Below are 71,052 nucleotides of genomic sequence, written 5' to 3' on the forward strand. Positions count from 1 at the left end.
GATTTTGCAGTATCCTTCCTCTGTCACGGCCACCAAGCCACACCCACAGAACCGGTAGTAAAAAAAAATTTTTGAATCCCACCACTACTTCCAGGGGCAACAGCTGAGGGATGAGACCGGGCAACGATTGCACATCCATGTCATCAACACCCAAAGGCTGTGAGTTACATACATGGACACAAGGATGTCATCACAGCGCTTATTATTGGATGGCGTCATTTCACTACATCGTTTAGACACTCCTGCAGCTTGTTCCCAACTTGGATGCAGCGGAGCTCACTCTTCGGACCAGCAGCCTCATCTGAAGTAGCCTTTTCTATTTAAAGGATAAGAACAGGAGAACTATTCTGTGGTCTCATGTGATGGCTACCTTTCCTCCCATGGCACAAAGAGCTCCCCAAAAGTGAGCCGGGCCTTTTATCCATCTTATATAGTTGTATCGTGTCAGTAACCATGCCTGATTAAGGATTCCTTCCTTCCTTCCTTCTCTCCTCTCTCCTACACTCCCCTGCGCTTTCCCCTACCCAACTCTTTTCTCCTATCGCTTCCTTCCTGTCTCCTCTCCCCTCCCCTCCCCTCCTCTCCTTTTTCCTTCCTCTCCTCTCCATTCTTTTCACCTTCCTTCCTTCTCTCCTCTCTCCTCTCCTCCCTTCCCCTCTCCCCTACCCAACTTTCTTCTCCTATCACTTCCTTTCTTCTCCATTCTTTTCACCTTCCTTCCTTCCTTCCTTCCTTCCTTCCTTTCTCCCCTCCCCTGCCCTCCCTTCTTTTTTCTTCCTCTCCTCTCCGTTCTTTTCTCCCTCCCTCCCTCCTTTCTTTTCATGCCTCTGTTAGAATCTGACTCTGAGGGAGAGGAGGAACAGCTGACAGGGAAGCGGGAATGTGGCTCCAGAGGTTGTGGAGGAAACTGGGGAAGGGCACAGGCTGGGCATTCAGAGGAAGACCCAGGCCCATCCCTTCTTCATCCTAGGGCACGCAGAGAGGAGTGGATAAAGGAGAAACATGAATGGTGTGGTCTACGGGGGAAGAAAGGGCCTTGATTCCCTTCATGGGCTGCAGCTGTGAGGACTGTTTAAAAGGACAAACTGCACATGGGCCAGTGCTGGAAGCAAAGCATGAAAATATTTCTAGTTTGTCCTTACCTGAGTTCTGGTGTCCTTCCCAGTGTCCGTAGTTCGATATCTGTGGACGTCTTCAAGCCCTTATCCTGCCTTGTTTCATTAATTGCGTCAGTGTGGTTTGTGTTGTTTTTTTCTATTTATAATTTATATGTATTTTGAGTTTGAACGGAAGTTCTTCCTTTTCGCAACTGTTTGTAGGGGAGTTTTTTCTCCAGTCAATGATAATTGGACCTTTAAAGCCAAGTTAAAGGAATTAAAGGGACTTCACCTGTTTTTGTGACTTTGTTGCTTTTGTATCCCACCCTGGCTCATCACATTTCTTTTCTTTTCTCCTCACAAGACCAGTGGTGGGGTTCAATTTTTTTTTACTACCGGTTCTGTGGGCGTGGCTTGGTGGGCATGGCAGGGGAAGGATACTGTAAAATCTCCAGTCAGAGGTGGGATTTGTTGGTTCTCCAAACTACTTGAAATTTCCACTACCAGTTCTCCAGAACTGGTCATTACCTGCTGAATACCTGCTCTGCACAAGACTGCTGGGCTAATCGCTTGCACTCTTAAATAGCATCTGGTCCCAGAACACCCAACCAGCTCCAAAGTTCAGTAACAATTTACACCCGAACCTCTGGCATCTAAACCACCGCAGCATCGGCTCCTATTGCTTTCCCCACAAACGCAGCCAACCACCAAGTTGCTCCTATTTCAACAGGCTCCTCTTCCAATCTCTGAAAGTCCCCGAGAAAAGCCTTTCCTTGGATCTTTGCAAGGGTTTTCTTGCAAAATGAGCACTCCCTTGGTTGCAGCCTGTGATTTTGCAAAGGAAAAGGCCGGTCTAAAGCCTCTTGCAATCAGGTTCTTCGGTGACTTCCTGCCCTTCCGTTTAAGAATGCATCGGAGAAGCAGAACCTCAAGACCTTCTTAGGTGAAACCACCTTACGAGCTCCCCGTGGAAGGCACGGTGAATCTTCAAATGGTGAGCAAGGCGGGGGCTGAGAGGCGGCCACAGAATCTCAAGCAGGAGCCCTTGGGAACCGCTGTATGCTCGCTGCATGCTCACTGAGCTTAGACTAAACAGTAAGACGCGTTCCTCCCAGAGTTTTCCTTTTTAAATAACTTGAGGGTCACCTAAAACGCATATTGTTGCTAATGTTGTGGATAGATTACTGTTTGTGACTGTCCTCTCTGATCAGGCAGATTTTGCAAGGGTGTGATATCCATTCGCATCTCACTTGAATGTCATTCTCCTTTTCTTTCCCTGATGATTATTCCCCCGAAAATCCGCTTTCTTCATAGACTCTCGTTTCTTCTCTCCCTAAAGCTAAATAATTCCATTTCGGAGCATTCAAGAATGGAGCTTCTAGTGGTTACCATTTCCTCTTTGCCTGAAAGAAGGATCTGAAAAAGTTAAAAGTAAACGGGCATGCCCCGATTCATTGTTTGGAAACAGGGCTGGATTGAGGGGAGGGGAGGGGAAGTGTTGCCGTGAAGTGACATATAGAAGGTCTTAGGTTTTCCCATAAGTTAGTGAAGGAAACAGATTTGATTCTGTTGGTTCCAAATGGGGCCAAATGGGGCCAACAAGATTCCTTGGAGGGGGGAGATTTGAGGTTTTTAAGGATCGGGTGGATGCTTTAAATATTCTCAAGGCTTAAACTACCCCCTTTTGCCCCTTAAAATGTCTCTCCAACCCCAGAGAAGGCAAAGCAATCTTAAAATGTTTTTTTCAAACAGCTCCTCTGAGGCAATCTTGAGTGTTGAAACTTTGCAGCTCTTAAGTTACATCTTGAGGCATCCCTACTCTCAGAAAAAGGGTAAGCTGTTTTTCTAGTAAGTGAGTGCCTTCAACCAGGGGTGGGATTCTGCCAGTTTGGACCGGTTCGGGGCGAACCCCTAGCTCCAATGATGAGCTGGCTTCGAACCAGCTCGCTCCAACAATCCAGATTGCCATGCCTCAGCTGTGTTACTTCCCCAAAGTAACATTGAAGGTAAGTAATTTTGAAAGCTGTGCACGTGTGTGCAGCGCACTCAAAGTTATTATACTGGCAGCATCCCACCACTGGCTTCAACTCTTTCATCAACTTCAACTCCTTAATCAACTTTCATCCCCAAAATGAAGAGATTTAAAAAAAGGGAGGAGGAGGAGAATGGCTGATATTTTAGACCACTTTGCAGGATTAGAGAAATGCTGCCAATAAGAAATAGTCTGCTTTTAATTATGTGAAAAGCAGAGCCTGAATTTAGTTAGATCTGGTATCTTGCACTGAGGATTTCAAACCTGGAAGATTTCCCCTCATAGCTGTGTGGTGAAATCCTAAGGCCTTCTGGGTTCTACATGTCAAGCGACTGCATTGCTTCATTCCTGAGGCCTCTTTGGTGTTCTAGAAGAGCCGGGAAGAAGTTTTGATCCACACACCATATGCATGCACCAGAAGCCCCTTCCGACTGCTGAACGTTTTGTGACTGGGCCGAGCGCCAGGCCTCCACGGAGTGAGGTTTTGAAAGCTTGGATCTGCCTTTGCAACCAGTTTGTTGACTGGGGCGGCCCAGCAAAAAAAGAGGACACCTTTCATCCCTACCAGTGTTTCTCAACTTCAAGCTTCAAAAGTGTGGATGTCTTTAACATCCAGAAGTCTAAGAAACACTGCCCCACTTGTAGTGGTATGCAGGAAGAACCATGGGAGATGGACAAAGAGTTGCAGATTAGAAAATGGTGGGATAAATGCCAGCTGAGCCTGCAGAAGGAAGAGGGGCATAGTAAACGTCTCGGAAGAGATCTTTCCTGGTTTCTTGGATTGTAAAAGTAAGGGGAGAGAGAGACTTGCACAATTCTGTTAATGTAATTTTACTATGAAGTTACAACTAGTACGGTACCTCTGGATGTGCTTGTCTGGACAAATCACACAAATCTACCATGTCCATAAATATCAGACCACTACAGTTCTACTTACTCTCCTTAAGGGATGTGATGGCTCAGGGGTTAAGACGCTGAGCTTGTCGATTAGAAAGGTCAGCAGTTCGGCGATTCGAATCCCTAGCGCCACGTAACGGAGTGAGCTCCCATTCCTTGTCCTAACTTCTGCCAACCTAGCAGTTCAAAAGCATGTAATAAGGCAAGTAGAAAAACAGGGACCCCTTTGGTGGGAAGGGAACAGCGTTCCAGGTGCCTTCGAAGGCGTTTAGTCCTGCCGGCCACATGACTACGGAGACGTCTTCGAACAGCGCTGGCTCTTTGGCTTTGTAACGGAGATGAGCACCGCCCCCTAGAGCCGGAAACGACTGGCACGTATGTGCGAGGGGAACCTTTAACTTTACCTTACAGTTCTCCCAGAACACTTGCATTAGAAAGAACTATTTGATACATCCTGTTTTATTCCCTAGAGAAGAGATTAGCGAGAACTTAATCATATATTTGTCTCTTAACCCAGGCATGACACCCCAAGAATTTCAGCTGGTCTTTTCTCCCAACTCTTACTGAGATTCCTCTTCAGGTTAGATTCCCATTTGCTCTTTCATACTTCTCTGTGAATCCACATCCTGTCTACATGCTTGAAGACTGGTGGCTAAACCACAATAATTGTGACACAGCGGGGAAAAAAACCCACAGCTTCTGTCCTATTTCTCTATTTTCTGCAAATATATGATCTCATCTGAACTGAGTCCATGAAAAGTCTAGTTTTATAGGTAATCCTCAACTTACCATCACAGTTGGAACCAGAATTTTCACTATTAAGCACAGCAGTTGTTAAATGAGTTGCAGATGATTTTATGACTTTTTAAAAATCACAGTTATTAAGTGAATCACTGCAGGTTGTTAAGTGAATCACATGGTGACGTGAATCTGGCTTCCCCCAATTGACTTTGCTTGTTGGACGCTGTCCAGGAAAGTCATAAATGGCAATGACATGACCCCCTGGGATGCTGCACTATCGTAAACTCATGCTGGGCTGCCGAGCGTCCAAATTTTGATCATGCAACCGTGGAGATGTTGCAATAGCGAGGACCAATTTTTTTCCCCCGTGCCACTGTAACTTCACTTGCTTAAACCGATGGTTATACGTTGAGGACGTATAGGGCCAAGATATAAGTAGCAGAGTTGGAAATTGGCTGCAGGAAAAACTTTGAGGGTTCTTTGTGACTACAGGGCTATACATTGTCTTCGCCCTCCCCCCTGTCAGCCTTAGAAGCCATATTTTATTTAGGAGCTTCGAGGCTTCCACATTTAGTGCCTGGGAATTTGGGAGGGGGGATTTCATAGAGAGGTGGAAGAATAGAATAGAATAGAATAACAGAGTTGGAAGGGACCTCTGAGGTCTTCTAGTCCAACCCCCTGCCTAGGCAGGAAGCCCTACACCACTTCAGACAAATGGTTATCCAACATATTTTTAAAAACTTCCAGTATTGGAGCATTTGCAACTTCTGGAGGCAAGTTGTTCCAATGATTAATTGTTCTGACTGTCAGGAAATTTCTCCCTAGTTCTAGGTTGCTTCTCTCCTTGATAAGTTTCCACCCGTTGCTTCTTGTCCTGCCTTCAGGTGGTTTGGAGAATAAGTTGACTCCCTCTTATTTGTGGCAAGATATATTGAAACCCTGCTATCATGTCTCCCCTAGTCCTTCTTTTCATTAGACTAGACATACCCAGTTCCTGCAACCTTCATATGTCTTAGACTCCAGTCCCCTAATCCTCTTTGTTGCTCTTCTCTGCACTCTTAGATTAGACTCAACAACATTCTTTTTATAAGTCAAGTTACCCTGCAGCTGCAGAGGAGGGTCTGGAGGAACAACGGGTGATTGGACCATGTGATGGAGTGGTGGGTGGAGGGGATGGAATTTTGATTTTCAATTATGAAGGGAAAACCCAGAACTCTCCGATTCAGGTTTTCCCAGAGGATTTCTTCAATAAATTCTTACTTGGATGAACTTTGTTTCTGAGTGCTGAATAAAATGGGGAGTTTCATTGGAACGCTGACACCCCCATCAAGAAGAATGAGACTTAGAAAAATATGAACCAACATTGAATCTTACTGTCTTATTCTTTCTAGGCAGCCATGAACGTCTCTTATTGCCTCAGCAATGTAACCGCGGTGGAAGAAGTCATGCGCCATATCGCGATCGTCACCAATGTGATCATCTTGGTTTTGGGCATTTCAGGCAACGGGCTGGTCATGTGGATCATAGTTACACGAAAGAAACACAAAACATTCACCTCCATCTGCTATTTCAACCTGGCTGTGGCCGACTTCCTATTCTCCATGGGCCGCATCCCTGCCCTTGTGCAAGAGATCATGTACCAGCAATGGCCCTTCGGCCTCGCGCTTTGCAAGGTCCACAGCTTTGTCCGCTATCTCACCACCTTCACTAGCGTCTTTGTCCTCACTGTTATCAGCCTTTATCGATGTCTGATGGTAGTAAAGCCTGTGTGGGCCCGAAACCACCAAAGTCCTCGTTTTCAAACCCTGATGTGCATTGGAGCATGGACCCTTGCTCTGTTCTTCAGCCTCCCTTACCTGGTAGTCCGCACGATCGAAGTCAGAAACGGTGCCTCCTGTTGCATCTATCACAAGTCTCTCAAAACCTCGACCGAACTGCCCCTGAGAATGAGCAGGTTCTTCGGCGGGTTCCTCCTGCCCTTCACCATCATCTCTATAGCTTACTCCATTCTGCTTTGCAAGCTTCGTGAACGGCGCTGGAAGGGTTGCCACCGCACCATCAGCCTGGTGGCTGCCATTGTCGCCCTTTTCTTCATCTGCTGGCTGCCCCACCACGTCTTCGTGCTGCTGAACACCGTTTGGACCAAAAATGCCCTTTGGGGAATTGCGCTCAAGGTTTCCAATGCGTTGGCATACTTGCACAGCTGCATCAACCCAGTGCTCTATGGCTTTGTGGGCTACGTCCGGAGCAGGGGCCTTCGCCGCCGAGCTTCCTTCTTGGGACTTTTCCGCAAGGCCCTCATTGAAGAGGACACGTCGTTTGCGACAGAAGCATCAGAGAATCTTAATCAGACGACTTAAGGACGCAAGGAAGGTTGGGTGTTTTCTGTTGCATCCTCCAAGAATATGATGATGATGGTGTTGCTACATTCAGTGTTTGGGAAATTGGGAGGGGGGATTTCATAGAGAGGTAAAAGATTAGACACAACAACATTATTTTCTCAGAGAGTCAAGGACATGTTGCCCTGCACCTGGAGAGGAGTGACTGGAGGGATGTCTCCAAGAGGGACAAAGATTTGATTGGGCCATGTGATGGACTGGTGGGTGCAGGGGGTGGATCTTTGATTTCTCTTTTGGGAAGGGAAAACCCGGAACTCTCAGATTTGGATTTTTCCAGATGTGCCAATATGACAACTGTAATAAAATGGAACTTTGAGGGAATGTGTGTCTCAGAGTTTATTTGTTTAGAGTTGGTTCCTTGAAATGCTGACAATGTGATTTTTGGCCTTGTGCTTTTTCTTAGCTTTCGGGGGGGGGGGCGGTTTCCCCTCCTTTCACTTCCCACCTGTTTTTGTTAGATGCTTTTAAAAGACAAGTGTTGTTGCAACAAGATGACCGAATGGTTTCTGGCATTGAAAATATTTCTCAACCTCCCTCCTGTTCATCTCTTTCCTGTACTAAGGGAAATGGAGAATATAGCAAACAATTATTTTCTGTCGTGTAGCAAACAATTATTTCCACCCATGTATCCTGCCTTGACTTCATCCTGCATCATTTCATTCTATGACCTGCCTTACCTTGGCAAGGTTGCCCTGGTTGACTTTGGATGTGAAGAAACAGACTAAAGAAAGAATGTCTTGATGTTGAGAAAGAGTATGAAGAAATCTTTTTGACTAAAGGCTGTCACCTTTCCATAAGCAAGAAACAAGAAGGAAAAAGAAAAAACAAGGGCGTGGCAGGGGAAGGATACTGTAAAATCCCCATTCCCTCCCCACCCCACTAACCTGCTTTCCAGCTCCATTTTCCTGTGCAGGGCAACCAAAGAAGACCCAGCCAATCAAATGGGACTTGAGAGGTAGAGAATAGATGGGGACAGGGCCAGTCAGAGGTGGGATTTGCTAGTTCTCCGAACTACTCAAAATTTCCGCTACTGGTTCTCCAGAACTGGTCAGAACCTGCTGAATACCACCTCTGTTTCGCACCCTCTGAAATATAATAAATGAACATAAGTTTCCACTCTCACATTTAAGAGGTCTTCTCGACACTCAATGCAGCCCAGCAATCACACACTGTGATTACACAATGCAGCCCAGCAAAAAGGATTCATGCTGAGTCCCATAGTTAGGTTTATTTTCAAGAAGGTAAGGAGTTACTATATCAAACCTTTGAAAATGAACACACCAAAATGCTAGCTGTTTGTTTTTTTTTTTGTCAGTCCACTAAAATAAAGTCTCCAAGAACTTTATTTGAAGCTCTCCTCTCCAGGAAGCTAACAATCCTTTCCCCAAATAAGATGTCCCAAAGGCGCTTTTTTCAAGAGGCAAGTGGATTTTCCCAGTTTTTCTTTGAAGATGTTTCGCTCCTCATCCAAGAAGCTTTTTCAGCTCTATTTCAAAATAAAAGCGATTCTGGAGTATCCATTGTCTTGTCCACCGTGTCCTGACAAACTCCTGTTTCTTTTCCAGGCCCAGCGATGAGATCGATGCTACAACCAGTTCTGTTCCGCAATCATCCTGTCTTATCATCTGGGGTCTAGGAGAGTTGGAGTTACGGAAGACAGCTGTGTGATTCCATCATCAACTGAAATGCTACACTAGGTTTTCCCTAAGATGTCCACGTAAGAGCCCCCACTGTTCAAAGTACATTTATTTAGGGGGTTTAAGGAAGAAAAATGACTTTATTTTTTTCCCCTTAACTCATTATGTCCCTTTTCCAGCCTTCCCAACTGCAAAAGGTGAGATGACGACTACTACTACTACTACTACTACTATTCATCATTGCACAGTCAGCAAGATGTTCAGACTGGGTTTGACACTTTTGTCTACCTATCGAGTCCTTACCAAGGACCTGGGATAGGCAAATCTGGATGTTTGATGGTGTTAACGGATATTGTCGCAGGATGGAAGCTGTTCCAAGCAAAGCTGCCTTCTGCAATTGACCGATGGCAAATTTGTCAACGCCGACGGTGTTCAAGTGGTGCTCCAGTTGTTTTGGGACTACACCCAAGCCGCCTATTACTAGTGGTCCTACTCTTGCTTGCCTTTGCCATCGTCATTCTATTATTATTATTACTATTACTATTATTACTAGTATTAGTATTAGTATTAGTATTAGTATTATTATCTCTTTTATTCATTAAACGTGAAACTCAGTCAACTGAAGATTTAAAATTGTATCACAAATATCATTGACTAGCGCTGATGGTTGATACCGGTTATTGTCGTTGTTGTTGTGAACTGTGGTGGCACAGTGGTTAGAGTGCAGTACTGCAGGCTACTTCTACTGACTGCCGGCTGCCTGCAATTTGGCAGTTCGAATCTCATCAGGCTCAAGGTTGGCTCAGCCTCCCATCCCATCTGGGATACAAAAGTTTAAAGCCGCACTTGACAAGTTGCTTAAGTTGCTGGACATTTTCCCTGCAGGGGACACATGTGCAAAAAACAGACGATCTGTTTTTTGTGGTGAAGCACAACACCTCTCAGGCTCCAGGGAGTCTCTGCAAGAACCACTTCCTGCCACGAGGAGATGCAGGTCTGAATTTCAGATGGCCAAGACAGCAGATGATCGGCACATGTTTGGGCGGCCTGAAGATAACGGTAAGGTTTGGTGTTCTAAACCAGGGTCTCCAACCTTGGCAACTTTAAGGCTTGTAGACTTCAACTCCCAGAGTTCCTCAGCTAGCTTTGCTGGCTGAGGAATTCTGGGGGTAGGTTGGAGACCCCTGCCCTAGACCATTAATGATAAAACATTTACAGGAGGTCCTCAGTTTATGACAACTGCTGGGACAAACACTGAACATTTCTAGATAGAACAGAACAGAACAGAATAGAATAGAATAGAATAGAATAGAATAGAATAGAATAGAATAGAATAGAATAGAACAGAACAGAACAGAACAGAATAGAATAGAATAGAACAGAACAGAACAGAACAGAACAGAATAGAATAGAATAGAATAGAACAGAACAGAACAGAACAGAACAGAACAGAACAGAACAGAACAGAATAGAATAGAATAGAATAGAATAGAATAGAACAGAACAGAACAGAACAGAACAGAATAGAATAGAATAGAATAGAATAGAATAGAATAGAATAGAAAACAGTGTTGGAAGGGATCTTGGAGGTCTTCTAATCCAACCCCCTGCCTAGGCAGGAAACCCTACAACACTTCAGACAGCTTATCCAATCTCTTCTTAAAAACTTCCAGTGTTGAAGCATTCACAATTTCTGGAGGCAAGTTGTTCCACTGATTAATTGTTCTGTCAGGAAAAGTATTAGTTCTAGGTTGCTTCTCTCCTTAAAAGTTGGAGTTTGTTTTTCTGTGTCATTTGCTATTCAGTCCTGGAACCTCGTTCTAGCATTCATAAAGACAGTCCACCATATCAAAAATTGCTTTTGGATTGGTCGTGGTACTGGAAGCATCTAAGAAGGGCACAACGAAGTCAAAATGGTGGCTGCAATTCCATTATATCGCATGTTTTGATCGACAGTTAAACGTGGAAGCCACGAAATGAATACCTTAAAAGAATGGAAACCAATAAAAAATAGTGATTATCACAACTGAAAAACTGTGTTTCCAAAATATGACTAGCCAGCCAATGCCCCTAGAACTCCAGTTTTAGGGATAACTTTGAAGAAGTTTCTTCAGTACAAATGTTCTTGTGTAAAGACGACGTGGGAGAAATGTTCTTGTACAAGACATATGCACACTCCAAGACTACATGCCCCAACCCATCTCCAAAGACTAAACAAAGGGGAAGAGGGAGAGGAATACACTAAGCAACCCCCAAAGGGCCACTTGCACAGATGACACTTAAATCAGCACTTGTATTAGCTGTGTCTGTAATTCAAATGAAAACGTTAACCTACCAGGGGGACGGTTCTGCTGGTTCAGGTTTCAAACTGGGCCTCAGCATTTGTTCACACTCTGCTCTTGCACCAGCCCCTTTCCCCAAGTGAGCTAGGAGGAATGTTCCTTCTTGCTGGCAATTGCATGTAGCCCAGAGGGGGTATTCAACCGGTGCTGACCAGTTCTGGAGAACCGGTAGCGGAAATTTTGAGTAGTTCAGAGAACCAGCAAATGCCACTTCTGACTGGCTCCACCAACCCCATCTATTCTCTGCCTCCCGAGTCCCAGCTGATCGGCTGGGTTTTCTTTTGTTGCCCTGCACAGGAGAACGGAGCTGGAAAGCAGGTTAGTGGGGTGGGGAGAGAATGGGGATTTTACAGTATCCTTCCCCTGTCACACCCACCAAGCCATGCCCACCAAGCCACACCACGCCCACCACACCACACCATGCCCACCAAGCCACACCACGCCCACCACACCACAACATGCCCACCAAATCATGCCCACAGAACCAGTGGTAAAATAATTTGAATACCCCCACTGACGTAGCCCTCTTGCAAATAGCATCTCTGGGCCACCTGTAGTCACTGAGAGGACAGGTAGCTTTTTTAACAGTCCCCTTAGGATGAGGTGGGCTCTCCCATCCTCTCTTGAATTGCCAGAATAGCCTCTAAGACTGAAGCGTTGATAATGAGGCAGCATGGCATTGACTAGAGATGAGATGGAAATGTTGGACTTACTTTGGCAAAGGAAAAGGGGTGACATATGGCTCAGGGAGTCGAGAGAAAAATAAAAGCGAGGAAGTTCTGCATTATAGATTGCTAATTTGCCAACTTGGAATAGACTGTCACCATTCTAATGGTCCCAAAGGAGAAGACAAGTTATCAATCATGATGATGCTTCGCAGCTTACTCTCTATCCAAGTCGGTCTATTTAGGAGAGTTTGTGAATTACCCAGAATTCTTCATCACTGATGGCATGAAGATAGGGGCAGGATAACCAAACTGAGAAGCTTGACATTGGGGTTCTGCATTTCTATTAGATTTGGCGACAGTCTAAATGACCTTTGGGGAACTATGTCCATTGTTGTTCTGGTCTTCTGGATCCTGTCCATTGGGTCGAGTGAGAGGACCTTTTGAGGGCTGCTTTAGTTCATGTCCAAGCAATTCTACAAAATTATGGGAGCACAGTTTATGAAATTATAGGAGCACAGTTCTCATCAGCTGTGGTTTTCTTACTGGTCCCTATGCTTCTTGGTTTGATCAGTGGTGGTATTCAGCAGGTTCTGACCAGTTCTGGAGAAAAGGGAGCGAAAATTTTGAATAGTTCAGAGAACCGGCAAATCCCACCTCTGACTGGCCCCGCCCCCATCTATTCTCTGCCTCCTGAGTCCCAGCTGATTGGCTGGCTCTCCTTTGGTTGCCGTGCACAGGAGAACGGAGCTGGAAAGCAGGTTAGTGGGGTGGGGAGGGAATGGAGATTTTACAGTATCTTCCCCTGCCATGCCTACCAAGCCACACCACCACATCTACCAAGCCATGCCCACAGAACTGGTAGGAAAAAGTTTTGAATCTCACCAATGGGTTTGATCCTCACTTACATGGTTTACACTTGTGCTCCACATTATTCTTCATGGTCCCTTTGTTTTGCTTCTAACATTGTTCCTTTGTTCCCTTTTGGTTCCTTATCATCCTTGTATTCTCAGGGTAGAGGTCATCAACTCCCAAAACTCTGTTTTGAAGTGGAACTATTTCACAACCCCCGAAAAATGGGATGTAAGCACCTGAAATCCAGGGGACTCTATCATGAGATCTCCATGTGCAATTGCACAAGTCTTCAGTTGAAGGATTAACCTCATTTCTGTTGATTTCCATGGGTCTAATTTTGAGAGCAAGCCACTGAGTTTTTAATTCTTTTTTTTTCCAGTCAGTGGCCAATACAAAGCAGATAACGATTTAATGATAATGTTTTGCTTTCAGAAAAAGAAAACACAAGCTGATAGATTTCTAGACAAAGCCCCATTTCCGTTTCTTCTCCTTATCTCATGCTTGTAATTTGTTCAGCTGACAGTCTCCATTCTGCCTTTTGCATTATGCTGCTTATCCCTGAAGTGTAAAATGTTGCATGTATGTAATGCAAAAATGTACGCTTCCCCATGCTGATGGAATCGGAGCATAAAAATATACATTTACCCACCGATGATGGGAGTTGGGAACTTTTGAGAGATAGGATTTTTTCTTCCCTTACTTCAGATGATTTTAAGAGAATGCATTCATTTCAGATCACAGTGCAAAAAAAAAAAAAGGAGACAAAGAGAGTGATGTCTGAGTTGTGCAAGACACAAATAAAAATTAGTTTAGGGTAGGAAGAAAATTGCCACGTCTTGAAAAACTACTTTGCTGCAGACAAACTACCCAGGAGACATTTCTGTCATCAAGCAGACGTCAAAGGAGCGATGTCCAGACACTGGACTGTCCATGGCCTTTGGAAAGAGACATGAAGAACAGAAGTTTGCTAATCTGTCCAATTAGGAATCGAGCCACATTACAAATTTCAGCCAGGATGGGCTGTTGTTGTCTATCACATCCACGGCAGCAGAAATGACGCCAGTGCCCATCAGTCGGGCTGGTGGTGATGTTGAAGTCACAGCTTCTTGGGCTTCTAGCTTCATCAACCTTTGCAAAAAGATTTTGAGAACATACGGCTTTTCTTTGTTGGCGGTATTTTCTTGGAATAACGCTGTGCTCTTTCTCAATCAGCGGGGCCATTACGATTACGATTACGTTTGCCATCATTTCCTGCTGAGTTTAGCTGCTTTGGGGTGGGAGGCCAATGAGGCGTGCCACTCTCATCTTTTTTGGAGGATGGGGGGGGGGTTACTTCTTCCTGAGTCCCCTCACTTCCAGACAGATTGATCCACAAGAACACTGAGCCTGGAGCAAAAAGGATGAAAACCATCTCCTTGAATTCAGAGGAGGGAAAGCTTTTCAGATTTGTAAGGGTGCCTTTTGATTTTTGCTAATGTGTAAAGGAAGGGGGACTGGGGGCCATGTCCTCCCTGGCTGGGTGCCCCTCCCCCAGATCAGAGGGCATGGCAGAACAGATAACAGATAATCAGAGTTGGAAGGGACTTTATAGGTCATCTAGCCCAACCCCCTGCCCAAGCGGGAAACCCTACACCATTTCTGACCAATGGCAGTCCAATCTCTTCTTGAAGCTCTCAAGTGATGAAGCTCCCACAACTTCCGAGGGCAACTTCTGTTCCATGGGTTGATTGTTCTCCCTGTCAGAAAGTTTCTCCTTATTTCCAGGTTAAATCTCTCCTTGTTCAGTTTCCATCCATTATTCCTTGTCTGGCCTACAGGCGCTTTAGAAAATAGTTTGACCCCTTCCTCCCTGTGGCAGCCTCTCAAATATTGGAAGACGGCTATCCTGTCTCCCCTGGTCCTTCTCTTCACTAGACTAGCCAGGCCCAGTTCCTGCAACCGTTCTTCATATGTTTTAGTCTCCAGTCCCCTAATCATCCTGGTTGCTCTTCTCTGCACTTTTTCTAGAGTCTCAACATCTTTTTTATAGTGTGGTGACCAAAACTGGATGCAGTATTCTAGGTATGTAGTTGTTACAGGTAACCCTTGGTTTATGACCCTAATCGAGACTGGATTATGGCTGTAAGTTATGTCATCATTAAACCATCACATGACCGCACCTGATTTTATGACCTTTTCGGCAATGGTTTTAAAGTGAACACAATGGTCATAAAAGCAATGTCATGGTCCTTAAGCAAATTCGTTGTCTACCAAAAGTGGATTTTTTTTGCTGAAAACTGGAAGCAAAAATATTTGATGGCAAAAAACAACAACAACCCACCATTGTAAGTTGTGACCATAGGATGCTTCAAAAAGTTGTACATGCGGGCACCCCAAATGCAATCATGTGATTCGGTGAGGGAATGGTGATCATAACTTTGAATCTAGATCATATGTAGACTGGAGAAGGTCTGTTGTAACTTTGAATGGCCATTAAGGGACCAGTTGAATGACTGGCCTAAAATCAGCCATTCAGCTTTGCTGGCCAGTGATGGACTTGAATCTGGATCGCCCCACTTCTGGTCTAAGACCTTCATCATTACAAGATGCAGGTTCCTAAGCTCCATCTCAACCACAGAACTGGGCAGAAAAGACACAAACAGAGAGAGTGGGGTGTGGAGGTGAGAGGCACAGAGAGGCAGACAGAGAGAGACAAACAGAGGCAGAGAGACAGAGAGACACAGAGAGAGACAAACACAGAGAGAGAAAGGCAGAGAGAGAGAGAGGCAGAGATCTTGTAAACAGGCAAATCAAATAAATAAATAAATAAATAAATATAGAAGAAACAGAGAGAGAGAGAGAGAGAGACAGACAGACGCACGGATAGACAGACAGAGAGGCAAGAGAGGACAGACAGAGAGAGAGAAAGGCAGAGAGAGAGAGACAGAGAGAAACAGGCACAGAGAGAGAGCAGAGAGAGAGGCAGAGAGAACTCTTATACTTATTATCTTGTAAACAATTGGCAAATCAAATAAATAAATAAATAAATAGAGAAACAGGCATACAAGAGAGAGAGAGACAGACAGCGCACGGATAGACAGACAGAGAGGCAGAGAGAGACAGACAGAGAGACAGACACACAGAGAGAGGCAGAGAGAAACAGGAGAGAGAGACAGACAGACAGGCAGACAGAAGGACGGATGGACAGACAGACAGGCAGAGAGACAGAGAGAGACAAACACAGAGAGAGAAAGGCAGAGAGAGAGAGGCAGAGAGAAACAGGCATACAAGAGAGAGAGACAGACAGACAGACAGACAGACAGACGCACGGATAGACAGACAGAGAGGCAGAGAGAGACAGACACAGAGAGAGACACACAGAGAGAGAGGCAGAGAGAAACAGGCATACAAGAGAGAGAGGCAGACAGAGCAGACAGACAGAAGGACAGATGGACAGACAGACAGGCAGAGAGACAGAGAGAGACAAACACACAGAGAGAAAGGCAGAGAGAGAGAGGCAGAGAGAAACAGGCAAATGATTAATAGATTATATTACCACACAGGCATACAAGAGAGAGAGAGAAAGAGAGACAGACAGACGCACGGATAGACAGACAGAGAGACAGACAGAGAGACAGAGAGACAGACACACACAGAGAGAGGCAGAGAGAGAGAGACAGACAGACAGGCAGACAGGCAGACAGACAGACAGACAGAAGGACGGATGGACAGACAGACAGGCAGAGAGACAGAGAGAGGGGGAGGGAGGGGGAGGGAGAGGGGGGAGAGAGGGAGAGAGACCTATAGGAGATCAAGATAATCTTCAACGGTCTCATTTCATGTGCCACTTCAGTGGCTAGAAAGATTGGGGATTCTGATGTGTTGGACAGATGGAAAGAGGTCAAACTGCGCATCAAAATACCACAGCAGGCAGGGGGGAGACGTGGTGCTGACAGGATGGCAGGAAACATAGATGACACAGTCATCATCTCCCAGGAGTGGAGGCCTGCCTGAAACCAACCTCTCTTGCCACCATGGTGTATAGATTGATGGGATTTACATCCCATTGCTACACAGTTTGACACCCCACATTGCATCTTCTTGAATGTTAGAGGCCAATTTCCTTAGATCGCTGTTGGCTCTTCAAGACAATCCAAACAAGACGCACAACTAGGAATATTAGCTCTGCAGATCCAAACTGGGTCGGTCCAGAGCAGTGGTGGGATTCAAAAATTTTTACTACCGGTTCTGTGGGCGTGGCTTGTTAGGCATGGTGTGGCTTAGTGGGTGTGGCAGGGAAGGATACTGCAAAAATCCCCATTTCCTCCCCATCCCACTAACCTGCTTTCCAGCTCCGTTCTCCTGTGCAGAGCAACCAAAGAAGACCCAGCCAATCAGCTGGGACTCTGGAGGCAGAGGAGAGATGGGGGCAGGGCCAGTCAGAGGTGGATTTGCGTTCTCCGAACTATTCAAAATGTCCGCTACCGGTTCTCCAAACTACTCAAAATGTCCGCTACCGTTCTCCGAACTACTCAAAATGTCCGCTACCGGTTCTCCGAACTATTCAAAATGTCCGCCACCGGTTCTCCGAACTACTCAAAATGTCCGCACCGGTTCTCCGAACTACTCAAAATGTCCGCTACTGGTTCTCCAGAACTGGTCAGAACCTGCTGAATCCCACCTCTGGTGCAATGATTTTGTCTTCCAAGCTTTTGGACTCTTGCTGGAGCCAGGGAACATCTCTACTACCTCTATTTTTATAGTTAGGCTACATTAACAGAATCTTGGAAACCTGAAATTAATTATCCCTTCTTTTCATTTTACTCTGCAAAACTAGGGAGGGTCCCTTCTAAAATATTTGTCATGCCTTCCCTCCTTTTGTGCGCTGAGATGTTGTTTACATGACGGTTGTCACATCTGCAATTGTCTCTCCTGTCCCTCAAGGTCATTCCCACATATCTTCACAACTGCATTTTTATGTCCTTTGTTCACTCCTGCAGGAAGATAAATTGCATTATTTCTTTCTTTCTTCCTTCCTTCCTTCTTTTTTCCTTCCTTCCTCCTTTCTTTTTTCTTTCTTTCTCTTTTTCTTTCTTTCTTTTTCCTTTCTTCCTTCTTTGTTTTTTCTTTCTTTTCCTTTCTTTTTCTTTTTTCTCTTTCTCTTCCTTTTTCTTTCTTTCTTTTTATTTATTTCTTTCTTTTTTCCTTTCTTCTTTTTATTGTATTTGTATAAATTTGTTTAGTAAAGTATTTTTATAAATTTAAAAAAGAAGGACTAGGGGAGACATGATAGCAGTGTTCCAATATTTGAGGGGCTGCCCCAAAGAAGAGGGAGTCAAGCTATTCTCCAAAGCTCCTGAGGGCAGACAAGAAGTAATGTGTGGAAACTAATCAGGGAGAGAAGCAACTTAGAACTAAGGAGAAATTTCTTGACAATTAGAATAATTAATCAGTGGAACAACTTGTCTCTAGAAGTTGTGAATCTCCAAGTTTTTAAAAAGATGTTGGATAACCATTGGTCTGAAGTGTTGTAGGGTTTCCTGCCTAGGCAGGGGGTTGGACTAGAAGACCTCCAAGGTCCCTTCCAACTCTGTTATTCTATTCTATTCTATTTCACGAACCATTAAATTCAGAGAAAATTCAGTCCTCACCAGACAGAGAAGGACTGTGTTTTTCAGAGCCGTTGTTTAATAGGGCCAAGCCCTTCTGTGGCAGACTAGATCGATAAGATTGATAATCAAGACTGGCAGAAACTAGATGGAAAGTGTTTTGCAAGTCTCTAACTATGAAAGACAAGGGTTGCCCAGCTTCTTAGAACCTGCAACAGGGTGAGTAGCCACAATCATGATTTTTTAAAAATATAAAATCTGATTCACGCATCATGCCTAAGGTGATTCATTGGGTTGGGACCTTGTGCTTTATGGGAACAGCGTTGATGTTGTTACTGAACCATGGTTTATGGCTCAGCAAGGGAGGTAATCTTTATATACTGCACCCAGTTTTGGTCACCATATTATAAAAAAGATGTTGAGAATCTGGAAAGAGTGCAGAAAAGAGCAACAAAGACAATTAGGGGACTGGAGGCTAAAACGTATGAAGAACAGTTGCAGAAATTGGGTATTGGCTAGTTTAGAGAAGAGAAGGACTAGCGGGGACATGATACATATGTTCCAGTATTTGAGGGGCTGCCACAAAAAAGAGAGGGTCAAATTATTTTCCAAAGCATCAGAAAGCAAGACAGAAAGCAATGGATGGAAACGAATCCAGGAGAGAAGCAACCTGGACTTAAGGAGAAATTAAGGAGAAATTTCCGAACAGTGAGGACAATGAGTGGAGACAGTGGAGCAGCTTTGCATTCAGAAGTTGTAGGTGCTTCATCACTGGAGGCTTTTAAGAAGAGACTAGACAGCCACTTGAATGGTATAGAGCCATGATGGTGAACCTATAGTATGTGTGCCAGAGGTGGCATGCAGAGCGCTCTCTGTGGGCCTGTGCGCCTCACCAACTGCTCTACTGGTTTCTGGCACGCTGGTTGGTCTTCGGTTTTTGGCGCTCCAGCACGCATGAAGAGCAGCTGATCTTTGGTTTCTGGCACTCCGGCATACACAAAGAACAGCTGGTCTTTGGTTTCTGGCGCTCCGGCACACATGAAGACCAGCTGATTTTTGGTTTCTGGCACTCCAGCACACATGAAGACCGGCTGATCTTTGGTTTTTGGTGCTCCGGCACACACGAAGACCAGCTGATCTTTGGTTTCTGGGGCTCCGGCACACACGAAGACCAGCTGGTCTTTGGTTTCTGGCGCTCTGGCACACATGAAGACCAGCTGGTCTTTGGTTTCTGGCACTCCAGCACACACGAAGACCGGCTGATCTTTGGTTTTTGGTGCTCCAGCACACACGAAGACCAGCTGATCTTTGGTTTCTGGCGCTCCAGCACACACGAAGACCAGCTGATCTTTGGTTTCTGGGGCTCCGGCACACACGAAGACCAGCTGATTTTTGGTTTCTGGGGCTCCGGCACACACGAAGAACAGCTGGTCTTTGGTTTCTGGGGCTCCAGCACACACGAAGACCAGCTGATCTTTGGTTTCTGGGGCTCCGGCACACACGAAGACCAGCTGATCTTTGGTTTCTGGGGCTCCAGCACACACGAAGACCGGCTGATCTTTGGTTTTTGGTGCTCCGGCACACACGAAGACCAGCTGATTTTTGGTTTCTGGCGCTCCGGCACACACGAAGACCAGCTTGATCTTTGGTTTCTGGCACTCCGGCACACACAAAGACCAGCTGATCTTTGGTTTCTGGCGCTCTGGCACATGCGCATTCCAGTTTGGGCACTCGGTGCCGAAAAGATTCACCATCACTGCTATAGAGTCTCCTGCTTGAGCAAGGAGTTGGACTAGAAGACCTCCAAGGTCCCTTCCAAATCTGTAATTCTGTTATTCATGAAGCCATGATTTCAATACTGTGCTTCATACTGTGAACCAACTGAGCCCCCCCCATCCCCAGCTACATCTGCCTCTCCCCAAATTTTTTGGATGTGTAACACCAAAACATCTACACCAGCTAGCATCAAATTGGAATGTAGAAGATATTGTATTCCGCCCTGGAATTAAAGAGTTGTGTTAGGAAGTAGAGCATTGAGAATAGTTAGGAGTTTTGAACTTGGTTGAAGGGCCAGACTAAGAGGCGATAGAAATAGGACAGACCATTCATATGTAGTGAAGAAATCCAGATTTACAGGTCCTGAGTAGACACCGAAGGTGCTGTATAACAGCAATAAATCATGCAGGTAAAGTCATAATGAGGGCTACTGAACTTGTGGGCTTATCTGTACCACTCTTATCAGACTGGGCTGATGGTCCCAGGGTAACTCTATTTGCAGTTTTCTTTGGTCACAAAACCTTATGAGATAATAAATACGTTCAGTTTTAAGGTGCCCCAAGATCTTTCTTATTTGGGCAGCGAAAGACTGACAAGATGGCTCTTTTGAAAAACTTGAGAAAATTCATTTCACTCTTGATTATTTTTTTCCTGAATGCCCTGGAGAGATGCCTTCCCCTTTGCAAAGCTTTACCCCAGTTTAAATTTGGAACTAATTTCCCTGAACACCAGGAACATTGGGGGAAAAAAATCTACTGTTTGGATTCACCAGAAGAAAGTCCTGGGGTTTGGATATCTGAATGCTTTAAAGCAGGGGTGTCCAACCACGGTCCGTGGACCGGACCGTCCGGAACAAGTCTTACCGGGCCATTGGTTGCTGGGCCGCCATCTTTTTGATAAAAAGTGCTTCCGGTGAGCAGAAAGCTCATTTCGGGTAGAAAGCTCACCGGAAGCACTTTTCATCAAAAGAGCGGCGTGCTTCGTGAGCTTTTCCGGGAAAGCCAACCCGGAAAAGCTCACGAAGCCCGCTCTTTTGATGAAAGTGCTTCTGAGGTCACGAAGCACTTTTCATCAAAAAGATGGCAGCGCCCAGTTGATGGTACCGGGCGCGGCGCCAGCTGATGCCGGTACCGGGCGCGGCATAAAAAGGTTGGGGATCACTGTTTAAGCAGGTTCCAACCTGCCTTAAGACTTGTGGACTTCAACTCCCAGAATTCCTCAGCCAGCTTTGCTGGCTGAGGAATTCTGGGAGTTGAAGTCCACAAGTCTTAAAGTTGCCAAGGTTGGACACCCTGCTTTAAAGGCATAGTCCCTGAGTTCTATACTAAATATTAGTCTATGCCAGGGGTGGGCTGTTGGGGCTTCGCAGGGGTTCAGGAGAGCTCCTAGCTAAGATTCTGTGCAGTTCAGACAACCCTCAAATCTCAATAAATCTCAATCCTGGCTAGCCCCACCCATCCCTCCCCTCCTCTCCCAGGAGTCCCTACATGGCCCATTTTGGATGCAGGTAAGTGCAGGGCCCACGCAGAGGCTTGGGGATGGTGAAAAACGGGCCTCCTGGAAGTTCGGGAAGGCCGTAAATGGGCCAGTTTCCAGCTTCCAGAGAGCCTCCGGAGCCCGGGGAGGGCAAAAACGCCCCCCCGCCCCCACTGTGGTGCAGGAGGCTGACTAGGCCACGCCCACCATGGCCACACGCACCCAGCAACCGGGCAGAGAGAATCCTTTGCTAAAAATTTTGAAGCCCCCCCCCTGGTCTATGCAAGAATAAATATCATATCAGAAATATCCAGGAAATGAAATATGCTCAGTTCTGGGCCCCAAATGGGTTAAGGGCCCCATTTCATGGTTATGTTAACATCCATGGCAATAGTTTTTACTTGGCAACCGTATATTTTGATTCTGTATTGTTTTAATTACTTTATTGTTTTATGTTTTTAGGGTGAAGACTGCCTATGAGTCACTCGTTAAGAGGGGTGACGATATAGAAATTCAATAAATAAATACCTGGATTCCCCCCAAAGTTTCATTTTGAAATACAAAATTGGGTTTCGGGCATGGAACTCTGAAAGTTGGCCATCAGAACTCTGCCACCATTTTCTTCTTCCTCTTTGCTCACTTCTCACACGAAAGAAATACCTTTTTTTTTTATCTTTTAGGCTCAGAAGAAGAAAAAGGGCCAAATCTCAGAAGGATGGATCCCTTCGCTTCTGTTCTGTATAGTTATTCCGTTGAGAATGACACCTATAATTTCAGCTGGAATGATTCTGAGATTTTGTATGATGATACTGAAACCTCAAGCACAATGCATGTGGTTTCCATGGTGATTTACAGCACCACTTTACTCTTTGGGACCATCGGCAATGGTCTTGTTATCTTCCTCACTGGTTTCCAAATGAAGAAGACAATAACTACCATGTGGTACCTCAACTTGGCTCTAGCTGATTTCATCTATGACCTTTCTCTGTCCTCAGAGTTGCTCTATTTTGCCCTCGATGAATGGATTCTTGGCCGGCTACTCTGCAAACTGGACACTGTGGTGTCCTTCCTAAACATGTTTGCCAGCGTCTTCTTCTTGACAGCCATCAGTGTTGACCGCTGTGTTTCTGTAGTGTGTCCCGTTTGGTCCTTGAACCATCGTACGCTTCGGTTGGCTTCCTTAATAGTTGTCCTTATCTGGTTGATGGCCTTGGGACTCAGCACCCCTTACTTCTACTTCCGGGACACGGAATATGATATGGATAACTCTATAAAGTGCTTCTATAGCTTTAGCTTGGAAGAGTCCAGCAGCCACAGGTCCCATCTTTCTATGGTGGTGACTGAATTTGTAATTGGGTTCTTCATCCCCTTCAACATCATCTTGGCTTGCTACTGCATCATTGTCTTTAAGCTCAGAGGAAAGCTCTTTCATCAGTTTGGTAGATCCTTCAAGATCATCATGGCGGTAGTGGTAGCGTTCTTCTGCTGTTGGTTCCCTCACCATGTCTTCTCCATTCTAGAGAACTTGGCTGATGGGAGCTTCGAAATGAGAGCTATCATTGATATTGGGCTGCCGTTGGCTAATGGTTTGGTGTGTCTCAACAGCTGCCTCAATCCATTCTTATATGCTTTCATGTGTCCAGATTTTAGAAAAATTAGCTGGCGCTCCTTCCTCTCAGCCTTCAAAAGTGCTTTTAGTGAAAACTGGGCCACGTCCTTTTTTTCAAGTAATAGGAATTCTGGTTCTACTTCAGGAATAGGGGAATCCAGCATGGTGTGAGTTATTCTTCTTATACCGAGACTATGCCTATAGCTGTAATCACACAGTATACTTCCTGAAGTCACCCGTTATCTTGATTCACATAACACAGCAAACTGTAAACTAACCAAATGGAGTTAAGCCACAAAGTTAGAAGTCAACTAGGTCTTAGTTGCAACCATTAGCACTGTTATTATTAACTTTTTTAAGTGTTAGCAGCTCTTATGGCTTCCCAAAGATGCTTTTTCAAAAGGCAACTGGCAATGGTGGGATTCAAATGTTTTTATTACCGGTTCTACGGGCGTGGCTTGGTCACCGTGGTGTGGCTTGGTCACCGTGGTGTGGCTTGGTGGCTGTGGCTTGGTGGGCGTGGCAGGGGAAGGATATTGTAAAAATCTCCATTCCTACCCCAATCCAGGGGAAGGTTACTGCAAAATCCCATTCCCTCCCCACCCCACTAACCTGCTTTTCAGCTCCGTTCTCCTGTGCAGGGCAACCAAAGAAGACCCAGACAATCAACTGGGACTCGGGAGGTGGAGAATAGATGGGATCAGGGCCAGTCAGAGGGGGCATTTGCCAGTTCTGTGAAGTACTCAAAATTTCCGCTACCGGTTCTCCAGAACTAGTCAGAACCTGCTGAATACCACCTCTGGCAACTGGACTTTATTTTTCTTTGCAGCTGTTTCACTTCTCATTCAAGAAGCATCTTCAGAGCTGAAGAAGCATCTTGGATGAGAAGCGAAATGTCTTCAAGAAAAAACAAAATCCAGCTGCCTTTTAAAAAAGCACCTTTGGGACAACCATGACTTGGATGACTGAGAATCTCCATAGTTTCTTATGGCTTCATTCAAACAACAAGTTAGCCAAGCCAAATAATGACCAAGGAGACACAATTGCAGAACACACTGAACTTGATCAGGATTAATCTTGGTTAGGATTCTGGTGGCTCGTTGTGCTGACTGAACTCAGCCACATGGTTATTACCAGAACCTGGGTTAATTCAGGAATCAGATTAAGCAAATCGTGTGAGCACACTTTGACACTTGTACAAAGCAGAACACCCATGTGTGTTCTGAGTGGCCTCCCCACCACCAGCAGCAAACCCAAATTTTGCAAATGAACACATTATTCTTGGATGAGTTTAATGGATATTTCTGAAACAGGGCCTTTTCAGTGGTGGCATTCTGCACTTTTCAATAGAATGAACCCTCTGTGTCCATTTCAACAAATCTGTCATTTTTCAAAGTTTCTAATGTTTATTCTTTCCTACTGTTTATTACAGCCTTTTACAGTCTTTGGCCTCCAGATATATTGGCTTATTATTCCCAGGATATACCCTAAACCATGGCTCCCCAAACTTGGCAACTTTAAGGCTTATGGACTTCAACTTCAATTGGGAGTTGAAGTCCACGCAAGACTTAAAGTTGCCAAGTTTGGAGACCTCTGCCCTAAACCAGTAATGATGTAGCAGCTTTCAAAAGCATTAAATTCTGGGAGATGAATTTACTGGGATAGAGTTGGCTTGCTATTCTCCATATCGTTATTTGTGTAACATGTATTATATAATATGCATTATGTGTATCCTAATTTCTGTTGATAATCTTATGCACCAGCTATGAAAAAGAATTGTAAAAATTGGATAATGATTACCTTTTCTGATTGCTTTTTTGGCTGGTTATTTAGGGCTGGTCTGACTTCAAGTCTATTAGGAAGTTTAAAACTATTTAAAGGTCAGTTACATAATTCTGTTAGCTATATTTATATGTGAAGCTGTAGGTTTCACAAACTTTCAAGAGATAGAGTGCTTTTGATGGCAAAATGATCTTGTTTCCATATTTCAAAGGACCTTCCCATCTTACATTTAACAGCCGTAGCAATAGCACTTAGACTTACATACTGCTTCACAGTGCTTTGCAGCCCTCTCTAAGCAGTTTACAGAGTCAGCAGTTTGCTCCCAACAATCTGGGTCCTCATTTTATCCAACCTCGGAAGGATGAAAGGCTGAGTCAACTTTGAGCTCCTCAGGATCAAACTCCTGGCTGTGGGCAGAGTTTCCCTGCAATACTGCATTCTAACCACTGTGCCACCATGGCTCTAATTATGGCACAAACACTGCCTGGCAATCTGTCTTTCTAACCTGGTTTCTGAATTAACCCATTGGGAGGTTGCATAATCCACACAATCATTGAGGGATCAAATGGGTTGAGCATGCACAAGAGGATAAGCCATTTAGTTATTACAAACTAAAGTGAACATGATGTACAACTGGACCAAGTGGAAATTTGAAAAGCGGGTAGTCGTTGATTCTATATTATCACTGGCATATGTTCTTGAAAATAAAGATTCGTTGGAAAAATATAGTGATGGAAAAGCCAGTTTTTCTGATGCTGGAAAAAGTAATTCCATATATGTGTAGACCTGTGTGTGTGTGTGTGTGTGTGTGTGTGTGTGTACACATACAGTGTCAACCCTGAAGTGGACCTGGCTGAGGCCATCTTGGAGGCTTTCCAGTTGCCACAAGCAAGAAGAAGGGACAGGGAGGAGGAAAACAGATAGCTGGGGCTTTGTGGTCAAAACAAGTTTTCCCGTGGGAACCAAGGACATTCCAACAGGTGGTTGGAGAGAGGAGGGATGGAGTAACCCAGCAAACCAGCCAGCACCTCCATTGGACAATGTGACTGATAACTTGGGGGAAGGGGAAACTTTCACTTTTTAATCTGGTGAAAACTGCCAGAACTTTCAGAATTGGTTTTCACCAGTTGTGCCAATAGGATGTATCCAATAAATCGTTTTTTCGTGAGGAATTTACCTGCCTTGGACTTCTGCTTTCTATGGTTGCATTACTTGGAATGCTGACATACAGTGTGTGTGTGTGTGTGTGTGTGTGTGTGTGTGTGTGTGTGCATATACATGGACACTTTCCAAGTGTCCATGTCCTCCATGTTTCTCCATGCACTCCTTTTATGTTTCCTAAGCATAGTAATTGTATTTATGTTGATGATCAGATTGCAAGGGATTTTAGCTGAAATCCAGTGTGATCTGTGGGTTTTCATGGAAACGCATATACCTATTTTTAGTGGGAACCAGATGAGGATTACAGAAATGCATTAATGGAGCATCTTTATTAGCTACGCACAAAGGTCCCATCCCCTAAACCAGGGGTCTCCAAACTTGGCTACTTTAAGACTGGTGGACTTCAACTCCCAGAATTCTCCAGCCAGCTGGCTGGAGAATTCTGGGAGTTGAAGTCCACTAGTCTAAAGTTGCCAAGTTTGGAGACCTTTGCTCCAAACTCTACTGGGTATGTTACCTAGCCTGGAAATGAAACGTTCGGAAACCAGCCCACAAGCTTGGAGAATGAACTTTCACCCTCCTTCCACACCCGAGCAACAGATATTTTCCACTGTTGCAAAGGTGCCATTTCTACATCCAGGCAGTTGGTTTCGTGATGGGTTCTTCAGATGTTCCTCAAAGAATCAAACCACAAAGCAAGGAACCTTCAGCTAATGGGGCAATGTGGAGCAATGCAAAGAAGATTCAGAAGCGGTTCATTTGATAACCTGGCTTGGGGAGGGTTTTCAGAATCGAGATATTTTATTTATTTATTTATTTATTCAGTTTAGTTTCTCAAGCATGTATGAGAAAACAAGTATAAGTATGAACATAACATATAAGAATAAACAGGTATAAGTATATACATAATAAATGAGTATGAATAAATGGAAACAGCTTATGCACGCCCCCCCTTACAGACCTCTTAGGAATGGGATGAGGTCCACGGTAGACAATTTAAGGTTAAAGTTCTGGGGGTTTGAGGATATACCAAAAGAGTCAGGTAGGTCTCAGACCTCCTGGGACAGGGTCTCCATTGAAGATTTAGTCTTATTAGTTAATGTGTTCTGGCTGTTCTCTTCAGTAAAGGCATTCTCAAATATAGTAAAGAGGGACTGCCTCAGTTTCTTTTTGAAATCCTGGCCCATGAAGACATACAAAATGGGGTTCAGGCAGCTGTTGATGAAAGCCAGGCTTGTTACTAAGGGAACACCGAACCTCAGCACCTCTATATGTCCTTTTAACTCAAAGAAAGTGAAAAGATGATAAGGGAACCAGCAGACAGAAAAAGCAACAATCACTGCAGTGATGACCTGAAAGGGTTTGTTAGATTGAGACAATTGATTGCGTCTCAGTTTCGAGACAATTGCCCCGTAGCAGACAAGGATAACAGTGAAGGGAATGACGAAAGCAAAGATGAATCGAGTGATGATCATGGCATGATGTCTCATGGTTTTCAATGCTGGGTCTTCACCGTAATTGGTATAGCAGTTAATCTTGTTTCCTTCCGGCAGGCCATCCAGCGGGGCAGTTTGCCTGAAATACATAACTGGAGAACACAACACCAAGGCCCAGATCCACACAGCCAAGGCCACAAAAGAAGCCAGCCGAGGGGTTCGGTGATTCTGAGCCCAGACCGGATTCCAGACAGAAATGCAACGGTCAATACTGATGACCATGAGGAGATAAATGCTGGCATAGAGGTTGAGGAAGGCCACGGTGCTGTTCACCTTGCACAAAATCTCACCGAAGGGCCAGTGGAATCTCAGGGCTAAATAAGCAACACTCAGGGGAAGGAAGAAAGTAAAGGCGAAGTCCGCAATGGCCAAGTTGAGGAACCAAACCGTGTTGACCGTCTTCTTCATTCGGAAGCCGGTGATGAAGATAACCAACCCGTTGCCAACGACCCCCAGCACAAACGCAAGACTATAGATCACCATGGCGATAATATGCATGGCTCTTTCTAGTTTATAGCTTGCATTGTCATAATCGTCATAATATTCATCGTACTCAGTATAGTTATGAAAGCCTGGATTGCCCGGAGTGGTGTTGCTCATTATGTCTTCTACTGATAGAGAGGGACAAACGTTGCTCCTTTTCCTAAAAGCAAAAACACATGAATCAGTGAACGGATGTGTGTCAACCCTGAGGTGACCTGACTGAAGCCATTTGGAACTGCTTCAGTGTTGCCACACTGAAGCCAAGCAGTGGTGGGATTCAAATTTTTTTAGTACAGGTTCTGCGGGCGTGGCTTGGTGGCCGTGGCTTGGTGGGCGTGGCAGGGGAAGGATACTGCAAAATCCCATTCCCTCCCCACCCCACTAACCTGCTTTCCAGCTCCGTTCTCCTGTGCAGGACAACAAAAGAAAGACCCAGCCAATCAGCTGGGACTTGGGAGGCAGAGAATAGATTGGGGCGGGGCCAGTCAGAGGGGGTATTTATTGGTTCTCCAAACTACTCAATATTTCCACTACTGGTTCTCCAGAATTGGTCAGAACCTGCTGAATGCCACCTCTGGAGCCAAGGGATGGGGGTGGGATTTGAGATAGAGGGAATTCTGTAGCCAAAACAAAATATTTTCTCTTGAGAACCAAGGATATTCTCACACCTGGTTGGAGGAAAGAAGAGTGATGCTACCCGGCTGCCAGCCCGCACCATGATTGGACCATGTGACTGATTGTTTTGAGAAAGTAGAAAAACCTTTACTTTGAATTAGGTGAAAACTATGGGAGACTTCAGAGTCGGTTTTCACCAGATAAGTGCCAATATGATAGTTCCAATAAAGCTATTCTTTGTAGAATCTATTTGCCTCAGGTGACAATGTACATTATAAAAATAGCAACATGCTATTTTTGAGCGTTGCAGGCCACACCTAATAGCTGGGGTTTGGGAAGATTTTAAAAACAGATTTAGATTTTAAAACAATTCTTAGGTGAAAGGGGGGTGTTTCTTTCATGTATGTGTGTGTGTGTGTGTGTGTGTGTGTGTGTGTGTATACACACATATACATGTACATATAGATATATAAACACACACACACAAACATATTTTAAGGGGGGAAAAACATAAGCAGAAAACCAGTTGCTCCAAGTCAACACCCCATTTTGATAAATGGTGGATTTGTCAACCAATGAGTTTAAATATAGTAGGGATGCTTATATATTTGAGCCGCAGTGGCGCAGTGGTTAGAGTACAGTACTGCAGGCTACTTCTGCTGACTGCTGGCTGCCTGCAATTTGGCAGTTCAAGTCTCACCAGGCTCAAGGTTGACTCAGCCTTCCACCCTTCCAAGGTGGGTAAAATGAGGACCCATTTTGTTGGGGAAAATAGGCTGATTCTGTAAACCGCTTAGAGAGAGCTGTAAAAGCACCGTGAAGCAGTATATAAGTCTAAGTGCTATTGCTATATTTGATATTTCTATCAAATAACAAAATTGGAAGGGACCTTGGAGGTCTTCTAATCCAAGCCTCTACTTAAGCAGGAGACATTTCTATACATTTCATGCTAGAGAGCCTCCTGTTTGAGCAAGGGATTGGACTAGAAGACTTCAAAGGTCTTTGAATCCAATCCGCCCCTCTCTTCCTCCCCCCTCCTCCTCCTTTTCTTTTTTCTTTTTCCTTCCTGTTTATTGCTTGTGGAAAGGTGACAGCCTTTAGTCAAAAAGATCTCTTCATACTCTTTCTCAACATCAAGACGTCCTTTCTTTAGTCCGTTTCTTCACATCCAAAGTCAACCAGGGCAACCTTGCCAAGGTAAGGCAGGTCATAGAACGAAACGATGCAGGATGAAGTCAAGGCAGGATAAATGGGTGGGCGAGGGTCTTAGCCACGACAGGAAATAATTGTTTGCTATATTCTCCATTTCCCTTAGTACAGGAAAGAGATGAACAGGAAGGAGGTTGAGAAATCTTTTCAATGCCAGAAACCACTTGGTCATCTTGTTGCAACAACACTGGTCTTTTAAAAGCATCTAACAAAAACAGGTGGGAAGTGAAAGGAGGGGAAACCGCCCCCCGAAAGCTAAGAAAAAGCACAAGGCCAAAAATCACATTGTCAGCATTTCAAGGAACCAACTCCAAACAAATAAACTCTGAGACACACATTCCCTCAAAGTTCCATTTTATTACAGTTGTCATATTGGCACATCTGGAAAAATCCGAATCTGAGCATTCCGGGTATTCCCTTCCCAAAAGAGAAATCAAAGATCCACCCCCTGCACCCACCCAGTCCATCACATGGCCCAATCAAATCTTCGTCCCTCTTGGAGACATCCCTCCAGTCACTCCTCTCCAGGTGAAGGGCATCATGTCCTTGACTCTCTGAGAAAACAATGTTGTTGTGTCTAATCTTCTACCTCTCTATGAAATCCTCCTTCCCAATTTCCCAAACACTGAATGTGGCAGCCTCCAAGCGGCCAAGTAAAAAATGGCTTCCGAGGCTGACACAGTGAGGCTGGACAAACACAGGTATCCCCTATCAGCCCTCCAGGTGAAATGGACAGGAAACAGAACCAGGTGAACAAATTCTACTTTATTGTAAGGCTACATAACAGAATCTTCCCAAGTCTGAATATATAAATTTCCAGGGGTCGCTATTAACTGGTTGACCCATTAGGAGAGGTCCTTCTTAAGTTTCTTTCTCTAAGAGCTGCAAAGTGGAAAAGGAGAAGCGAAGAGGACACGTCGAGGGTAGAGGTGGTATTCAGCAAGTTCTGACCAGTTCTAGAGAACTGGTAGGGGAAATTTTGAGTAGTTTGGAGAACCAGCAAATCCCTCCTCTGACTGGCCCCGCCAACCCCATCTATTCTCTGCCTCCTATTGAGTCCCAGCTGATCATTGGCTGGGTCTTCTTTGGTTGCCCTGCATAGGAGAACGGAGCTGGAGAGCAGGTTAGTGGGGTGGGGAGGGAATGGGGATTTTACAGTATATCCTTCCCCTGCCTCACCCACCAAGCCATGGCCACAGAACCAGTAGTAAAAAAATTCGAATCCCACCACTGATCCAGGGAATGTTGTCAACGTTTTGGAACTTGGAGAACTTATATCAAAGTTAATTCAGGGTTTGGTCAAACAAGGATCAGATTGTTGGGGGAGAATATGCTGACATTGTAAACCACCCAGACAGTACTGCAAAGCACCATGGAGCAATATACAGTATAAGTCTAAGTGCTATTGCTATATCTGAGATTATTATTTTTTTTAAATGTATTGGTGATGCAGAGACCAAAAGAGGAATAAGAAAGACCAAAAGAAAACCCAATCCATTCAAATTAAAGGAATTAAAGACATGAGGAAGAATAACTGCAGCAAAACCAACACTACTCATTCTAGCTCTCCAAATCTTGTCATACAAGAGTGTCCCCTGTCACCATTGTTATTTGTATTAAGATTGGAAGTGTTAAATAGAAATATTAGGAAAGATAAGGAGATAAGAGGGATGGAAATAAGAAAAGAAGAGCATAAATTGCAGGCATTTGCAGATGAATTAGATTTTATATTAGAAGAACCTCTAGGAACAGGACCTAAGTTAATAAATAAAATAGAAGAATATGGGAAAATGGCAGGATTGAAAATATATAAAGGGAAAACTAAGATATTGGTAAAAAAATACGACAAACAGAAAAAAGTATTTACGAATAGTTTAGATATTTAGATAGCAAAGAAAGTTAAATACTTGGGAATTCAGTTAACGGCAGATCTTGTCATACTTGGAAACTATTCTTTATCCCACCAGGGTCCATAAAATCTGGTAAACACATCCTGGGGCATCACAACACATCAGAATATTTCCTAGCTCATGGAATGTAAGCAAGAGTATGTTGGCTTTTAAGGCATTTCTAGATGAGGGATGCCAGCTTTTGTAGGATAGACTGTGGAATTTTCCTCTTGTTAGCTGGGAACTGCAACTGAGCTGCGGTTTCTCTACCTTCCTGGAAGGCGTTGTGTGAAATCCATTTTCATTTAGTGATTTAAGTTGATGGTCTCTGTTTTTTCCTCCAGTGCTATGGCACTCCAAGTTATCTCCTAAGACCCCAGTTCTAAAGGAAAACATTTAACCATCCTTCACTCCAGAAAGGGACTGGAGGCTGAAACATATAAAGAATGTTTGCAGGAATTGGGTATGTCTAGTCTAGTGAAAAGAAGGACATAATAGCAGTGTTCCAATATTTGAGGGGCTGCCACAAAGAAGAGGTGATCAAGCTATTCTCCAAAGCACCAGAAGGCAGGACAAGAAGCAAGGGATGGAAACTCATCAAAGAGAGAAGCAACCTAGAACTAAGGAGGAATTTCTTGACACTGAAAACAATTAATCCGTGGAATGAATTGCCTTCAGACGTTGTGGATGCTCCAAAACAGGAGGTTTTTAAGAAGAGATTGGACAACCATTTGTCTGAAATGGTAGACGGTTTCCTGCCTAGGCAGGGGGTTGGACTAGAAGACCTCCAAGGTCCCTTCCAACTCTGTTATTCTGTTACCTCAATCTTGGAATTTTGTTCTTGGGCATGCTAACTGCATCAAGATTATTGTCCATACAAAGATGGAAAGATTTGATGAAAATGATGGAATTTGCTGAGATGGCTACATTAACTTATTTGATTAGGGGAGAGACAATTTCCACATTGATTGTGGATTGGAAAACCCCTTATTAGCTTTTTGCATAAAATAGGGGAAACAATGAACTTACATTTTATGTTTTAGGATAGATCAAAAAACCGCATGTTATAACCATAAAGTAAAAGGCAAATTTATAATTATATTTATAACTGCTATAAAGAAGACCAGAAGCAACTTTTTTGTGGTGTTGTCCTTTCCTTTCTATTTTCTTGTACTTTCCCTCCTTTTTTTGCACATTCTCTTTGAATTCTTCCTTTTTCTTCTTTTATATTAGCTCATCTTTTTAATCTTCCTTTAAAAAAAATTTTTTTAAATAAAAATCACAATAAAAAGAAATATTTCTCACCTTAATTTAAAGAAGTATCCTGCTCCTTCGTTTCCTCCTGGGAAATATGATCTTTTGATGACAAGCCAGAAAACAGAACTGAAGCTAGATAAGTGCAGATAGAGGGTAGGCATTCATTTTCCCCCACCCCTTGCATGTTGTCTTCCTGTTACTTCATCACAGGCAAAATTTAGCTGTCTTTGAAAGGTTGGGGAACTAAAAGGTTCCAAGCATTACCCATTAAAAGGTTTTGTGCAGCTCATCCATCTTAAAAATGGTGAGGTTTCCTTTTTAAATTATTTTAAGAAAACGAATGGCGAAGAAACAATGGGGAGATGCTGGGGTAGTTATAGCACTTAGCAATAGCACTAAGACAAAATCAAGAGTCTTCAAACTTGGCAAGTTTAAGACTTGTGGACTTCAACTCCCAGAATTCCTGAGCTAACATGACTGGAGGAGGAATTCTGGGAATTGAAGTCCACGAGTCTTAAAGCTGTCAAGTTTGAAGACCCCTGGTCTATATCAAATCTCTCTCTCTCTCTCTCTCTCTCTCACACACACACACACACACACATTTTCTTTCTTTTCTTCCTTCCTTTCTTCTTTTCTTCCTTTCTTCTTTTTTTCTTCCTTTCTTTCTCTCTTTTCCTCCTCCTCTTCCTTCTTCCTTCTTTCTCTTTCTACCTTCTTCTTTCTTCCTCCTATCTTTTCCCAGTGAAAGAGACCATCACAAAAAAAACTAATCATAACCCAAAGAGAAATGGCTATGCATGGTATATATTTGAACTCTGCTACATATCATCCTTAAATTTCTACAGAACATGGAATTTGGTGGGCGCTTAGAAGGCATGGTAGACAACACTGTGGTTAACAGCAGATGAAAATATTATAACATTACTGCATAAGCTGTAAAGAGTTTGAACTTCTCTAAACAACCTGTTCCGATCTGCTCTGTCTGACAATGCCCACACTAGAATTCACTGAATGAATGTAAAGCACTATAGGGCTGTAAAGCACTATAAAGCAGTGTATAAGTCTAAGTGCTATTGCTATTCTTCTTCTTTTGATTGATATCATTCTGTGTTACTGCAGGCTACTTCTGCTGACTGCTGACTGTCTGCAATTCGGCAGTTCGAATCCCACTAGGCTCAAGGTTGACTCAGCCTTCCATCCTTGCAAGGTGGGTAAAATGAGGACCCAGATTGTTGGGGGCCATAGACTGACTCTGTAAAACCACTTAGAGGGGGCTGTAAAAGCACTATAAAGCGGTATATAAGTCTATATTGCTATTCTAATCTCTTCAAAAGTATATCATGAATACCAGAAAGGCTAGGTATAGCCATTTCCAAAAGGCCATCATTCTTAGATAATTCTGACTGTTGGCAATTCTTGGACTTTGGGCCAATCACCAGGAGACCGTGAGTTCTAGTCCCAGCTTAGACATGAAAGCCAGCTGGGTGAACTTGAGCCAGTCAATCTCTCTCAGCTCAGGAAACAGCCAATGGCAAACCATTTCCAAATTCTTGTCAAGAAAACTACAGGGACTTTTCCAAGCAATGTCCAGCAATCAACAATGACTCAAAGAGCCCATCATCTTCGTCAGCCATTCAGTGTGTCCGACCCTCGGCTACATTATGGATCAGCCCCAGTGGTAGGATACAGATAATTTAACAAATGGTTCCTTGCCCTAATGTGTTCTTCCCACAACCAGTTCACCAAACTGAACAACCGGTTCTCCCGAACTGGTGCAAACTGGCTGAATCCCACCATTGATCAGTCCTCTCCGTGACCTCTGTCTTGCACATCTGCCGTGGTTATCCCAGTGTCATCTTTTATAGTGCCCAGCCAGCGGCGCTAGGGTGGCCCCTTCATTTTCTGCTGATCATTCCCAGGGTGATTGATTGTTCGAGCAAGTCAGCTCTCATGACATCGCCAAAATATGATGGCGATCTTCACTCCAAGCAATATTTTTGGCGAGGTTCGGTCTAGGACTTACTTGCTATTTTTGCAGTCTGCAGCAGGAGCCCCCAATCCCGGGCTACAGTCCCACTTACGTAAGTGGTGGGCGTGTGTGAGCGCACTCTTGAGCAGAACCAACCCCTCCCCCTGCTCCCTGCTACTACCACCGCTGGTCATGTATGTAATGATCATTTCAGCACCCAAGCCAAGAAAGGTTGAGACTTTTTCAGGTCCAAGGTCTATGGTATGTGAATGATCATCCCAACCAGCACCCCAATTCAAAGACACATGGTGGGCATACCCTTCAGAACTTCTGCCTTTCCCAGAGTCCAAGTTTCATAACTAATCTGCATTTGGTTGTGAGCAGGGTGGATTAAAACTGGCCCAACAAATTCCCGGTACTCTGTCCGGTTGCTGGGTGGACATGACCATGGTGGCATAGAAGCCCATTTCCAGAACTTCCGGGAGGTCTGTTTTTCACCTTTCCCAGAGTCCGGAGGCTTCCTCGGCCTCTGGGAGGGCAAAACGGCTTCCTCCCGGGTTCCAGAGGGCCTCCGGAAGCTGGAAACTGGAAACTGGCCCATTTCCAAACTTCCGGGAGGTCTGTTTTTCACCTTTCCCAGAGTCCGGAGGCTTCCCTCGGGCAAAAACGGCTTCCTCCCGGGTTCCAGAGGGCCTCCGGAAGCTGGAAACTGGAAACTGGCCCATTTCCAAACTTCCGGGAGGTCTGTTTTTCACCTTTCCCAGAGTCCGAAGGCTTCCCTCGGGCCTCTGGGAGGGCAAAAACGGCTTCCTGCCGGGTTCCAGAGGGCCTCCGGAAGCTGGAAACTGGCCCGTTTCCGAACTTCCAGGAGGTCTGTTTTTCGCCCTCCCAGAGCCTCCACGCAGACCCTGCACTTACCTGCATCCAAAATGAACCATGTGGAGACTCCTGGGAGGGGAGGGGCAGAGTGGGCAGGGCCGGCCGGTCAGTTCAGCTACCGGTTCAGCGAACCAGATGTAAATTTAAAATCCAGTTCGTGCGAACCAGCCCAAACCAGCTGAATCCCACCCCCCGGTTTTGAAGCTAATGTCTTACTCTTCTGGAGGTTGCTCATGCCAGGTATTGCAGTGCTTTTGTGTGTGGATGTGTGTGGGTGTATTTGTATGCACACAAACACAGCCTGGTTTAAGGTGCCACAAGTCTCCCTGTGGCTTGCTTTTGGGTAAGAGAGTAGAATAGCATGGTTCTCCTTTTGGTTGCTGTTGCATACATCTCCCTATTTACAATCCGGAAACGTGTGTGCAATTTTTCAAAACTGACGCATGCCATCCTGAAGTTAATTTGTCATCATAATTTTTCCAACCACATCAAATTATGTCAACTCTAGCAGATTTGCCAGTAAGAAGAAACTGTGGGTTTCAGCGGGAAGCTTTTTACAGACAAGAGCAGACTATTTTGAAAATATGACATCAGCAGTTTATTTTTCTGGTGCTCTCACGTGTCAGTTGCAAAAAAAAAAAAAAAAAAAAGTTACAATCAAGCAGAATTTACCATCGTGGATTACTGGCATAGTTTGAAATCCTGCACTATTAGTCACAAGTTTCTTTTTTCTCCCTAAGGGCCCATAGAAGAATAGGCAAAAGTGGAATTGTCATCTATCGATTTAGTTTAGTGTTACCTGCCCCAGCTCATACACTTGGTTCCATGTAATCTTCGACTCTCTGGTATAGAAATTAGGAAGACAAATTTGGAACTCTTGCTTGGGAAGGCTGTTTTAGGAGGAAACAAGCTAATGCTTCCATGTATGAAATTTTGGATGGATGGATGGATGGATGGACAGATGGAAGGAAGAAAGGGAGGGAGGGAGGGAGGGAGGGAGGGAGGGAGGGAGGGAGGAAGGAAGGAAGGAAGGAAGGAAGGAAGGAAGGAAGGAAGGAAAAATTGAAGCTCAGGGTTGAACTGTGGGGTCATTGGTGTTCTCTGAGCTTGGCTGTTTTCTTATAGACATTTCACTACCCATCTAGGTAACATGATCAGTGCACTGTGCAGTAAATCCAGATTGCAAGCTCTCTAATATATTTCACTGGTAGCAAACTGTTCTGTACGATCCATTAACATACTTGTAAACACCGCGCCGTGATTGGCCAGAGCGCACGGCGACCTGATTGGCCGAGCGAGCCACACTGATTAGCCCGCCGTGAGTCCCCGCGATTGGTGGAAACTAATCGCGGGAGATTCGAAGTGGTGCCATTGGCCGCGGCCGCCACGGCCAGGGAATAAAAGCCGCCGTTTTTCTACTGGAGCCCGAGCCGATCTCGGGACTTAATAAAGAGTTGAACTAAGTCACTGGCTCCCGAGTCTCCTTTCCCTGCAACGGACACAACACAAACCCTTAGCAACCATGAGAAATATCAGGAGCTGTATAAAGCAGCCAGAAGAAGGTTGAAGATGGGACAAAGGTTGAACTAACTTCTTAACACAACCTAAGCCCCGAATGAGACAATGTCTTGCCAGCTTAGAAGGAGATCAGAGGAATACAAGGAAGAGAATAATGAGAATACGAAAATGTCAAGAGCAGAGGTTTTGTCTCAATGGCAGGGAACAAGGTGTAGTCTTTGAGTTTTATTTGTGAGCTTCTTGGAAAAATCCAGTGGGCCAACAGGTGAAATAAGGCAGCCAGATGTATTTTTTTAATTTGACTCATCAGGACTCTTCTTACATTCTTCTTCTCACCAACAACATCTTCCATCCTGGGTCTGCAACCAAAGGGGAAAGATGAGACAACAAATAAACCTCAGAGTTGGCCCTACAATTAAATTAAGGCAACTTTCTGGCAGCCCAATATTTCCTGTGGCTAAATATTTCAAATCCTCACAGATTAGGTGGCACCACTTCAAAGTAGGCACTTTCTTACCAGTTAATAACACTAATCAAAGCTGTTTTCTTTGTTACTGGCCATGGATTCTGGGGTGCAACCAACCAAACGGAAGGTGCAGTCCTGAGGAAGGCTAGTTCGGGGGATGTGTTAATTCATTTGCTATTCCATCTGCCTGGAATCCACACTGTATAACAGACATTAATACAATTGAACAAGTCCAAAGGTATTTCACAAGAAGAGTCCTCCACTCCTCAGCTCGCAATAGAATACCTTATGCCACCAGGCTTCAAATTTTGGACCTGGACAACTTAGAACTACGCTGCCTACGGTCTGACTTAAGCTTAGTACATAAAATTGTCCGCTTCAATGTCCTACCTGTCAACGACTACTTCAGCTTTAACTGCAATAACCCACAGGCAAACAATAGATACAAACTCAATGTAAACTACTCCAAACTCGGTTGCAGAAAATTTGACTTCAGCAACAGAGTGGTCAATGCCTGGAACTCACTCGCTGACTCTGTTGTTACATCCTCAACCCCCCCAAAACTTTAACCTTAAACTGTCTACTGTGGACCTCACTCCATTCCTAAGAGGTCTGTAAGGGGGCGTGCATAAGTGCACCAGTGTACTTACCATCCCTGTCCTACTGTTCCAATTTATTCGTCCTCATTTATTATGTATATACTTATACCTGTTTATACTTATATGTTTATATTTTATGTTCATACTTGTTTTCTCATACATGCTTGACAAACTAAACTAAAATAAATAAATAAAAACAAATAAATTTGCCTTTTAACAGAAGAAGCCATTGCTTTTCAACCCAACTGTGTATTATCAAAGTCTCAATAGAACTCACTTCCTGAGGCAAAGAAGGAAATTAGGATATTTCTGCAATTTTAAAAGCAGAAGTAGTATTTGTGAGGGGAAAGCATGATCATTTGGACCTAATTGTCAAATACAATCAACGCATTACAGAATAACAGAGTTGGAAGGGACCTTAGAGGTCTTCTAGTCCAACCTTCTTTCCAAGCAAGAAACCTTATACCGTTCTGGACAACTGGCCGTCCAATCTCTTCTTGAAAACTTCCAGCGATGGTGCACCCAGTATTTCTGGAGGCAAGCAGTTCCACTGATTAATTGTTCTCATTGACAAGAAATTTCTCCTTAATTCTTTTGCACTGACCTTTGTGAATACATACTTGCCAAATTCTTTTTGGTCTCTTAGCTAGAATCATAATCAACAATTTGTAGTCGTTATTCAGTAATGATATTGGCCTAGAGTTTCCCACGAAAGTCAAATCTTGTTCCTCATTACGTATTAGTGTAATATAGACCTCTTTCTAATTCTCAGGCATTTTTTCCTTCCTCTAAAATAGAATCCATTTTGTTTTGCAAAGGTTGTAAAAGTTCATCCTCAAAACACTTACAATAAGAACTTGATAATCCATCTGGTCCAGGCATCCTTCATAGATTAATCTTTTTAATGGCTTCAGAAACTTCCCTTATTGTTATAGAATATAGATCCATTCATAATATGTTTCTGTTCCTTTGCGATCCTCAGTGAATTTTATTTCTTTAGATAGTTATCTATTTTCTCCAGAAGGATGCCACTTCCTTTATACATATTAGAATAATATTGATGTAATGCTTTTTATATAGCCACATTATAATAGCAATATAATATATCTCTCTCTGGTAATTTCAATATCAGTATGTTTTCTTTTTTCTTTTTTACTTTTTTCCCCTATCTTGGTAAACAAATTACTACTAACTTTCTTTCTTATTTCTTTTTCTTTTCTTCTTTTACCTTAATGGCACCTTGGTACTCAACTGCTTTGAAATTCATTGAATTTGGTACTCAACACATTTTGACATGAAGATTTGGTCCCAATATTCATCATTTGTTTGGTACTCAACACACAAGCTAGAACCTGTCTGTGTCAATTGCCTTATGACTCGTTACATTATCCTTCATGGGAAAATTTGATAGTTGCCCTTTTTGGTACATATCATGCCTCCCAGAACCAATTAACAATGAGTACTGAACTACCACTGTATTAATATGTGTTAGTTTTTATCTTCCTTTTTAAATTTGTATATATGAGTTTTATGTTTAAGTTCACTCTGATGCTGAATGAACCTTCAAGCAAGATATGCTGCTTGACATTAGAAATTGGAATGCCAATTTTGGTAAAAGTAAGGAGGAAAACATTAATTGGATTATATGTCCTAAGAAACAGAAATGAAGTCGAATGACTTCTGTGCATGCCATTCCAATGATTTCAATCAGAATAGATCTGGAAGGGACCCTAGAGGTCTTCTAGTCCAGCCCCCTGCTCAAACAGGAGAACCTATACCATTTCAGATAAGTGATAGTCTAGAATCTAGACTCTTCTTAAAATCCTCCCATGATGGAGCGCCCACAATTTCTGAAGGCAAAGCTGTTCCACTGATTAATTGTCCTCACTGTTAAGAAGTTACTCCTTAATTCCAGGTTGCTTCTCTCCTTGATTAATTTCCAATCATTATTTCTTGTCTTGCCTTCTGGTGACTTGGAGAATAATTTGACCCCCTCTTCTATGTGGCAGCCCCTCAAATACTGGAATCCTGCTGTCATGTTACCCCCTGGTCCTTCTTTTCTTTAGACTAGCCATACCCAATTCCTGCAATCATTCTTCATATGTTTTTGTCTCCAGGCCATTAGTCATCTTAGTTGCTCTTCTTTGCATTTTCCCAAAATCTCAACATCTTTTTTGTAACGTGATGACCAAAACTGGATGCCATAATCTTCACCGTTAACACATTTTTCACACAACAAAATCAAATCAAACCAAATCTTTATTACAATCATAAACCAGCATAGTTTCACCCACAAAGTCACCTATCTACATGGACATCATCAGACAAAGCCCACAGAAGTCACACTCACTTTATTACTACTATAAGGAGATGAAACACAATTATAACAGCCAGGATATGATCAGGGGCTAATGTCAACTCATAAAACATTTCTATGCCTGTTTTAGAGTTGCCATGAACAGAAGGGGGAGGGAGAAATTTGAAAGAGCAATGCAGCAGTTTAAAACTGAAAGTGCATTCCATTCTTATCTTGCAAAGGTTATAACTAAGCTACCGGAATTTCTGCCGTGCAAATTCCTAATTGGAGAACATGATTGATGACTCCTGGCTATGAACATGTTTAGCTGGAGAATATGAATTATGATACACCCAGAGGGGTTGGTCTAGATGAACTATGGAATAGATGAAAAATTGTTTAACTGAAAATTCCAGATCAAACCAAAGCAGAACATTTTCTACAATATGATTTTTGAACATCTCAAATATCATTTTGACCAAGAGCCCTGGTGCCGCAGTGGTTAGAATGCAGTATTGCAGGCTAACTCTGAGCCTGGAATTTGATCCTGATTCAAGGTTGATTCAGCCTTCTATCCTTTTGAGATTGTTAAACTGAAGACCCAGATTGTTGAGGGCAATGTGCTGATTCTGTAAAACCACTCAGAGAGTGCTGCAGAAGTCTAAAATGTAGGCCAAAGTGCTATTGCTAATATATATTATACATTTTCAAGAAGACCATCAGAAATTACTTCGAAATCCTGAAGCCATTGACAGGGAATTACAGGAATTTTGGGGCAAAATAAATCGTTTCCAGTTGTTAGGGATGAATGCAAAAACAGATTATCAAAGACCAAGAAACAGAAGAAACCAGACTAAATCTGGTCTAGCTGTTAAGTTAGCAGCAGGATTAAAGACATCAAAAATAGAAAGAGACATTGAAAACCAAGGGAAGTCTTCCAAATGTTTCCAAACCCAGAAGGACGTTCCAACCTCAAATTGGTATGTCAAAGGTAGTAACTGATTCAATCAGTAACTGATTCAAAGAAGATAAAGATGCAAGACATATACTGAAACTGTAAAAAATAGAAAAATCTAATAAAACTATGCAACAGTTTTGGATCATCATGACTCAGTGACCAACAAACTGGAAAACATTTCGATACCAAAGATGGGAGACTTCACCGAGTCTGCAAATTATTTCAATGTCCTTCGTTTCACATGCTAGTACAATAATGCTTGAGGTCATCTAATGCAGATTAAAACTCTACATGGAATGGAAGCGACCAGATGTTCAAGCTCATTTTTGAAAAGGCAGAGGAACCAGAGACATTACTGCTGGTGCATGTTGAATAACTGAGAAAGCCTATATATATATATATAGAAATGACCTTTATTGTGTGGGCTAGTAGCAGAATGTCCTTAGGACAATGGATTCCAGAACGTTTAATTGTCCCCATGAGAAACCTATGCACATATTGTGTTTTATTTTTATTTTTTTATAAAACATTTTTATTTTAAGACAAACATACACAGACAATACATAAAATAAAAAAACACATAAAACTATCTTCCATTTTGTACATACAGTGTGTCAGTTGGTTTAGAAATTTTTGTGCGATCCTTTTATAATTATTGTTCACAATTTATATCAGTCTCACATTGTCAAACTAACATATGCTTATCTATTTATCAATTATTAATTATCCCGCTATTTATTCCATCAGTATTATATTATACTGCCATCCAATGGTTATATATGTCTACATTATATTTTGTATCAGTCTATTAAACTTCTATAACAAAATTATCTATTCTGTTACCTTACCACGTCTTTTTATCCAACCATTGATAAAACAAATCCCATATCATATAAAATTGCTTGTCTTCTTATTCTTTAATTTCAAATGTCAGTTTACTCATTTCAGCACAGTCCATAATTTTTTTAACAACTTTCTCCTGCATAGGTATTTTGTCATTTTTCCAGTTCTTCGCAAATACAAGTCTAGCCGCTGTTAAAACATTTACAATCAAATATTTCAATTCTTTATTGTATATGTCCGGTATGACTCCCAATAAAAAGATCTCTGGTTTAAAGTCTATATGTTGTTTTATCATTTTTTCCAACCATGTGTGGATTTTAGTCCAATATTTCTTCGCGTCTGAACATGTCCACCACATATGGTAATATGAACCAGGTATCTGATGACATTTCCAGCATTTATCCAATTTATTCTTAAACATTCTCGCAAGTTTGTCGAGGGTAGGTGCCACCTGTAAAACATCTTATACAAATTTTCTTTATATGCAGTTGACATTGTCATTTTATAATTTTGAGACCACAATTTTTGCCATTTTATTAAATCAATCCCATATCCAAAATTTTCCCCCCAAGCAATCACCGTTTGTTCCTCCTCCAATTTAAATTCTAATAGATGTCCATAAAGTTTTTTAATTACCGCACATATTGTGTTTTATAGCCATCATGGAAAGAGCTAATTCCTTTGAGAAGTCCATGATGTTGAGCAACGTGGAAGGCAAGAAGAGAAGATGACCAACAGCGAGGAAGATGGACTCCGTGGTGGTGGGTGTGCACTGTTAGAAGATCTGAAGGACCAGGATGGGGAAAGATCATCACAAAGAAGGTCTATCTACGTGGTTGCGATGAGTTGACACCAGCTTGATGGCTTATCATCAATCGGTGTCTAATAGTACAAATCTATCTTTTAAAATGGATACTTAAGCGTGGTTGTTTATTTGTACAGGTAGTCCTCAACTTATGGCCACAACGGAGCCCCAAATTAATGTTGCTAAGTGAGAAATTTGTTATGTGAGCATTGCCTCATCTTACCACATTTCTTGCCACGTTTGCTAAGTGAATTGCTGCTGTTCTTAAAGTAGTAACACGGTTGTTAAGTGATTTTGCTGGTCAGAAGTTCGCAAAAGAGGATCACGTGACCCTAGGACACTGCAACCATCATAAATGTGAGTCAGTTGTCCAGCATCTGAATGTCAACCATGTGATCATGGGCATGCTACAAGGGTCGTAAGTGTGCAAAATGGGTCATATTTTGCAGTGAGATTATAACTTTGAGCAGTCACTAAATGAACTGTTGTAAGTCGAGACTACCTGCATAGGCAGAAATAAACATAAATGTTGTGTGTTGTATGTATACACCCTGCATGTGTCAATGACTGTTATCTATACATATCTAGAACTGGTGCTCATATCAGAAACAACTGCCTTCCGAGATTCAGAAGAAGATGTTTCCAACTCTTTCATTTTGCAAACACACCACAATCCTAAACCATTATCCTACAGTTTTCTTTGATTAGTGGATCCCAAAGATCAACAAGAGAGACAGAACAGTGGTGGGATTCAAACTTTTTTTTACTACCGGTTCTGTGGGCGTGGCTTGGTGGGCATGGCAGGGGAAGGATACTGTAAAATCCCCCTTCCCTCCCCACCCCACTAACCTGCTTTCCAGCTCTGTTCTCCTGTGCAGGGCAACCAAAGAAGACCCAGCCAATCAGCTGGGACTCAATGGGAGGTGGAGAATAGATGGGGGTGGGGCCAGTCAGAGGTGGTATTTGCCGGTTCTCCAAACTAGTCAAAATTTCTGCTACCGGTTCTCCAGAACTGGTCAGAACCTGCTGAATACCACCTCTGGGTACATAGTTCAGGACCACAGGGACCCTCGCACTTTGCCGGTTCTCTGAACTGATCAAAATTTCCGCTACTGGTTCTCCAGAACCGGTCAGAACCTGCTGAATACCACCTCTGAGACAGAGAGATCCCACAAGCTTGAAATCCCTCCTCCCCCGCCCCCCGGTTCTTTTTCAAAGGGTGTGACACTCTACCTCCACGCTGGATTTGCTCTTGGTTAAGGTCTGCCCTGTGGTCTCACTGAAGGCGCTCTCAAGAGCAGCCAAAATGGACGTCCGTAGCTTCTCCCGGAAGTCCTGCCCCACAAAGACATACAGGAAAGGGTTCAGGCAGCTGTTGAGATAAGCCAGGCTGGAAGCCAAGGGTATTCCCACCACCAGAAAGGCCTGTAGTCCGGGGGTCAGCCTGGCAGCTGACACCTCCATGAAGGAAAAGACATGATAAGGGAACCAGCAGATGAAGAAGGCCATGACCACGGCCACCATGATCTTGAAGGGCCTATTCGAGCGGGTGAGCCGAGTCCCCTTCAGCCTGACCGTGATAATGCCGTAACAACAAAGAATGATAACAAACGGCACCAAGAACCCAGCCACAAAACGGGTCAACACCAAAGCTTGAGCACGGTATTCTCCCAGCTTAACCATCTCCTCTGACTGGAAACTTTCCGATAAGGCAAAGTTGTTGTAACAGTGAGTGGTGTTCTCCTCCACAGGAGAACTTCTCAGATCCCGGAAGACAAAATAGGGACAACTGAGGGCCAAGGCAGCTATCCAAATACCCAGGGCCACCAGAGAAGCCAGTCGAGGTGTCCGATGGTTCTGGGCCCAGACGGGACATGTGACAGAGACACAGCGGTCCATGCTGATGACGGTGAGGAGGAAGACGCTGGCAAACATGTTGAGGAAGGCCACTGTGCTGATGAGTTTACACAGCAGCTTCCCAAAGGGCCAATGGAAGCCCAGGGCTATGTAAGCCACGCTCAACGGGAGGAAGGAAGTAAAGACCAGGTCAGCAATGGCCAAGTTGAGGAACCAGACAGCATTCACGGTCCTCTTCATGTGGAAACCCGTGATAAAAATGACCAGGCTGTTCCCAGCCACCCCTAACAAGAAGGCGATGCTGTAGATCACCATGGAGAGTATATGCATCAAGTTGCGAAGGCCTGCATTCTCCTCTAAGTCAGGATAGTCCTCGTAATCTTCATACAGGCTTTCCAGAGAGGTGGTATTGGCAGCCATTTTGGTAGAAAAGAATCTGTGGGAAGGAAATAGGTAGGAAATGGTAGACGATGGACATATCACTTCACAACCAAGTTGATGGTGCAAAAATGAACCTATTGGCTGTTTAACCAACCATTTTAAGCTGTGGACACTCTACCTCAGGATCCTACTATAAAACAAGATTGTATATTTTGTTAGGCTCGAAAGCAGCAAACTCTGAGTTCTAGTCCCACCTTAGGCACGAAAGCCAACTGGGTGACTTCGGGCCAATCACCAGGAGACGGTGAATTGTAGTCTCACCTTAGCCATGAAAGCCAGCTGGGTGATTTTGGGCCAATCATCAGGAGACCGCAAGTTCTAGTCCCACCTTAGACATCAAACCTGGATGGGTCAATCTCTCAGCGCAGCCCACAGGGTTGTTAGGGCACTAGAAATGTTTAGCTCTAAAGTGGAATACTCCTTAAATATCTGCATCAAAACCTGAGAGGCTTCCCAAGTTCCAAATCGTCGTCTTGATAGAGATTTTGTGGAAGAATTAAACACGGTTAATACAAGTCTTGCAGTGCAATAGTGAGCCACAAGATGGTGGCAGATCAACATACTTTTAATTGAGAGGTAAGGCTGGAGTGTGTGTTATGCATTTTAACTTTTCCATGCTTGAAATAATAATTCATCTCTGGAGCATCTATCTGGCCCTTCAAAGGAAGCTGTCTTGCTTTGCAACCTGTTGCACTTTCAGAACAAGAGTGCTCCAGGAAATAACTATTTCTTTTGGGCCTTGCTTGAACCCAAAATTTAATTAAAAACCATTTTATATTGTTAAATCTCCAAGAGATTTACTGCTCTTGGAATAATCTCAAAGGCAGAGCTACTTTTACACCTAAAAGCTTATTATCTCATACGAACTGAAAATGCTTCCTCTGACTCCTTTCTGAGACCAATTAAATGATACTGAGTTCATACACGACAGGCTAACCTAACATGGGGTTGGGTTGCTTGTGGGACATCCCATCATCCGATCCTTTCTTTCAGTCATTATCTTTACTTGTTGGATACACCAGGCCATCACACTGAGAATGTGGTCCAGGGTAGGAAGGAGGAGCAATGTGCTACACCACAACTATTGTAATCCAAGTTCAGTATTTAGAATACCGCTTCTCAAAACCTTGGCAACTTCAAGATGTGTGGGCTTCACTTCCCAGAATTCTTTTAGAGCAGTTTTTTTTTTACCAAAGTTGGCAACTTTAACTTGTGTTAACTCTGGGAATTCCTCATGCCAGCTTGCAGTTTGGTCTAATGGTTAAGGCAACCAGAAGACTGGGAATTGTAGTCCTGCCTTAGCCATGAAAGCCGCCTGGGGGACTTTGGGCCAATCACTAGGAGGCTGGGAGTTTTATAACAAAAAATAAATAAAGGCAGGATACAAAATAAAATAAAAAATAAGTCACTTTGTCCCCAAGGTGCTTTTTCAACAGGCAACTGGACTTTCTGGTTTTTCTTTGAAGTGGTTTCACTTCTCATCCAAGAAGCTTCCTCAGCTCTGACTGAATGGTGAAAAATGAAGAAGCTTCTTCGATGAGAAGCGAAATGTCTTCAAAGAAAAACCAAGAAAGTCCAGTTGCATCTTGAAGAAGCATCTTTGGGACAACCATGACCTGGATGACTGAGAATCTCCATAGACTCTTAGCCGCCTTAAGACATATGGACTTCAACTCCCAGCATGCTTAAAATTACCAAGGTTGAGGAGCATTATTCCAGCACAATAACCATCATAGAACAGGGGACCTGTGCAGCAGTTATGGTGGTCACATTCTATTCCTGGTTGGTTTGCCCCACCCCTTAATTATTATATATAACGCTGGATTAAAGCCTTGTGTCTTTCCTAACCTCTTATTTTCCTTCCACGGAAGGTTTAATTTTCCAAAGTCTGCATTCTTTGGTTTCTTCCACCTTTGGTCCTGGGATTCAAACATGGACGTTGGCATCCATTCACAGCCCGCTCACTTGTGGCAGAAGGGTTTTTATAAAACATATTGTAGCTGGAAGTGTGATTGATGATTAGGGGACTGGAGGCTAAAGCATAAAGCAAACAGTTGCAGGAACTGGGCTAGTCTAGGAAAGAGAAGGACCAGGGGAGACAGGTTAGCAGTCTTCCAATATTTGAGGGGCTGCCACAGGAAGGAAGGGGTCAAGCTATTTTCTAAAGCACCTGAAGGCCAGATGAGGAATAATGGATGGAAACTGAACAAGGAGAGATTTGACCTGGAAATAAGGAGAAACTATTCTGACAGTGAGAACAATCAACCAATGGAACAGAAGTTGCCCTCGGAAGTTGTGGGAGCTTCATCACTTGAGACTTTCAAGAAGAGATTGGACTCCCATCTGTCAGAAATGGTGTAGGGTCTCCCGCTTGGGCAGGGGGTTGGACTAGATGTCCTACAAGGTCCCTTCCAACTCTGATTATCTGTTCATCTGTTAAATTCAAATCCAGAAAACTGGGGATCAAATAACCCTCTACGGGCTAAGGAAATTCAGTGAATGCTCTTTGCCCCAAGCGTCCTTAACCCAGCCTAACCTGTGGAGCTAATATGGAAGTAAAAACAAAGCAGCTGTGTCCTTTTATCCAGACGTAAGAAGAGCAAGGCAAATAGAATCACCCATATACATTCTTATCGAGCGGCAATGCTGTGAAAAGAGAGTCAAGAGAAGTCTTACCTCACCGCTGGGGTCTTCTCAAGTGTTTTGATCTTTTCCTGGCTTCTTCACTCTCCAAACCTCTAATTCCAAGCAATCTGTTGTGCACTCCGATGACTTGAGAACTTACTGTCCAGGAGGGAGGTTCATGGGTTGGCTCTGTGCATTTTTTAGAACGATGGAGAGTCCGGATGTGTGGCTTAGAGGGAACAGCCACTGTCCACAGACTGTTGCTCATTTTTGGGACTGCCTGCAGAGAGTTGGCAGAGAAGCTGTGGGCAGGTTTAATTCTTTAACCCTTGGCCCAGCAAGGAGCATGCTGTATCAGTCTTCATTCCCAACACTCCCAAAGTCTCGTTGGCCAGCAAGAGATAACCATATCCAAACAGATTAAATTATTCCAGAGAAGAGAGGACAGGTTGCTGCCAGGAAGTAATTTCTCTATAGAAGTAATTTGGAAGAAGAAGAAGAAGAAGAAGAAGAAGAAGAAGAAGAAGAAGAAGAAGAAGAAGAAGAAGAAGAAGAAGAAGAAGAAGAGGAGGAGAAGGAGGAGAGAGGAGGAGAAGAGAGGAGGAGGAGGAGGAGGAGGAGGAGGAGGAGGAGGAGGAGGAGGGAGGAGGAGGAGGGAGGAGGAGGGAGGAGGAGGAGGAGGAGGGGAGGAGGAGGATTCAGGAGTTTTAGGATTTTGTTTTCTTTCTTTCAGAAGCTTCTTCAGTTCTGACTTCAGTCCAAGTTTTTTAGAATTTTGTTTTCTTCTTTCTTTCTTTCTTTCTTTCTTTCTTTCTTTCTTTCTTTCTTTCTTTCTTTCTTTCTTTCTTTCTTTCTTCTTTCTAACATCTTGTTTTCTTCTTCCTCAGGGGGAAAAACAGTCCAGTTGCCTTTTGAAAAAGCACCTTTGAGACTACCAGCGTTTAGGTCTTCCTAGCAGTTTGAAAGCATGCAAATGCAAGTAGATTAATAGGTACCACTTAGGTGGGAAGGTAACAGTGATCTGTGCGCATATAGTCATGCCAGCCACATGACCACAGAAAGGCTCCCTCAGCAAGAAACAGAGATGAGCAATGATCCCTAAAGTTGGAGACAACTGGACAGGGGAAACCTTTACCTTTATCAATCACCTGGACCGAGTAAAAAATTAAAATATAAACTGTCCTGGGACAGTGCTGTTCTTAACTTTTGCAGGCCAAAAGGGAGAAAAATACAATAAGGAAAAAAATAATCTCTGCCCACTGCCTCCAGGATTTGATCCTGGCCAGCTTAAGGTTGACTCAGCCTTCCATCCTTCTGTGGTCAGTAAAATGAGGACCCAGCTTGTTGAGGTCAATAGCCTGACTCTGTAAACTGCTTAGCGAGTGCTCTAAAGCACTGTGAAGCGGTGTATAAGTCTAAATGCTAAGTGCTAACTCCCAGAATGTCTCAGCTAGCTATGAAGTCCACAAGTCTTAAAGTTGCCAAGTTTGGAGACCTTTTACCTACATGCTATACCCAGGCAAATAAATTATATAATTCCTTAATATTTTGATTTAGCTCTACAATATTAGGTTGAGCTAAGATAATGGCTGTGTGGATTCCAGGAATATTTGGACTCACAATCAATCTCGTTTTAGATTAACTTGGCATGTTCGGTTGGCTCTCTGTCCATGACAGCATTCAGAAGCAGATCTACAATCTCAAAAAATGGGAAGATTGGCAAAGACAAAGCATCTTTTCCCAGAAGATCCAGGTCAAGTTAGGGGAAGTTTAAAGACAAGACCACTGTCGCAATTCCTTCTACAACCAGGAATTTTTTTTTTTTCCAAACGATTATTTGTTATTTCTAATGGTACAGATCCTGACTGTGTCCACCACTGATCTTATGAGCCTAGATTTTAAAGAAAAGAAGGAAAGAGTTAAAAAGAGGGGGTTCAGCCTCCTGGAAAAGCACTTGTTCCCAAGCTCCTGCCTACAATGCTAAGAAGACTGTGGAGCCTGGTGGTTAGAGCAGGGAGCAGTTTGCCAGACTGAAATTCCTATTCACAAACAGAGCAATTAAGGGAGACCACAAGCTCAGAATGCTTATGACCACAAGCCACAGATGTGACAACTTCAAGTTCTCCAAGAACGAAGAAGCATTGCTTTTAGTGGATCATGACCATTGTGGTTCAAATTATTTTCGTTGAAGAAAATAAATCATTAAGAAAATAAACTCAAAGAAAGGAAGGGGGGAAGAAACACAACCCACTAGACAAATCAAATTACTGAACTTAAAACATTTCCAGGCATTTGAAAGCTGTAGGATAAACAGAGAACCGCTAGCCATTATGTTAACATTCCCAGCTGAATGTTCACCAGGAAAAGAGTGGGAGGGAAAGGTGATGGCAGATGGTTATCAGAGACTCATTCCAAAAACCATATTATTCTAACTCAACCCACTAAAATGTTCTAGGACCTTGAGGATGTGGGGAGCAAAAAATACAATAAAAGATAACCCAAAAATGTTGTGCAATGCAACAACTGTAAGACTTTGGTCATGCAAATTTGCAAGCAGTCGAATTCTTGGTGGTCTCTGTATTTGTCTAGTGGCTTACAGACATGTCATTACCCAACTAGGTAACAACATCATCAGTGTGAATAAGGTTACCTAGTTTAGGCAAAAATGCAATGTCTACCAGCCAACACCCAAGCTCAGAAAGCACACCAACTCCACAGTTCAACCTTGAGCTTCCACTGAAATCTGCAAACAGGTTGTAACACCTATTGAAATTGTCAATCCACACATTCCAACAGTATGAAAGAATACATGATGTAACTCTCCTAAAGAGGATGGACAAGTCCAGTGATGGGATTCAAATTTTTTTTACTACCAGTTCTGTGGGTGTGGCTTGGTGGGCGTGGCAGGGGAAAGGATACTGGGGAAAGGATACTGCAAAATCCCATTCCCTCCCCACCCCACTAGCCTGCTTTCCAGCTCCGTTCTCCTGTGCAGGGCAACCAAAGAAGACCCAGCCGATCAGCTGGGACTCGGGAGGTAGAGAATAGATGAGGGCGGGGCCAGTCAGAGGCAGTATTTGCCGGTTCTGCGAACTAGTCAAAATTTCCACTACCGGTTCTCCAGAATTAGTCAGAACCTGCTGAATACCACCTCTGGACATGTCCACGTAGGGTTAACTGGAGATGCAGGTAGCTCACCTTAGATGAATGGCACTTGCTAAGCTTGTTTGAAAGGTACCCACAGCTAGCTTACATCATGGAATACCAAACTGGGGCTCCCATCTTTTGTTACAAGATGGGTTGTAAGAATAGTTACAGTACAATATTGGTCTATGGAGATTCTCAGTCATCCAGCTCATGGTTGTACCAAAGGTGCTTTTTTCAAGAAGCAACTGGACTTCTTCTTTTTCTTTGAAGATGTTTTGCTTCTCATCCAAGAAGCTTCTTCAGCTCTGCTGCATTTAAGAGATTGAATTTTTGGCTCTTTTGCTTGAATCTCAACTTTTCCTTTCTATTCTTTACGTGCAACATGGCATGAAATCCTCTCTTCAACATTATTGGCCTCGTTTTGAAATCACATTCTTCGTGCATGCGGAGACATGTGTGGGCATTTATAGGTTCACATCAGTGAAGGATTAATGCTGCATATATATGTATGTATGTATGTATGTATGTATGTATGTATGTATGTATATATGTCTGATGAAATGCATTTCAATGCCAACTTGTCCTCCTGTGGATCTTGTAGCTCCACCAAAATTGTGTTGTTCCAGCTGTGGTCAGGACCAAAAGTCTCTACTCTGTTATTACTGGCCTGGTCCATAATTAGAGTTTTATTGAAGAAAAAAAACAAATGTGGAGCCACCCTTCCCTTTGCCACTAACAGTCCTAAATTCAGACCGTCTTGAATCTCCGTCTTTGGTCATCTATTTGGAAATATTTGTGATCTGAGCTTGGCACTCCCTTAGGTTAACAAAGACACCGGCATTTCCTAATGTGCAACAGATTAACTGTAGGCTTGAATCCTTGCTTGTGTAGAACAGAAAAACATTGTGGTGCACACTGAGGGTAACAACAGGAGCAATCTAGTGCATGGATAGGAAAGCTAAATGACAGGGTTTATGTACTGTAAGGTGGTTGATCTCCCACTACATCTGCAGAAGGTTATCCATCCATCGCTGGCATCAACCACATCCCATGTTCCTTATCTTAGTTCATCTTTTCCAAGGATAAATCCATAGTTTCCATAACAGAACTCTATTTCCCATGGATGATTAATCTGTCCATATACAGAGGGATCTCATTCCCTCTGGATGGCAATATGACTGAGTCAACTTGGGTGGGTCCTTGATGATCTTCAAACTGGATATTACACAGATGCTTTGCTCTATTACCTTTAAATAAATGACTTTTTCTTGGGGAAAGGAAGAAAAACATCCTTAATTTTGCTCTGATTCTGTCGGAACTCACAATTCTCCTCTTTAAGCTGTTCTTCTGTTTTTGACTGGGAAGGAGGGAGGCAGAGAGGAATAGGTGGGTGGGTGGGTGAAGGTAGGTAGTTAGCAATAGCAATAGCACTTAGACTTATATGCTGCTTCACATTGCTTTCCAGCCCTTTCTAAGCGGTTTACAGAATCAGCCTCTTGCCCCCAACAATCTGGGTCCTCGTTTTACTGATCTCGGAAGGATGGAAGGCTGAGTCAACTTTGAGCCAGTCAGGATTGAACTTCTGACAGTAGGCAGAGTTAGCCTGCGATGCTGCATTCTAATCATTGTGCACCATGAAAGGGAGGGAGGGAGGAAGGAAGGAAAAAAGGAAGAGCAATAGCACTTAGACTTATATACTGCTTTACAGTGCTTTGCAGCCCTCTCTAAGCGGTTTACAGAGTCAGCCTCTTGCCCCCAACAATCTGGGTCCTCGTTTTACCGACCTCAGAAGGATGGAAGGCTGAGTCAATCTGCAGACTGGTGAGATTCAAACTGCCAAATTGTAGGCAGGCGGCAGCAGTAACCCGCAGTACTGCACTCTAACCACTGCACCACCTCAGTTAAATAGGTAGATCATAGCTGACTCCTGCAATAACCCTTCATTGGCGGTCTTCCCATTTCTTCCCATACAGTGCCTGCCTCACATCCCAAGTTTCCCTCAAGGCGTCTTCACTCATGGGAGAAGCCGGAAAATGTTGTTTCTCAACCTTGGCACCTTTCAGAAGTGTGGACTTCAACTCCCAGAATTCCCCAGCCAGGACAGGCAGGAAGGGAAGAGGGTTTTCCCCTTGCAATCACTTCCTTCAGTTTTTACATTGCATGCAATACACCTGTGTAGACTCCAGGTGGATAAAGGTTGTGAAGACATTTCTGTAAACAGCCAGCTGCAAACTTCCCCATTATTAGTAGATCCGGTTAGAAGCTTCCTCACTAGATTAATGAAAGCCGGTTGGAAAACAAGCATCTACAATCTCATGTACAGGGGGAAGTATTGGTTGGTTCCAAAGGAGAAATAGTTTGGTTGCTGAAATGCTTGCAGCCCCATTTCTTTCCCCTTAATAAATCTTGTTAAAGAAAACTTTTGAGAGTCTGGATTGGAAAAGACTCGCTTTGAGTCTCAGGCAGCTGCTAAGATTCCTCTGACTTCTCAGCTAGGATGACAAAGCAGTTTTGGGAAGACAAATGTAAGAGGTAGCGGAGTCCTTTGTCAGAATGTCATGAACTGGAAGAGGCATGGTAACAAAGTCAGCCAATGAATAGGCATAGCAACTAAGTCAGCCAATGAGGGCTGTTTGGAAACCAAAACTGGAAGGAGCCTGGGCGTGGCTCTGTATTAAGCTCTGAGTCTTGTCAGCCACTGCTGAGTTGAAACTGAAACTGTTCTCCGCTGTTCTCTTCATCTGCCTGTGTTTTTGCCTGTAACTCTACCATGTTGGAAGAACCTACATTGGTATTGCACCTTATATGTATATAAAGAAGTTAATGAATCCTGCTGAATCAGTCATCTGTGTGTGCATTCTGGATTTGAATGTCTGCTGCAAACTCTTAACATCCTTCACTAGAAGGCCCAAGTAATTTTTGCTGATTGTAATATGCTCCAGGAATTGAGCAAGTTTGTGTTTCAGTACCAAAGTTGACCTCTGGAAATAGGTTGCTTGACACACACACACACACACACACCGCTTCCCCAGGACTGAATCGGCTGTTTCTTTTGGCCTTGAAACTGCCTGAAAGCTCCATTGACAGAGAGGCCTCTAAATTACCCACCCCAACCCCTCCCAACGGAGGCTCCTTGATAGAACAGAACATCATGCAGAGAAACAAGGGATAAACTCTTCCATTAGCAGAAGTGTGCTCTTGGATCACAGTGGGAGCCTGCAATTAGTGACTTGTGATATCCTCAGCCGTTCCCGGATGGCACCCAGTTTAGAAGTGGTTTCCATTAAGTGGTTTGGCAGCCAGAGGTATAGGAATCCTTTGCATGTCCAGGTCGCAGACCTAGGCACTTCTCTGCACGAGTCAAGAGAGAAGATTTGAAGACTGCTTGGTTCATCGCTTCCAAGCACTGGTGCCAACAAGCCCAGAGGCTCAGAGTTTCGTTTTGTATCTTGCAGGATTGTTTATCTTTGTAAAATCAGTATTATTGTATTGGCCTTTGGACAAATATCTTCTTAAGTTGCATTCAACTAAGTCTCCAGCATTCTTCCTCAGGGTTCTGGCTTTCATGCTCAGTTTCAGGATACAGGTGAAGAGAAGAGGAGAGGATGGAGAGAGGAGAGAGAAAAGGATAGAAGAGAAAAGAGAGATGAGAATAGTTGGAAGGGACCTTGGAGGTCTTCTAGTCCAACCCCCTGCTTATGCTGGAAACCCTATACCATTTCAGACAAATGGTTATCCAATCTCTTCTTAAAAACCTCCAGTGTTGGAGCATTTACCATTTCTGGAGACAAGTTGCTCCTTGACTTACCACCATAATTGAGCCTAATTATAATTGTTAAGTGAACCCATTTTAGCCACCTGGTGTTTTTATGCAAGAAAAAACTGGTGCTGGTTTCCAACAAAAAGTCTTGAAAATCAAGATTCACACGACTGCAAGTCACTGAAAAGGGCCAAAGTGTGCTCCCATGACCACAGAGATTGGGGTGCCTTCAGAACTTCAGAAACAGAATCACAAGTAGCTCTGGGGAGGCTAGTTAAGGACTAGCTGGTAATTGGTACAAGTGAGCTGTGGGGCTGACTACCTTCCACTTCTGAATGGCAATAAATTTCAGGGGCACCACTGCCTAGTTTTGGAAATACTTTCTTTTAAAAAAATATATATTGTGGGACTCTTAGAAAGTGGGTTGTTCCAACACTAGCCAGGTGTGTTGCAGTTAAACAACAATGTGATTTCTTTGTTGGGGCACAGTATGTTGTGTGAACAGGATTGAATCACAAATTGCCCTTCCTTTTTGTGCAAGGGGCTTCAGGTTGTGGATTGGCACCTGTGAGGAGGCCACAAACCACCTAGAAGGAGATCTCAGCTTTTTAGAATAGAATGGAATTCTTTATTGGCCAAGTGTGATTGGACATACAAGGAATTTGTCTTGGTGCAAATGCTCTCAGTGTACATAGAAGAAAAGATACATTCGTCAAGAGTCAAGAATCATCAGGTACAACACTTAATAATAGTCATAGGGTACAATAAACAATCAAATCATACTAGAAAACAGTAAATAAAAATTGTTAGGATACAAGCAACAAGGTTACAGTCATACAGTCAGAATTGGGAGGGGAGGGGTGATAAGGAGTGATGAGAAGATTAATAGTAATAGTAGTGCAGACTTTGTAAATAGTTGGACAGTGTTGAGGGAATTATTTGTTTAGCAGAGTGATGGCTAAACAACAGGAAAAAACTGTCCTTGTGTCTAGTTGTTCTGGTGTGCAGTGCTCTATAGCGTCGTTTTGAGGGTAGGAGTTGAAACAGTTTATGTCCAGGATGTGAGGGGTCTGTAAATATTTTCACAGCCCTCTTTTTGACTCGTGCAGTATACAGGTCCTCAACTGAAGGCAGGTTTGTAGTAATTGTTTTTTCTGCAGTCCTAATTACTTTCTGTCTGTGTTTGTCTTGTTGGGTTGCAGAACCAAACCAGACAGTTATAGAGGTGCAGATGACAGACTCAATAATCCCTCTGTAGAACTACATTAAATATATTGAGGTCCCACGGATTTCTTCATTACTTCAGCTTCTCAGAGCATTTCCAAATTTTGAAGAAAAAAATAACCCGTCATTTTTGTAAGTGGCCTACTCTCGCTGTGACGCAAACCCAGCCTATGAGCTCATCATCTCCAGAACCTTCACTGAGTCAATTTATATTCATATTACCAAATCAGCGTGACTGTTACGCTACTATGCAACTCCCAACTCTATTTTTGCACATTGCTGAGAAAATGCTTTTGCAACAAACAGAGAGAGACAATGTTGGTTTTACTAGATCTACCTTTCATCCCTCCCCTTCCTCACCAAGAAAAGTAATCAGCTTTCTGGCTTTTAAAGTAGTGGAAGATGAGAACTCCTGCTGGGTTAATAAATACTGTACATTGAAGCTGGTGGCCGGACTTAATCCAAGTGTAATAAAAGATAGGCGGAAAGTCACATGGGCAAACAATAGATACAAACTCAAAGTAAACCACTCCAAACTCGGTTGCAGAAAATACGACTTCAGCAACAGAGTGGTCAACGCCTGGAACTCACTACCTGACTCTGTTGTTACATCCTCAAACCCCCAAAACTTTAATCTTAAATTGTCTACCGTGGACCTCACTCCATTCCTAAGAGGTCTGTAAGGGGGCGTGTATACAGTAATTACGCACACCAGCATGCCTACCGTCCCTGTCCCACTGTTCCCATTTATTCGTACTCAATTATTATGTATATACTTACACCTGTTTATACTTATATGTGTATATATTATGTTCATGCTTGTACTTGTTTTCTCATACATGCTTGACAAAGTAAACTAAATAAAAAATAAAGAACAGAAGAACAGAGCACACACACTTATATTTCTGTGTTTCGGTGAAGCATCCCTCAAGGCAGAGTGACACATTTCCTGAGTGACAGTAACAGTCTAAAAAGAGGATGTGGGTGACCACAAAACCAGCCGGGATTGGACATCAAGGAGTTCTGGAAACCTAACAGGAACCCAGCTCAGTTGTCTCATCTTTTTCCTCTCCAACAAGCTCAAGGCTGCAACTCCAACATTTTGCTGTCCTCAACTTATGATCTGTTGTACTGAAAACAAAAAAAACCTTTGGCCTAAGTGGTCTCACTTAGGTTGGGCAAAATGGGTTGCCCTGATTTGGTCTTGAGACTAGACAAGGAAGGAAGGAAGGAAGAAGAAGAAAAGTAAGTAAGTAAGTAAGTAAATAAGGAAGGGAGGGAGGGAGGGTGGATGGAAGGAAGGAAGGAAGGAAGGAAGGAAGGAAGGAAGGAAGGAAGGAAGGAAGGAAGGAAGGAAGGAAGGAAGGAAGGAAGGAAGGAAGGAGATTATAATGAGAGTGAGGGAGGGTCTGAGGGACGTCCTGCCTTTAGCACTTGGCCACCACAGGTGCCCCCAGCATCAAGCTGGCCACGCCCCCTGACCTCCCCCGCCCCCGGCCCAAGGTCAAACACAACCCTGATGCAGCCCTCAAAGGAATCGAGTTTGACACCCCTGGCTTAGAAGAAGGCTAGCAAACTGAGGTTCAATCCAGACAAGACAGAGAGATTAGGTGTGGTTGGTTCGTTAAGAGGGGTCCATCCTGAATGGGAAGGAGTTGCATCTTTATTCCCCAAACACTCAGGTGCCTATTGGCCTGAGGTTCTCATGGGCCATCCTTGCAACAAGGCCCAGTGACTTCACGAGTTTGCCATGCTTTTCATCCTCTGAGGATGCTGTTTATGAAATCATTCTGCAAATTTACATAGGGTCCCCATGTGAGTCAAATAACTCTGGGTGGCTAATAACGCCACTATCACTAAAGAAACTTATATAAAACAGTGAAAAGAAAAGAGGTGTGTGTGTGTGTGTGTGTGTGTGTGTGTGTGTGTGTGTGAAGCCTCAACCAACACAGAGCCAAACATACAAACTGCGTTCTGAAACTGTCAGCCTTGCCCAAATATTTATTCACACTTCAGTCATTTCCTAGTTGGATTATTATGCAGCATTGTACATGGGGCTGCCTTTGAAAAGAGTTGGGAAATGTCAGTTAATTTGAAACAGATTCTCTCTGAGGTCCAGCCAATGCAATTATAGGATTCTAGTTCTTTGCCATCTGCATGGGTGGCACCTGAAACAGAGTTATTTGAATTAACCCATTATGTGACTTTGGCCATGACAATGATTGGATGCAGAATACAGAATAACAGAATTGGAAGGGACCTTGGAGGTCTTCTAGTCCAACCCCCTGCTCAGGCAGGAAACCCTATAACATTTCAGACAAATGGTTATCCAATCTCTTCTTAAAAACCTCCTGTGTAGGAGCACCTTCTGAAGGCAAGTTGTTCCACTGATTAATGGTTCTGACTGTCAGGAAATTTCTCTTTAGTTCTAGGTTGCTTCTCTGCTTGATGGGTTTCCATCCATTGCTTCTTGTTCTGCCCTCAGGGGCTTTGGAGAATAGCTTGACTCCCTCTTCTTTGGGGCAGCCCCTCAAATATTGGAAGACTGCTCTCATGTCTCCCCTAGTCCTTCTTTTCACTAGACTAGACATACCCAGTTCCTGCAACCGTTCTTCATCTGTTTTAGCCTCCAGTCCCCTAATCCTCTTTGTTGCTCTTCTCTGCACTCTTTCTAGAGTCTCAATGTCTTTTTTACACTGTGGCAAGCAAAGTCTTCTCCCTAAATATGACTTCATTATTTATTTTGTTGTGTGCATGGTTTATAGGCTGCTCCAATGGCAACAGCAAGGTCTGCAAAAGGGGCCAGAAAAGTCAGCATGGCCACCATGTAAAAAAGCATGCTTTGATCACACTGTTATGGCTGCTACCCCACCCTGGGTCACCGCGAATCACACCCAACTCTGGGCACCACCCAACTCTGAATGGCACCCAGGTTTTGTCCCACAAAGAGCAATTTAAAAACATCCCAAAGAAAGCAACCTCCTTGTGGAAATGATAATGACAATGTAATCATATACCTAGTCCAAATCAGCCGGTGTGGGAAATTGGCTTCGAAATTGAAGGAAGTTTTTTTTTAATTTTTTTTTTTTTTTAGTTAGAGTACATGAAATTCATCTTCCATTTAACAGTGTGTCATTTGGGTACAAATATCTTGTGCAGTAACAAGTAAAGTTTACACCCATGTTCATTACTTTAGTATTAATTCTCTATTTTTATCTTATTCTTATTGTCAGCATTCCAGAAAACCTCCACTCCAACCAATAACTCCGAGGCAGACATCTTCTCAAAAGTTCTTTTTATTTGGATAGTAAACTGGCACAACTGGGGAATCCCGAATCAGAAAGTTCCGGGCTTCCTTTCAATAACTAAAAAACTACAAATCCATCCCCTGAATCCATCATCACATCACATGCCCATCTCTCCCAACTTAAGACTTCCCCTCACTTATGCACAAATAACATGACCTTGAATTAGAAAAAGAATGCAATTATGTCTATCTACATACACTCCAAGAAATTTCCCCCCCTCCCATTTTCCCAGGTTCAAAATGTGGCAACGTGGGAGCATCTGGTCTCAATATGGCTTCCAAAGCTGATGCTTATCTTGTTAATATACATGATATCTCTATCACTATAACACTCCTCTTCTTAACGTGTTCAATTCTATTAACTTATTTTCTGTTTCACTAGTCTATTAGCTATTGCTAGCTTGAAATCGAAGGGAGTTGAGTGCATTGCTGCCTAGGGCCACGAGGAGGTGCTCAGAGCTCAGAGAAATCCAATTTTCCCCATCACTGGCATAAGCTCTGGGCTGAGCCCAAGGTCTGGGAGTGAGAGGCACCCAGCCAGAACCGCCCCCCCCGCCCCCCCCAGTGCTTAGATTGTGTGTGTGTGGGGGGTGTCTTCGAAAAGAGCGAGATGCAGGTCTGGCAGGGAAAAAAGCAACCGGTGGGCCTTGCAACAGTCGAGCTGCAAGTTTCCATGGCAACCGAAGGCCCGAGCAAGTCTGAAAGCATCTGCTTAAACCTTCCTTCAGGGCCTGCCTCCTTTTTAGCCCCACGCCTAAGACAAAGCTTTGATTTGATTCGATTCTTCTTTCTCCTAGACTAGAGGAATCTTGAGTGGCATGGCTAATAAAAACAATGGAACGGGCTCCCATCATCATCACCATCATGAATCTATGGAGTGGTTGTATACATCATCAGATTAAAGAATTGAAACAGTAGGAACCCACTGCAAACAAAGGACGTGTTAAAATCCTAACCTTGGTTTTCAAAAAAATAGCAGAGAGGGTTATGCGGAAGCCTCCATTGAGAAGGACAATCGTCAAAAAAAACAGGAAGAAGCTTATAGAGATGATGAAATCTTCAAGTCAAGTTTGAGTCCTGATTATTTTATGGGCATATTCTTGTCATTTCTTTAGCCATTTTGGCCACTGCTTTTTAAGGTGACGATGCTTTAATTTGCAGCTCTGAGCAAACCCCGGTTTAGCTTCTGCTGATCAGCCAACATCAGCTGGGTGTGGCCTACTGGTAAAATGTGACTTTGCTTTTCTCCAAGGCTACCACTGGAAAGGGCTAATAGTCAATCTCTCTGAGTGAGTAAGCTAAGCAGGGCCTGACCTGGTTTGCACTGAGATGAAAAATTCCTAGGAAATTCTGGGGAATTGAAGAACATCTTGGAAGAATGTATGGAAAACCAGTTCACATTATTGTTAGGAATCATTTCCATGTGCATATCCTTGTTACTCAAGGGATATTCTGCACATATCATAACAATTACGACTATGAAAACTGCAGGGTTGCATCCAATTGGATCTGACTTACAGGCGCCTCCACCTTTCATAGTCAAGAAGACTCAAGCCATTAAACTACTTAAACCCATTTATGCAAAAAACAAACAAACAAGGGACACAGTGGCTCAGTGGCTAAGATGCTGAGCTTGTCAATCAGAAAGGTTGGCAGTTCGGCGGTTCGAATCCCTAACATCACGTAAGGGAGTGAGCTCCCATTACTTGTCCCAGCTTCTGCTAACCTAGCAGTTCGAAAGCATGTAAAAAAGCAAAACAGAAAAATAGGGACCCCTTTGGTGGGAAGGGAACAGCGTTCTGTGCGCCTTTGGCGTTTAGTCATGCCGGACACATGACCATGGAGACGTCTTCAGACAGTGCTGGCTGTTTGGCTTTGTAACGGAGATGAGCACCACCCCCTAGAGCCAGAAACGACTAGTACATATGTGCAAGGGGAACCTTTACCTTTACTTTATGCAATTAAAATAAATATGACATGTGGATATTGGGACCCAACAAAATGAAGAAGTAAAAAAAAGAGTGACTGACTGAATGTAATAACACATTCTACTTCTCCTAAAACAATTTATCTGGGTCGGGAGGGGGAAATGTCTATGATGCCATCTCAATCTCAGCTTGTTAAGGAATTTATCTTGATGGCTTTGAACATGTGGATATAATAGATATACTCTGTAGATTCATTATGACATGGCATTGCAACTCTGATGGCCTTCAAAGCATCTTGGACAAATTCATGGAGGCCCATGGAGGATAGTCCTATCAAAGGCTGTTTCTCTCCAGAGTCCAGGCTTTCTCCAGCTGAGGGCAGTGTGCCATCAAATACCAGTTGCAGGAGAACAAAAGCAGGAGAGAAGTACTTTTTAAAAAAACCTTTATTGAAAAATTAAAACATTAAAATACAAAATACAATACAAATATTTAAAATAAAAGTGTTATATATATTACAATCTATTTTGACAGTGCTTGTATTTCAATTGTTATTCCGATGCATATTTTCTACTCCTATTTGTTCATATATATATATATATATATATATATATATATATATATATATATATATATATATATATATATGTGTGTGTGTGTGTGTGTGTGTGTGTTTGTATGTATGTATGTATGTATGTATGTATGTATGTATGTATGGTCCTTTACATACAGTGCAACTCCACCTCCTCTTTTATGGGGTCTGGTTTGTTTGTTTGTTTTTTGAATAGTTTGTATCCTTCTACCAGTATGTTCCAGTCATGGGTTTCATCCCACCAAGTTTCTGTAATTCCAACTATATCATATTTACCTTCATGTATTCATAGTTCGAGTTCACCCTGCTTGTTCCCCAGACTTTGTACATTTGTATATAGGCACTTGAGATCTTTATGTCTGACACTGTGTTTACTGTCTCCATAACCTGTGTTGTGCCTGCCTGCCCCTACTTTCTTGCCACCTGTTTGATTAGTGCACATGGTATGGCACTCACTATTAAATGCTTGGTTTTGGTTGGCATCAAGGTTGACAATCTTACCTGCACAAACATCTATTTTGCATGCACTGGTATCCTTATTAGTTTTAGGTTGCTGGGGACAGAAATGTTCTGAATCCATTAATTCTCTGTCCCCGCTGTCTCAGTGGGAGGACTCAGAATACGAAAAGGAATAATAAAACTTTCTCCATTGTTTGGAGAAAGGAATAACTTCCTGTTTTTGCCCTCCTGATCCTAAATTTGCACAATCTTCTAGTGAAGAAGAAAAAGGGTTGGCTTATTGTGTGTTTCAGTAATCCTTCCTTCATAATGGAGTTAACTCAATCATTGGAGAGGGGTAGTTATCTGTTGTAGGAATAGCAAAAAGAGGGTCAGTTAAATACCTCAACTAATTCTCAAGAAGAACTGCAAACAGATTTAGAAATACACAGAGTTAAACTAATGCAATCTAGCCAGTTGCCTTAGAGAATCTTCTAAAGCAAGTAGCTGGCCCATTTTACAGACTTGAGCCTCCAAGAAAAAGAGTTGGAGAGAAAAAGCATTTAAAAATAATAATCGTCCTCTAATAGAAACAAACCACCAAGACTTAAAAACACAGAAGACACCTTCCAAACCATGATTGTGGCTAAGCCCTAGACAGACATGCCAGGGGGGTTTTGGAAGAAAGTTTTTAGAATCCAGTAATTTCCAGACTAGCAACTTTTCAACTTGGCTGTTGTGATTTTTGTGCTGCCCCAATCGTTGCTTAAGAAATCTTGATTAGATTAAGGGGCTGGACAGCTCAAAAAAGAAAGTGAATACATACCTGGGCATCTTACAAAACAGTACAGTAAACCCCTAAGTGATTGGGGTTGCAGGGGAAGCCCCTAAAAATCCATAAAAATGGTAAACAGAATCTTATATGTGCAGTTTTAGATATGCACAAGACAATGGACAGATTTCATTTCATTATTTTTATTACATTTTCCCCCTGCTCTGTTAAATTTGTAAGTTTTTTTTTTCATGGCTTCTAAAGGGTGAAAAACTGAACTTTGTTCAACACATATCATATAATCTGATTTATTATAATCTGATTAATTCATTTCGGTAAAGGATGTTAAGGATTAATCCAGGTTTAGGGCTAAGCGTCTCGTGTGAACCTAGCGTTAATAGGGATTTTCTGGAATGGAGACATCAACACACACACACACACACACGCACACACACACGTATACACAGTGATTGCTTCTCTCTAAACATTGCCTTAATGTAAACCTCCCTTTTGGTTTTGCTACAATGCCTACTACATGGGGCTGCTCTTGAAGACTAGCCAGAAACTTCAACGGGTCCAGAATGCAGCAGTATGCACAGTAATGGAGGCTCCTAGTTTTGCCTATGGTGCATGAGCTGCACTGGCTTCTAGTTTCTTTCCAGGTGCAATTCAAGGTGCTGTTAAGACCTTTAACAGCATAACAGAGTCTTGGAGGACTTTTACCCCCTTATCTTCATGTCTTCTAGTCCAAGTCTTCTAGTCTTCTAGTCCAAGTCTTCTAGTCTTCCAGTCCAAGTCTTCTAGCCCAAGTCTTCTAGTCTTCTAGTCCAAGTCTTCTAGTCCAAGTTTCTAGTCTTCTAGTCCAAGTCTTCTAGTCTTCTAGTCCAAGTCTTCTAGTCCAAGTCTTCAAGTCTTCTAGTCCAAGTCTTCTAGTCCAAGTCTTCTAATCCAAGTCTTCTAGTCTTCTAGTCCAAGTCTTCTAGTCTTCTAGTCCAAGTCTTCTAGTCCAAGTCTTCAAGTCTTCTAGTCCAAGTCTTCTAATCCAAGTCTTCTAGTCTTCTAGTCCAAGTCTTCTAGTCTTCTAGTCCAAGTCTTCTAGTCCAAGTCTTCTAGTCCAAATCCTCAAATCTTCTAGTCCAAGTCTTCTAGTCTTCTAGTCCAAGTTTTCTAGTCTTCTAGTCCAAGTCTTCTAGTCCAAATCATCAAGTCTTCTAGTCCATCTTCTAGATTTCTAGTCCAGGTCTTCTCCTTCTAATTTTCTAGCCCAACTGCCTTCTCTTCTAACCTTCCATCAGCTCAGATAGGGTGGGCACACTCCTAGTCCCTTTCCCTAAATGTTGCCATCTGATAGAAGTGGGCTTTTTCCCGTGGCAGCCCCTGCCCTACAGAATACCCTTCCTGTTGAAGTTCAGCAGGCCTCTTAGCCTTTAGCAAAGTTTTGAAGATATGCCTTTCCCCACCCCGCCCCACCCCCCAAGCCCTGGGATAAGATTGGATGATTGCCCATTGGAAAGTGGACTTGGCGCCATGCCCATGTTGTTCTTAATGCTTTAATCTGTTTAGTTTTAATATGACTGCATATGTTGTTTTAACTTTAGATCGGGAGCCACCCAGAGTTGATTAGAAGATGGGCAGCTATATAAATGTTCTACATACATAAATAAAATCGTTCCCTTTGTGAATCAATTAGGTATGTGCACTGGCTTTTACAAGCATAGTATTACTTGCATTCTTTCGATCTTATTCCTTTGATGTCACTTTTAAGAAAGGAACGTTTATGGCTGTGCCAGTTTGCACCAGTTAGTAACTAACTGGTTCCAGAATTGTTGCCTTGGAAAGGCGGGGAGAGAGAAATCTTCACCTATCGCTCTCCTTCCGTAGGGAGTCACAGAGTCAGCATACGAGAGCAAAAGAGTCTCGACCCCAGTGGTGGGATTCAAATTTTTTTACTACGGGTTCTGTGGGTGTGGCTTGGTGGGTGTGGCAGGGGAAGGATACTGTAAAATCTCCAGTCAGAGGTGTTATTTGCTGGTTCTCCAAACTACTGAAAATTTCTGCTACCGGTTCTCCAGAACTGGTCAGAACCTGCTGAATATACCACCTCTGCCCAACACCTCTCCGATTCCCACACTGCAAGAACATTTCTGTAATGCTTTCACCCTAGGAAGGATACCGGGATCTCCTTTTTTTTTTTCTTACCAGCTGCAAAGTTGCAAAAACAATTCTTTCTCTTTTTAGTTCTCTTATGATACACTATGCATCATCAGCCCAAACTTCTTGGATCAAAGATTGTACTCTGCTGTATGAGATCTAGAGTTTTATATAGCTTATTTTCCAACGAACAGCTTTCATTAAAAAAAGAGGAAGCACTCACAAAAGCTTCTGCCTCTTTTCATAAAAATTGTCTGTTGGAAAAAGTCCTTTTACCGTTATTAGACTCTCTTCCTACGATACACGCAGTACAATCTATATAAACTTGTAACCATCTCTGGCTGCAAGAGATCTGAAATTCCGTGTAACCTGCTAGCCTGGGAAAAAAATAAAACGATAATTTAGAGTGGTGTTTCTCAACTTGGCCACTTTAAGATGAGTGGACTTCAACTCCCAGAATCCCCTGGGCAGCCATGCTGGCTAAAGAATTCTGGGAGTTGAAGTCCAGATATGTCTTAAAGCAGCCAAAATCGAGAAACACTAGTTTAGATTCTCTCCATGTTTCCCAACTTCTTGGATGAATGATCCCAACCACAGTGAGCACCACAACAAGCACAATTCCCTTGGTCTGCTGGTTTCAAGAGTAACTCTTGAAACAGCTAAAAATAAAAATGCCCAAATCTCATCAATTGTCCCTTCTATTAGTGGGTCAGCCCTATTTTATTTATTTATTTATTTATTTATTTATTTATTATTTGATTTGTCAATCGCTTACAAGATAATAGGTAAAAGTATAAACATGAGTAAGAATACAGGAAATAGGTACGAATAAATGGGGACAATAGGACAGGGATGGTAGGCACCATGGTGCACTTATGCATGCCCCTTACAGACCTCTTAGGAATGGGGTGACGTCAATAGTGGATAGTTTGAGGTTAAAGGAGTGGGGGTTAGAGGATGTAACAACAGAGTCAGGTAGTGCAATCCAGGCATTGACCACTCTGTTGCTGAAGTTTCTGCAATCAAGTTTGGAGCGGTTTACATAGAGTTTGCATCTGTTGTGTGCTCTTGTATTGTTGTGGTTGAAGCTGAAGTAGTCACTGACTGGTAGGACATTGTAGCACATAATTTTGGGTGCTACGCTTAAGTCTAACCGTAGGCAGCGTAGTTCAAGATTGTCCAAGCCCAAAATCTCAAACCTGGTGATATAGGGTATTCTGTTGTGAGCAGAGGAATGTAATACTCTTCTTGTGAAATATCTCTGGACTCGCTAGATTGTATTAATGTCCGATATGCAGTGCGGATTCCAGACTGATGAGCTGTATTCGAGTATTGGTCTGGCAAAAGTTTTGTATGGTCTAATTAGCAATTCTAACTAGATAGTTTAGAATTCTAACTATTCTAAACTAGTTAGCAATATTAGCAGAAGTGGAGCCCACACGACCTCGCTGTGATCTCTCCGTTATGCCGGATCAGGCTGCTGAATCAGTATACCACCTTGCCCTCTTTCCAAAATTGCTCAATGCCCAAGCAGTGGTAGAAACCAGTCTCGTCCCCAGCTGACTCAGTTTCTCAGGCAAAAATAAAACTAAATAAACACTCCTGACCAGAAACTGGAGGGGGGGGGGGCAAATCTCTTTGCCCGTGGCATTATTGAGCATCTTGCTATTCATGAAATTTAGGTGTGTGCAAAAATTCCATCAGATGCCCGTAAATGAAACCTTTGCTGACATCAAGCTTATGTTTGAGAAGCAAACACAGAATCTCACTAGGCATCCTGCCTTGGCCAATACTCAATCAAGTGGAATCAAAGATAGCTGTTTTTTCCTCATTCTTGCATACTTTCTCAGCATTGGGGTTGAGGACATGAGGTCAGACAAGATCCTCCCAAAAGCTTTGACCTTCAAAAGTCATAACGGCAAAGGTGCATCTCAAAGGTGCCAACTCATTCACCCTCCCTGCAACCTCCACTCATACACACATCCTGTCAGAATTAATCATTCCCTCATCCCCACATCTTGCCAGAACTGATGAAGCTTCTTGGATCAGAAGCAAAACAATTTTCTTCTTCTTCTTCTTCTTCTTCTTCTTCTTCTTCTTCTTCTTCTTCTTCTTCTTCTTCTTCTTCTTCTTCTTCTTCTTCTTCTTCTTCTTCTTCTTCTTCTTCTTCTTCTTCTTCTTCTTCTTCTTCTTCTTCTTCTTCTTCTCCTCCTCCTCCTCCTCCTCCTCCTCCTCCTCCTCCTCCTCCTCCTCCTCCTCCTCCCTCCTCCTCCTCCTCCTCCTCCTCCTCCTTATCTACCTCCTCCTCTTCCTTCTCCTTCTCTTTCTTCCCCTTCTCGTCCATGCAAAAACAGTCCAGTTGCCCTTTGAAAAAGCACTGTCGAGACAACTATGACCTGGATGATTGAGAATTTGCACAGGCATATAAAGCAAATAATTCTGTCGTGCATGAAGTAGAGAGATCACTCCTTATGGGCCCACAGGCTCATGCCCGATCCCTCAGGGGTCATTCTACTTGGCTACATAGACAGCCAGTTTGGCCTAGTGGTTAAGGCATCAATCCAGAAACCAAGAGACTGAGTGTTCTACTCCCTCTGTAGGCATGAAAGCCAGTGGGGTGACTTCGGGCCAATCACCAGGAGACTGTGAGTTCTAATCCCACTCTAGATATGAACTTTTCCAAGTGACTTTTAAGTGAAGATGGCAAAGACGAAATTAGTCTGGCAACACCTCCATGCAATTCCTGTTTTCCTTGGTCTCTTTTCCTGGTTTCTTTAAGTTATGCCAAAATATGATTGAATGACAGAAGAAGACGACTAAATAGCCAAAAATGAATTATTTGTTATTTTTATTAGGCGTTCACAGCTCTCTGCCTTGGACATGGCTTTCTGACTTACTTAGCTTCAGTGTTTTGTTTTGTGTGAAATGTTCTTGTCTAGTTAGCACTGGAAGATCGATCACTATTCAGAGGATTTATTTATTTATTCATTGGAATTTGTCAAACAAAAATGAGAACAAGAGTAAGAGAATAAAAATACAATGACAGGGACGATAGGCACATCAATTCTGTGGGCGTGGCTTGGTGGGCGTGGTGTGGCTTGGTGGGCGTGGTGTGGTGGGTGTGGTAGGGGAAGATTACTGCAAAATCCCCATTCCCTCCCCACCCCACTAACCTGCTTTCCAGCTCCGTTCTCCTGTGCAAGGCAACCAAAGAAGGCCCAGCCAATCAGCTGGGACTCGGGAGGTGGAGAATACATGGGGGCAGGGCCAGTCAGAGGTGGTATTTGCTGGTTGTCCAAACCACTCAAAATTTCCGCTACCGGTTCTCCAGAACTGGTCAGAACCTGCTGAATACCACCTCTGGTCCATGGAAGTCAATTTGAGAATGAAACTGAAAATTTGTAGCTGAGATTTTTTACAGTCAAGTTTAGAATGATTTACATTGAGTTTAAAGTGGTGGTTCGCTCACATATTATTGCGAATAAAACAGAAAAAGTCATTTACAGGTAAAATATTAGATAGATAGATAGATAGATAGATAGATAGATAGATAGATAGATAGATAGATAGATAGATAGATAATAGTTAGGGAGGTAGGTAGATAATAGAGGTAGGTAGGTAGATAATGATAGATGATAGATAGATAAATAGATAGATAGATAGATAATAGGTAGGTAGGTAGATAATGATAGATGATAGATAGATAGATAGATAGATAGATAGATAGATAGATAGATAGATAGATAGATAGATAGATAGATAGATAATAGTTAGGTAGGTAGATATAGATAGGTAGGTAGGTAGATAATGAGATAAATAGATAGATGATAGATAGATAGATAGATAGATAGATAGATAGATAGATAGATATGACAAAAGAAAGGGATGGATGGATGGATGGATAGTAGATGATGATAAATGATAATGATAGATAGATAGATAGATAGATAGATAGATAGATAGATAGATAGATAGATAGACAGACAGATAGATAGATAGATAATAGTTAGATAGGTAGGTAGATAATAGGTAGGTAGGTAGATAATGATAGATAGATAGATAGATAGATAGATAGATAGATAGATAGATAGATAGATAATAGGTAAGTACGTAGATAATGATATAGATAGATAGATAGATAGATAGATAATAGGTACGTAGGTAGATAATAGAGGTAGGTAGGTAGATAATGATAGATGATAGATAGATAAATAGATAGATAATAGTTAGGTAGGTAGGTAGGTAGATAATAGATAGGTAGGTAGGTAGATAATGACGGATAGATGATAGATAGATAGATAGATAGATAGATAGATAGATAGATAGATAGATAGATAGATAGATAATGACAAAAGAAAGGGATGGATGGATGGATGGATATTTTGAAGACTAACCCAGCCTATAGCTCAGTCACCAACACCACACCATCCAACCATTTTGTGTACATTCATAGCCGACCAACCAAACCCACTAACTTTGCGCTAAGTTCAGGTTGGTGGACCAGTAGTTGGTTTTTACAGAAAAACCAACAAGTTGGATCCATGTGCTTCAATGCCATTACGCCTTGCCCTGTGCTTAGTTTGTAGCCCACCCAACTGGCCCTTTTCCATTCCCTCATGGAAGCAGTGTTGCAAATTGTTTTGTTCCTTGGGCAACCCCTGCCATCACACTAGCTCAGCCGATTCGGAGGTCTCACCACCCAAAATGTGACATCGATTTGTTGTTTTGGAAAAAGCGAATGTCATTAGATCTCCAAGGCAGCAGCCTGCAACCGAACATCAGAACATAGGCACTGTTGGGCTGAGTCAGTCCTTTCCATCTAACTCAACAATGCCCATGGAGGCACAAAAGGGAAGTTTTGTGACTTGGGCAATTCTTAGCCATGGTGCTCGCGTGGCTGAGACTAGGACGTATTTCTTACTAAACGTTATTCCAGCTTCAAGCGAATGCAGAACTTCTTACCCAAAAAGCTCAGATTCCTAAATTGCATGCAGATGTGTCTATGTTTCCGTGAAAAGAAGGAGATGCTTGCTTGGCAAGAGAAAGAAAGAAAGAATGAAAGAATGAAAGAAAGAAAGAAAGAAAGAAAGAAAGAAAGAAAGAAAGAAAGAAAGAAAGAAAGCTTAGTAATTGTTGCCAGTTGCGAGCTGAACGTGAATCAGCAATGTGGCATGTCTGCCAAAAAAAAAAAAAGTTAATGCAATTTCTGTCTACATTAATAGAAAGTTTGTCACCCAGAAACAGGAAGTAACAGTTCTGCGTTAATTAGGCTTGAGTTGGAAAATTGCTATGAGTAAATTTCCAATTTCATCCGCAGTCATTACATTCCCTGTCCATTCTTATATCCAGATTTGAATAAGCTTTTGTGCCACTGAGTTCAGCTAAGAAAAAGATAGATTGATATTGATTTATTAAAGTTGAACCAAGCCTCAGAGCAGTTAACTGGCAAAATCAGGATATAGGGCAAGAAA

General features: G+C 43.0%; 4 protein-coding genes across 6 annotated transcripts; 2 read left to right on the forward strand and 2 right to left on the reverse strand.

Moving 5' to 3' along the window:
* The first annotated feature begins 2,921 nt into the window (after positions 1-2,921).
* Positions 2,922-7,448, forward strand: LOC113423252 (N-formyl peptide receptor 2-like). The gene is made up of 3 exons (XM_087970365.1): positions 2,922-3,103; positions 4,544-4,606; positions 6,159-7,448. The coding sequence occupies exon 3, from the start codon at positions 6,165-6,167 to the stop codon at positions 7,125-7,127; it is 963 nt and encodes a 320-aa protein (XP_087826491.1). The 5' UTR covers positions 2,922-3,103; positions 4,544-4,606; positions 6,159-6,164; the 3' UTR covers positions 7,128-7,448.
* Positions 7,449-22,331: 14,883 nt separating this feature from the next.
* Positions 22,332-23,285, forward strand: LOC113423273 (chemerin-like receptor 1). The gene has a single exon (XM_026684587.2). It carries the CDS (start codon positions 22,332-22,334, stop codon positions 23,283-23,285), a length of 954 nt encoding a protein of 317 aa, XP_026540372.2.
* A 3,533-nt stretch (positions 23,286-26,818) lies between these two features.
* Positions 26,819-33,134, reverse strand: LOC113423267 (chemerin-like receptor 1). Of its 2 annotated transcripts, XM_026684582.2 has the most exons (2): positions 33,055-33,134; positions 26,819-28,196 (listed from the first exon to the last, which is right to left on the reverse strand). In XM_026684582.2, the coding sequence occupies exon 2, from the start codon at positions 28,151-28,153 to the stop codon at positions 27,107-27,109; it is 1,047 nt and encodes a 348-aa protein (XP_026540367.1). In that variant the 5' UTR covers positions 28,154-28,196; positions 33,055-33,134; the 3' UTR covers positions 26,819-27,106. The 2 variants fall into 2 exon arrangements, with proteins under 2 accessions (XP_026540367.1, XP_087826492.1); XM_087970366.1 differs by lacking the exon at positions 33,055-33,134 and having other exon boundaries at positions 26,981-28,237.
* An 8,954-nt stretch (positions 33,135-42,088) lies between these two features.
* Positions 42,089-48,725, reverse strand: LOC113423274 (chemerin-like receptor 1). 2 transcript variants are annotated; one of them, XM_087971031.1, is made up of 3 exons: positions 48,314-48,725; positions 44,573-45,632; positions 42,089-43,841 (listed from the first exon to the last, which is right to left on the reverse strand). In XM_087971031.1, the coding sequence occupies exons 2-3, from the start codon at positions 45,614-45,616 to the stop codon at positions 43,794-43,796; spliced, it is 1,092 nt and encodes a 363-aa protein (XP_087827157.1). In that variant the 5' UTR covers positions 45,617-45,632; positions 48,314-48,725; the 3' UTR covers positions 42,089-43,793. The 2 variants fall into 2 exon arrangements, with proteins under 2 accessions (XP_087827157.1, XP_087827158.1); XM_087971032.1 differs by having other exon boundaries at positions 42,089-45,632.
* Positions 48,726-71,052: the final 22,327 nt, after the last annotated feature.

Source organism: Notechis scutatus, chromosome 8 (assembly GCF_049901735.1).
Source record: "Notechis scutatus isolate UNSWTSFEM ecotype Mainland chromosome 8, rNotScu1.2, whole genome shotgun sequence".
NCBI classification, from domain to species: Eukaryota; Metazoa; Chordata; class Lepidosauria; order Squamata; family Elapidae; genus Notechis; species Notechis scutatus.

Bases quoted from the DNA above. Each gene is read 5' to 3' on its own strand.
- LOC113423273 (XM_026684587.2), top strand. From the start codon at position 22,332: ATGCATGTGGTTTCCATGGTGATTTACAGCACCACTTTACTCTTTGGG.
- LOC113423267 (XM_026684582.2), bottom strand. From the start codon at position 28,153: ATGAGCAACACCACTCCGGGCAATCCAGGCTTTCATAACTATACTGAG.
- LOC113423274 (XM_087971031.1), bottom strand. From the start codon at position 45,616: ATGGCTGCCAATACCACCTCTCTGGAAAGCCTGTATGAAGATTACGAG. The intron at 43,842-44,572 runs GTAGAGTGTCAC...CTGCCTATGCAG, and splicing joins AGAGCAAATCCAGCGTGGAG to GTAGTCTCGACTTACAACAG.
- LOC113423252 (XM_087970365.1), top strand. From the start codon at position 6,165: ATGAACGTCTCTTATTGCCTCAGCAATGTAACCGCGGTGGAAGAAGTC.